This window comes from Equus asinus, chromosome 13, assembly GCF_041296235.1.
Source record: "Equus asinus isolate D_3611 breed Donkey chromosome 13, EquAss-T2T_v2, whole genome shotgun sequence".
Lineage (NCBI taxonomy): Eukaryota > Metazoa > Chordata > Mammalia > Perissodactyla > Equidae > Equus > Equus asinus.
In genome coordinates this window covers 57,540,553-57,612,641 of record NC_091802.1, presented here as the reverse complement: position 1 = coordinate 57,612,641, position 72,089 = coordinate 57,540,553, and the positions used below count along the sequence as shown (strand labels likewise).

Genomic DNA, 72,089 nt, shown 5'->3' with positions numbered 1-72,089 from the left:
TACGCACACACATGCACACGTGAGCACGTGAACACACACGCACACAATGCACCTGTGCACCTATACGCACACACATGCACACGTGAGCACGTGAACACACACGCACACAATGCACCTGTGCACCTATACGCACACGCACACACATGCACACGTGAGCACGTGAACACACACGCACACAATGCACTGGTGCACCTATACGCACACACATGCACACGTGAGCACGTGAACACACACGCACACAATGCACTGGTGCACCTATACGCACACGCACACACATGCACACGTGAGCACGTGAACACACACGCACACAATGCACTGGTGCACCTATACGCACACACATGCACACGTGAGCACGTGAGCACACACGCACACAATGCACTGGTGCACCTATACACACACGCACACACATGCACACGTGAGCACGTGAACACACACGCACACAATGCACTGGTGCACCTATACGCACACACATGCACACGTGAGCACGTGAACACACACGCACACAATGCACTGGTGCACCTATACGCACACGCACACACATGCACACGTGAGCACGTGAACACACACGCACACAATGCACTTGTGCACCTATACGCACACGTGCACACATGCACACGTGAGCACGTGAACACACACGCACACAATGCACTTGGGCACCTATACGCACACACACACACATGCACACGTGAGCACGTGAACACACACGCACACAATGCACTTGTGCACCTATACGCACACGCGCACACATGCACACGTGAGCACGTGAACACACACGCACACAATGCACTGGTGCACCTATACGCACACACATGCACACGTGAGCACGTGAACACACACGCACACAATGCACTGGTGCACCTATACGCACACGCACACACATGCACACGTGAGCACGTGAACACACACGCACACAATGCACTGGTGCACCTATACGCACACACATGCACACGTGAGCACGTGAACACACACGCACACAATGCACCTGTGCACCTATACGCACACACATGCACACGTGAGCACGTGAACACACACGCACACAATGCACTGGTGCACCTATACGCACACGCACACACATGCACACGTGAGCACGTGAACACACACGCACACAATGCACTGGTGCACCTATACGCACACGCACACACATGCACACGTGAGCACGTGAACACACACGCACACAATGCACTGGTGCACCTATACGCACACGCACACACATGCACACGTGAGCACGTGAACACACACGCACACAATGCACCTGTGCACCTATACGCACACGCGCACACATGCACACGTGAGCACGTGAACACACACGCACACAATGCACTGGTGCACCTATACGCACACACATGCACACGTGAGCACGTGAACACACACGCACACAATGCACCTGTGCACCTATACGCACACGCACACACATGCACACGTGAGCACGTGAACACACACGCACACAATGCACTGGTGCACCTATACGCACACACATGCACACGTGAGCACGTGAACACACACGCACACAATGCACTGGTGCACCTATACGCACACGCACACACATGCACACGTGAGCACGTGAACACACACGCACACAATGCACTGGTGCACCTATACGCACACACATGCACACGTGAGCACGTGAGCACACACGCACACAATGCACTGGTGCACCTATACACACACGCACACACATGCACACGTGAGCACGTGAACACACACGCACACAATGCACTGGTGCACCTATACGCACACACATGCACACGTGAGCACGTGAACACACACGCACACAATGCACTGGTGCACCTATACGCACACGCACACACATGCACACGTGAGCACGTGAACACACACGCACACAATGCACTGGTGCACCTATACGCACACGCACACACATGCACACGTGAGCACGTGAACACACACGCACACAATGCACCTGTGCACCTATACGCACACGCGCACACATGCACACGTGAGCACGTGAACACACACGCACACAATGCACTGGTGCACCTATACGCACACACATGCACACGTGAGCACGTGAACACACACGCACACAATGCACCTGTGCACCTATACGCACACGCACACACATGCACACGTGAGCACGTGAACACACACGCACACAATGCACTGGTGCACCTATACGCACACACATGCACACGTGAGCACGTGAACACACACGCACACAATGCACTGGTGCACCTATACGCACACGCACACACATGCACACGTGAGCACGTGAACACACACGCACACAATGCACTGGTGCACCTATACGCACACACATGCACACGTGAGCACGTGAGCACACACGCACACAATGCACTGGTGCACCTATACACACACGCACACACATGCACACGTGAGCACGTGAACACACACGCACACAATGCACCTGTGCACCTATACGCACACACATGCACACGTGAGCACGTGAACACACACGCACACAATGCACTGGTGCACCTATACACACACGCACACACATGCACACGTGAGCACGTGAACACACACGCACACAATGCACTGGTGCACCTATACGCACACACACACACATGCACACGTGAGCACGTGAACACACACGCACACAATGCACTGGTGCACCTATACGCACACACATGCACACGTGAGCACGTGAACACACACGCACACAATGCACTGGTGCACCTATACGCACACGCACACACATGCACACGTGAGCACGTGAACACACACGCACACAATGCACTGGTGCACCTATACGCACACGCACACACATGCACACGTGAGCACGTGAACACACACGCACACAATGCACCTGTGCACCTATACGCACACACATGCACACGTGAGCACGTGAACACACACGCACACAATGCACTGGTGCACCTATACCCACACGCACACACATGCACACGTGAGCACGTGAACACACACGCACACAATGCACCTGTGCACCTATACGCACACGCACACACATGCACACGTGAGCACGTGAACACACACGCACACAATGCACTGGTGCACCTATACGCACACGCACACACATGCACACGTGAGCACGTGAACACACACGCACACAATGCACTGGTGCACCTATACGCACACACATGCACACGTGAGCACGTGAACACACACGCACACAATGCACTGGTGCACCTATACGCACACGCACACACATGCACACGTGAGCACGTGAACACACACGCACACAATGCACTGGTGCACCTATACGCACACGCACACACATGCACACGTGAGCACGTGAACACACACGCACACAATGCACTGGTGCACCTATACGCACACGCACACACATGCACACGTGAGCACGTGAACACACACGCACACAATGCACTGGTGCACCTATACGCACACACATGCACACGTGAGCACGTGAACACACACGCACACAATGCACTGGTGCACCTATACGCACACGCGCACACATGCACACGTGAGCACGTGAACACACACGCACACAATGCACTGGTGCACCTATACACACACGCACACACATGCACACGTGAGCACGTGAACACACACGCACACAATGCACTGGTGCACCTATACGCACACACATGCACACGTGAGCACGTGAACACACACGCACACAATGCACTGGTGCACCTATACGCACACACATGCACACGTGAGCACGTGAACACACACGCACACAATGCACTGGTGCACCTATACGCACACACATGCACACGTGAGCACGTGAACACACACGCACACAATGCACTGGTGCACCTATACGCACACGCACACACATGCACACGTGAGCACGTGAACACACACGCACACAATGCACCTGTGCACCTATACGCACACGCACACACATGCACACGTGAGCACGTGAACACACACGCACACAATGCACTTGTGCACCTATACGCACACGTGCACACATGCACACGTGAGCACGTGAACACACACGCACACAATGCACTTGGGCACCTATACGCACACACACACACATGCACACGTGAGCACGTGAACACACACGCACACAATGCACTTGTGCACCTATACGCACACGCGCACACATGCACACGTGAGCACGTGAACACACACGCACACAATGCACTGGTGCACCTATACGCACACACATGCACACGTGAGCACGTGAACACACACGCACACAATGCACTGGTGCACCTATACGCACACGCGCACACATGCACACGTGAGCACGTGAACACACACGCACACAATGCACTGGTGCACCTATACGCACACACACACACATGCACACGTGAGCACGTGAACACACATGCACACAATGCACTGGTGCACCTATACGCACACACATGCACACGTGAGCACGTGAACACACACGCACACAATGCACTTGGGCACCTATACGCACACACACACACATGCACACGTGAGCACGTGAACACACACGCACACAATGCACTTGTGCACCTATACGCACACGCGCACACATGCACACGTGAGCACGTGAACACACACGCACACAATGCACTGGTGCACCTATACGCACACGCACACACATGCACACGTGAGCACGTGAACACACACGCACACAATGCACTGGTGCACCTATACGCACACGCACACACATGCACACGTGAGCACGTGAACACACACGCACACAATGCACCTGTGCACCTATACGCACACGCGCACACATGCACACGTGAGCACGTGAACACACACGCACACAATGCACTGGTGCACCTATACGCACACACATGCACACGTGAGCACGTGAACACACACGCACACAATGCACCTGTGCACCTATACGCACACGCACACACATGCACACGTGAGCACGTGAACACACACGCACACAATGCACTGGTGCACCTATACGCACACACATGCACACGTGAGCACGTGAACACACACGCACACAATGCACTGGTGCACCTATACGCACACGCACACACATGCACACGTGAGCACGTGAACACACACGCACACAATGCACTGGTGCACCTATACGCACACACATGCACACGTGAGCACGTGAGCACACACGCACACAATGCACTGGTGCACCTATACACACACGCACACACATGCACACGTGAGCACGTGAACACACACGCACACAATGCACTTGTGCACCTATACGCACACGTGCACACATGCACACGTGAGCACGTGAACACACACGCACACAATGCACTTGGGCACCTATACGCACACACACACACATGCACACGTGAGCACGTGAACACACACGCACACAATGCACTTGTGCACCTATACGCACACGCGCACACATGCACACGTGAGCACGTGAACACACACGCACACAATGCACTGGTGCACCTATACGCACACACATGCACACGTGAGCACGTGAACACACACGCACACAATGCACTGGTGCACCTATACGCACACGCACACACATGCACACGTGAGCACGTGAACACACACGCACACAATGCACTGGTGCACCTATACGCACACACATGCACACGTGAGCACGTGAACACACACGCACACAATGCACCTGTGCACCTATACGCACACACATGCACACGTGAGCACGTGAACACACACGCACACAATGCACTGGTGCACCTATACGCACACGCACACACATGCACACGTGAGCACGTGAACACACACGCACACAATGCACTGGTGCACCTATACGCACACGCACACACATGCACACGTGAGCACGTGAACACACACGCACACAATGCACTGGTGCACCTATACGCACACGCACACACATGCACACGTGAGCACGTGAACACACACGCACACAATGCACCTGTGCACCTATACGCACACGCGCACACATGCACACGTGAGCACGTGAACACACACGCACACAATGCACTGGTGCACCTATACGCACACACATGCACACGTGAGCACGTGAACACACACGCACACAATGCACCTGTGCACCTATACGCACACGCACACACATGCACACGTGAGCACGTGAACACACACGCACACAATGCACTGGTGCACCTATACGCACACACATGCACACGTGAGCACGTGAACACACACGCACACAATGCACTGGTGCACCTATACGCACACGCACACACATGCACACGTGAGCACGTGAACACACACGCACACAATGCACTGGTGCACCTATACGCACACACATGCACACGTGAGCACGTGAGCACACACGCACACAATGCACTGGTGCACCTATACACACACGCACACACATGCACACGTGAGCACGTGAACACACACGCACACAATGCACTGGTGCACCTATACGCACACACATGCACACGTGAGCACGTGAACACACACGCACACAATGCACTGGTGCACCTATACGCACACGCACACACATGCACACGTGAGCACGTGAACACACACGCACACAATGCACTGGTGCACCTATACGCACACGCACACACATGCACACGTGAGCACGTGAACACACACGCACACAATGCACCTGTGCACCTATACGCACACGCGCACACATGCACACGTGAGCACGTGAACACACACGCACACAATGCACTGGTGCACCTATACGCACACACATGCACACGTGAGCACGTGAACACACACGCACACAATGCACCTGTGCACCTATACGCACACGCACACACATGCACACGTGAGCACGTGAACACACACGCACACAATGCACTGGTGCACCTATACGCACACACATGCACACGTGAGCACGTGAACACACACGCACACAATGCACTGGTGCACCTATACGCACACGCACACACATGCACACGTGAGCACGTGAACACACACGCACACAATGCACTGGTGCACCTATACGCACACACATGCACACGTGAGCACGTGAGCACACACGCACACAATGCACTGGTGCACCTATACACACACGCACACACATGCACACGTGAGCACGTGAACACACACGCACACAATGCACCTGTGCACCTATACGCACACACATGCACACGTGAGCACGTGAACACACACGCACACAATGCACTGGTGCACCTATACACACACGCACACACATGCACACGTGAGCACGTGAACACACACGCACACAATGCACTGGTGCACCTATACGCACACACACACACATGCACACGTGAGCACGTGAACACACACGCACACAATGCACTGGTGCACCTATACGCACACACATGCACACGTGAGCACGTGAACACACACGCACACAATGCACTGGTGCACCTATACGCACACGCACACACATGCACACGTGAGCACGTGAACACACACGCACACAATGCACTGGTGCACCTATACGCACACGCACACACATGCACACGTGAGCACGTGAACACACACGCACACAATGCACCTGTGCACCTATACGCACACACATGCACACGTGAGCACGTGAACACACACGCACACAATGCACTGGTGCACCTATACCCACACGCACACACATGCACACGTGAGCACGTGAACACACACGCACACAATGCACCTGTGCACCTATACGCACACGCACACACATGCACACGTGAGCACGTGAACACACACGCACACAATGCACTGGTGCACCTATACGCACACGCACACACATGCACACGTGAGCACGTGAACACACACGCACACAATGCACTGGTGCACCTATACGCACACGCACACACATGCACACGTGAGCACGTGAACACACACGCACACAATGCACTGGTGCACCTATACGCACACGCACACACATGCACACGTGAGCACGTGAACACACACGCACACAATGCACTGGTGCACCTATACGCACACGCACACACATGCACACGTGAGCACGTGAACACACACGCACACAATGCACTGGTGCACCTATACGCACACACATGCACACGTGAGCACGTGAACACACACGCACACAATGCACCTGTGCACCTATACGCACACACATGCACACGTGAGCACGTGAACACACACGCACACAATGCACTGGTGCACCTATACGCACACACATGCACACGTGAGCACGTGAACACACACGCACACAATGCACTGGTGCACCTATACGCACACGCACACACATGCACACGTGAGCACGTGAACACACACGCACACAATGCACTGGTGCACCTATACGCACACGCACACACATGCACACGTGAGCACGTGAACACACACGCACACAATGCACCTGTGCACCTATACGCACACGCACACACATGCACACGTGAGCACGTGAACACACACGCACACAATGCACTGGTGCACCTATACGCACACACATGCACACGTGAGCACGTGAACACACACGCACACAATGCACTTGTGCACCTATACGCACACGTGCACACATGCACACGTGAGCACGTGAACACACACGCACACAATGCACTTGGGCACCTATACGCACACACACACACATGCACACGTGAGCACGTGAACACACACGCACACAATGCACTTGTGCACCTATACGCACACGCACACACATGCACACGTGAGCACGTGAACACACACGCACACAATGCACTGGTGCACCTATACGCACACACATGCACACGTGAGCACGTGAACACACACGCACACAATGCACCTGTGCACCTATACGCACACGCACACACATGCACACGTGAGCACGTGAACACACACGCACACAATGCACTGGTGCACCTATACGCACACACATGCACACGTGAGCACGTGAACACACACGCACACAATGCACTTGTGCACCTATACGCACACGCGCACACATGCACACGTGAGCACGTGAACACACACGCACACAATGCACTGGTGCACCTATACACACACGCACACACATGCACACGTGAGCACGTGAACACACACGCACACAATGCACTGGTGCACCTATACGCACACACATGCACACGTGAGCACGTGAACACACACGCACACAATGCACTTGTGCACCTATACGCACACGCACACACATGCACACGTGAGCACGTGAACACACACGCACACAATGCACTTGTGCACCTATACGCACACGTGCACACATGCACACGTGAGCACGTGAACACACACGCACACAATGCACTTGGGCACCTATACGCACACGCGCACACATGCACACGTGAGCACGTGAACACACACGCACACAATGCACTTGTGCACCTATACGCACACGCGCACACATGCACACGTGAGCACGTGAACACACACGCACACAATGCACTTGGGCACCTATACGCACACGCACACACATGCACACGTGAGCACGTGAACACACACGCACACAATGCACTTGTGCACCTATACGCACACGCACACACATGCACACGTGAGCACGTGAACACACACGCACACAATGCACTGGTGCACCTATACGCACACGCACACACATGCACACGTGAGCACGTGAACACACACGCACACAATGCACTGGTGCACCTATACGCACACGCACACACATGCACACGTGAGCACGTGAACACACACGCACACAATGCACTGGTGCACCTATACGCACACACATGCACACGTGAGCACGTGAACACACACGCACACAATGCACTGGTGCACCTATACGCACACACATGCACACGTGAGCACGTGAACACACACGCACACAATGCACTGGTGCACCTATACGCACACGCGCACACATGCACACGTGAGCACGTGAACACACACGCACACAATGCACTGGTGCACCTATACGCACACACATGCACACGTGAGCACGTGAACACACACGCACACAATGCACTGGTGCACCTATACGCACACGCACACACATGCACACGTGAGCACGTGAACACACACGCACACAATGCACTTGTGCACCTATACGCACACGCACACACATGCACACGTGAGCACGTGAACACACACGCACACAATGCACCTGTGCACCTATACGCACACGCACACACATGCACACGTGAGCACGTGAACACACACGCACACAATGCACTGGTGCACCTATACGCACACGCGCACACATGCACACGTGAGCACGTGAACACACACGCACACAATGCACTGGTGCACCTATACGCACACACATGCACACGTGAGCACGTGAACACACACGCACACAATGCACTGGTGCACCTATACGCACACGCACACACATGCACACGTGAGCACGTGAACACACACGCACACAATGCACTGGTGCACCTATACGCACACACATGCACACGTGAGCACGTGAACACACACGCACACAATGCACTGGTGCACCTATACGCACACGCACACACATGCACACGTGAGCACGTGAACACACACGCACACAATGCACTGGTGCACCTATACGCACACACATGCACACGTGAGCACGTGAACACACACGCACACAATGCACTGGTGCACCTATACGCACACACATGCACACGTGAGCACGTGAACACACACGCACACAATGCACTGGTGCACCTATACGCACACGCACACACATGCACACGTGAGCACGTGAACACACACGCACACAATGCACTGGTGCACCTATACGCACACACATGCACACGTAAGCACGTGAACACACACGCACACAATGCACTGGTGCACCTATACGCACACGCACACACATGCACACGTGAGCACGTGAACACACACGCACACAATGCACTGGTGCACCTATACGCACACGCACACACATGCACACGTGAGCACGTGAACACACACGCACACAATGCACTGGTGCACCTATACGCACACGCACACACATGCACACGTGAGCACGTGAACACACAAGCACACAATGCACTGGTGCACCTATACGCACACGCACACACATGCACACGTGAGCACGTGAACACACACGCACACAATGCACTGGTGCACCTATACGCACACACATGCACACGTGAGCACGTGAACACACACGCACACAATGCACTGGTGCACCTATACGCACACACATGCACACGTGAGCACGTGAACACACACGCACACAATGCACTGGTGCACCTATACGCACACACATGCACACGTGAGCACGTGAACACACACGCACACAATGCACTGGTGCACCTATACGCACACGCACACACATGCACACGTGAGCACGTGAACACACACGCACACAATGCACTGGTGCACCTATACGCACACACATGCACACGTGAGCACGTGAACAGACATGCACACAATGCACTTGTGCACCTATACGCACACACATGCACACGTGAGCACGTGAACACACACGCACACAATGCACTGGTGCACCTATACGCACACGCACACGTGAGCACGTGAACACACACGCACACAATGCACTGGTGCACCTATACGCACACACACACACATGCACACGTGAGCACGTGAACACACACGCACACAATGCACTGGTGCACCTATACGCACACACATGCACACGTGAGCACGTGAACACACACGCACACAATGCACTGGTGCACCTATACGCACACACATGCACACGTGAGCACGTGAACACACACGCACACAATGCACTGGTGCACCTATACGCACACGCACACACCAACACACACATGGTCACATGTACACAAAGGTACACACACATGCACGCACCTCCTATAAAAGTGAAAAAGCAAAAAGCCAGCCAACCCTTTGTGTGTGTCCCCACCCTGAGCCACCAGTGCTCACTGGCTCCGGCCAAGAGAGGAGCCTGCGGTTTGGACAGTCCCCGTCCCTGGTGATCTACGGCTTTCCTTCCGAGCTGGTCTGCAGGGAGGGACTCGCCAGGCCCACAGAGAGCGCTCGCTCGGGTGCTCATTCAGTAAATGCATGCCGGGTGCCAGCTGTTGGCCAAGCCAGGTGACGGGCCTGAAGGACACAGGGTGTGAGGCCCAGCCCTCACTGCCAGGACATGCCAGCAGAGGAGCTGGGTCCGTCCAGGCCCTCGGCATGGACCTGCCTGCGGAAGGCCACTCACTAACCTGGGCCCCGGCACCTGCAGACCTGGGGCCGGGGCCAATGTCCCAAACTTGCCTCCTTGTCAGCATCCCCAGGGGCTCTCGCCCGAGATACCAGCCCCAGGCCTGAGGCTGACTCGGCGGGTCTGGGCTGGCTGGGAGGCTCTGGAGCCCAGAAGGCAGGTGCCTACATGAGAGGATGAGGAATGAGATCGCCGGCTGACCTGCCAACCAAAGAGGTGCTGTGGGCTGGAGGAGCCACCTCCTGTCCTGGGCCCCCATGGACTGGGTCGAGGGACCTCTGTCTGTAACTGCCAACCTGCACGGAAGGTCAGTTCACACGTCCCGTCCCCAAACTGGCTCCTGCAGCCCGCAGGACAGTGAACTGTGCCCTCCGCTTTCCCCAGGTCTGAACCTCTCGGCTTCTCTCTCTCCAGCTGTTCTGTGGAAGGGCAGCCTTGATCCTGACCGAGGGAAAGCAAACCACAGAACAGAAAGCCAAACCCAGCGCAGGCCGTAGCCTCTTGCAGATGTGCAGACTCCTGTCTGCGGCCCGGGGCCTCTGGGGGAGCAGGCAGCCTCCCGCAGTCTGCCCCTCGCCCCTAGGCTGGAGGATATTGCTCAGCACACCAGCGGCCCTCCCTGCCACCCGCAGAGCCCCAGAGACCCCGTCCTGGAGCAACAGCAGGCACAAATGACATCCTGCTTCTCTCTGGTCCCTCGGCTTGATTTGCAGTCAGCCCTGGGTCGGCGTCTGTGTGCAAGATGGGAGAAGTGCGGGTACCACTGCTGTGGGGCCGAGAATGCATTCTCCCCACTCACAGGCTTCTCGTAACAATTGCAGCTCAGTGGGCATTTAGTGTGGGACCCATGGTCCCAGGGATTTACAGAGATCGTCTCATTGAAGACTCATAAGTGACTCAGTGTGTTAGGAACTCTGATTATACCCAATTTACAAATGATGACACGAGGCACAGAGAAGTTAAGTAACTTGCCCAAAGTCACACAGTGTGTGAGCATTGGGACTGGGACTCCAGTCCAAGTGGTTTATTTGCAGACTCTGTGCTTTTCACCACATGCATCCTGAATCTCTGTCTTGTGTCTTCCTCCAGGGGCCATGATTGGTTGTTAGGATTTTACCTTGAAGCTGGGTTTTCTAGCACAGTGAGCCTTTTCCCGGGAGAACACGTCAGCCTTGATCACTGCAGAAGGGAGGGGCTTGGGAATTCAGACCCAAAGGGAATTTGCAACTAAGGGCAGAGCAGGCATGGCCCGGACAGGTGTTGGGTGATGGGGGATGGGAAGGTGGGGAGCCCACCCACAGATCAGCTCACCGAGTCTGGGTTCCGCCAGTGCTGCGCGTCTTATTTTCCCTTTAAATTACTTTTTTTGTTTTTGACTGCAAGAAAGATAAACTATAAAGAAAAAATAAAGTCACAATCCAGTAATCTACTTAAGTAGAGAAAACCGTCATGAAAAGCTTTGCATATTTGTTCTGATCTTTTTTTTTAATTTTTAAATTTTCTGTTTCATTTGACAGCATAGGTACAAATGTATGGATCTCTAAAAATGCTTTTACTCTGGGGAGGTATGGAGAGGAAAACAAAGAGCCCACATTGTGGCACCCAGGTGACTCCACCGACATTTGGAAAGTCACCCTGTCCCCAACATACACACACAGTCAGAGAGCAGGGGCCACGAGAGGGGTCAACTGTGAAAGGTGCCTTCCGGTGCGCCCCCTCCCCCCCCTTCCCCTAAATTAACCAAGGTTAACAGTTTGTGTGATTTTTTTTTGTTTTTTTTTTGAGGAAGATTAGCCCTGAGCTAACATCCGCCACCAATCCTCCTCTTTTTTGCTGAGGAAGACTGGCCCGGAGCTAACATCTGTGCCCATCTTTCCCTTCTTTGTATGTGGGACGCCTGCCACAGCATGGCTTGATAAGCATGCGTAGGTCTGCACCTGGGATCCAAATCGGCAAACCCTGGGCTGCTGAAGCGGAACGTGCGCACTTAACTGCCGCGCCACTGGGCCGACCCCTGTGTGATTTTTTTTCCAGAAAACAAAAACACGCATCCACCTGCAGCCATGGATCTATTTATATACTCCTTTTTCTTTGCACAGAGGGATGGCTCCCGCGAGGCGCTTTCCATGCACACGTCTATTCCCGTAGCTGACATTGCTCGGCAAGTAGAGCCATCGATCCCGCGTTTCCCACTTGACACTGCCATGAGCTTTCTCCTGAGAGCACGTGCTCTGGAGCTGACTTCCAGGCTATGCCCCGGAGGAGCAGCACACCCTGAGCGTCCCGGAGCTTTGGTAAAACTGTCAGGAAGAGGAGGTTTGCAAATGGCAGACGCAGGAGGGTGCGTGCTGATTTTCAGATTAATCCAGCCAATGTTTCTCGAGCACCTCCTGTATACGAGGGCCTGCAAAGCCAATTTCTCTGGCTTCTTGCTGCTGATTTTTCTCAAAGGAAGCTGGTGGTAACATCATGAATGATCTTGCTGGCGCTTGCATTTCGGAGTGCAGGTTTCGCTGTAGACAGGATCAAGCCGGGCAACGGTTGCTCTGAACAACTGCGGACTCACTCCAAACACCTCCACCTCTGGCGACAGCTCTAGAGTCTGAAGCCATTTTTCTTTTTGCTTTTGTGCAGCGTGGTCACTGAGAGCAACAAATGAGATGCCTGGACAGGCTAGGGCGGTGGGAGAGGCTGGGAGTCAAGTGACCCGCAGTCCATTTGGAGCAGTTGGGGTAGGACCAGGTGGGGAAGGCTGGAGGAAAGACAGCTAGAGGGAGGCTGCCCCCTTCTCCAGTGCTGCCAGAGCCCTGGCCCAGGGCAGCGGGCACGACGTGTGACCGAGACAGCCCTTGAAGCAAGGCTGGGCTGCAGAGCGAGGCTCCTGGACCTGGAATCAGAGACCAGCGCCCCAAGCCGTGGGTCTCTACATGGCCACTCGGGTTCCAGGGTTTTCTGCAAAGCTGGGGCAAACATCTCACGGCTCACCAGAGCCCACAGATGTGGGCAGCAGAGCACAGCGGCCGCACACGCAGATGTGAGGGGACTAGACCGGGGGCTCCCATTCCTGGAGAAGGGGCTCGGCGAGGTGTTGCAGCCTCGTTGAGCCTCAGCTTCCTTGTCTGAAATGGGACAACAGTACTGCCTTCCTTGTCAGGTCAAAGCAGGTACACTCTCAACAAATGGTGACAAATACTGTAAAACTGTCATGACAGTCCTCAGGCCCTACGCTCACTGTGTTAATTTCCTAGCGCAGCCGTGCAAAGTGCCTCAGATTGGGGGCTCACAGTAACAGGAATGTGTTCTCGCAGTTCCGGAGGCCAGAGGTCTGAGATCAAGGTGTTGGCAGGGCTGTGCTCGCTCTGAAGCCTCTAGAGGGGAGCCCATTCTTGCCTCCTCCAGCTTGTGGTGGCTGCAGGCATTCTTGGCTCGTGGCCACGTCACTCCAGTCTCTGCCCCCGTCTTCACGTGGCCTTCTTCCCGGCATCTGAGAGCCTTGACTCTCCCTCTGCTTTTCTCTTATAAGGACATTTGTCATTGGATTTAGGGGTAAATCAGGAAGGAGGGAGTCAGGATGACTCCAAGGCCCTTGGCCTGGGAATGGAAGGACTGCAGTGGGGGCAGGTTGGAAGGTGAAGAAGAGGCTAAGTTTAGTTTTGACCTTGAATTTGAGATACTGTCGATGTGGGCATGGTGCGTAGGCAGGTGGATGGAAGAGTCTGGAGGTTCGGGGAGAGGTCTAGGTTGACATTAACATCTCACTCAGCTTAAGCATCCCCCCTCCCCAGGCTTGAAGAAAAGGGGGTTTCAGTGAAAATATCACTCTGTCCCGAACCTCTGGGGAAAAGCAGGCAATGATTGCCAGCCGGCCAACTGTGCTCAGAAACTTCTCAAGACCTTTTCCTGACAGGTGTGGCCAAGTGCCCTCGGGGAGGACGCTGGCCACCGGAGGCAGCGGAGAGAAGGGAGTGACCTGCAGAGCTCCCAGGCACATACACACTTGCGTGCGCTCAGGTCCGTCGCACACGGCAGCAAGCCCGCTCCGCACTCTGTGTGAACCCTCTCCCTCCCACTGCGCTGCTCTTCCTGGTGGGTGCCGCGCCAGCTCCCACTTCTCCGCAGGCCCCCAGCTTCCCAGCAGACCTTGGCTCCTGGTCCTCTGCACGCCCGCGGCGCTGTGCTGCCTGGGTTTGTTGCCACAATTGCTCCCAGGTGACCAGAGCTTGCTCTGCGCAGCAGCCCCTTCTGATCCGTGGCCTGCCCTGTGACTAGCCCAGTGCCTGCCTGGCCCCCCGACACGCAGCCACTATCTGTGGAAATGAGCACACACACATTTCTGGAGGCCACTAACCAGGAATGAACAGAGACAACAAGCAAAGAAGCCCGGAGACCCGAGAGGCCCCAGCTGACAGTGTAAGGGCTGATGTTTATCAGGAAATGTGACAGATGCTCTGCGTGAACCAGGATCTGTCAGTCCTCTCAGCTACAATTAGCTGCTGCTCCACTCTCCCAGAGAGGCCGCTGAGGACTGGCCCGCCTTTGAGGTGGATGCCCGCCCACGGCCTGCGCCTTCCCCTTGAGAAATAACAGTCTGGCGACCCTGGACTTTGGCAGGAATGACATCCTTTGGAATAAGGTTGTTTATCTGTGGAGCACCAATTATTGCCACGTCTGAAACGCAGGGAGCCCCAGCTCTGGGCACGGCAAGGTCCCTCAGATGTCCCAGAAGTCTCCTGTGACTAGGTGGGTCGAGGGGCAGTTTCTGGGGCTGGAGTGAAGATGCTGTGTCCACATTGGGGCTGCTCTGCCACAGCGTGACTCGCTTTTTCCCGGGGGGCACTAGCAGCCTCTGATGTCTGCACGTTTCCTGGGAGCCAGGTCTCTAAGCTTGGGTGTGTCTGCACTAGAGAGGCCATTCTGGGGTTCCATCCCAAACACACACCTGCACACACACACGTGTGCACACACACAAGCACACATGCATGCACATGCACACATACACAAATGCACACCTGGGCACACAGAGAGAGAAAGGCTGACCCTGGGGGGACAATGGCAGCCAGCCGCCTCCCCTTGTGATAGAATGCTCCTCCCTATTCCATAAGCTGCGACGCAGCAGATGTGGCCACTTCAATTACATGGCGGGCGGTCATGGGCTCTCCAGCTCATCAGCCCCCCGGGAGCCAGGGCCCGCGGTTTGCAGTGAGGTGTGGAGAATGGAGAGGGCTCGGCAGTGTTAATGACACGGCCCGCACTCCCCAAGCAGTGCGAGCGAACTCGATCGCTCTTTAATTACCTGGAATTAGAATGCTGTCCTCACCCGCTTTATGTTCTGGTGGAGGAAATCGGGGCATCCGTTAATTACCTGATCCATATGGAGAGTGTCACATATAATTTTTCCAGAGCCAAAGGGTTCTTGCTCTAAGACCTGCATCATCTCTTAATACTGACGTGGAGTGAAGGACAGAGGACACCCGAGCCTGGATCTTGCCGAGGCTGGGTGACAGCCGAGCTGAGGGCTTCACCCAGGATCCCCGAGTGCCAGACCCCGGCGGGTTGGGCCTCCTCTGCGGCAGAGGAGGAACGAAGGGTTCACAGACAGAATGAAGAGTTTGATAAAGGACTGTTCTCCGTCTATCAGAGTCTGTTAAGTAGAGAAACGAGTGAAAATTAAAAGCAGAACACGAAATGAGTCTAAGCTCCAGTACAAAGGATGTAGGTCAGATGAGAAGAAGGATTTTCTGATAGGAGGGGAGAATTGCAGACATGCTCAGTTCTCCCCAGTAGCAGGATGTGTCATGACTGGGCTAGAGTCCTGGGGACCAGATAGTCTCCAAGACAGCAGCTAAAGGACCAAATAATAGGAAGGTCACAGCCTCACCAATTGCTTTGGAAATATGTCCTGGGGGCATGGGGCGGGAGAGTAGAGGAGGAGAGAGACAGAAGGAGGTGGAGAGAGACAGACAGAAACAGAAAGAGACGGAGAGACAGAGATGCAGGGACCTAATTAGACTGCACCATTAGTTTCGTCAACTGAAAACATCTTAACCTTTGACCAGGTCTCTGGCCATACTCCCCAGGTGGCCTCATGAAGTGCTTGATGGCTTTGAACCTGGGCTCTAGAAAGGGTAAAGTGATGCAGGAAAGAGCAAAGCCACATCTTTCCTCTGGTTAAGCACCACAGGGGACTGAGGCCCAGGGCTGTGCCACAAGCAGGTGGCAGAACTGGTCCAGACACCACCAAGAAAATACTGGGCGTCATGCTAAGTGGTCCATGTCACCTTCACATCCTCACTTTGACTGAGTCCTGGTCTCCTGGGTCCCTCACGTGGAGGGCTTTCGGCCCACCAGTGCCCCTCGGCTGGAGTCCCACCCCATTGAAAGACACATTTCCTGGGCTGTGCACGTCCACATCTTCCCCTCCTGTCTCCTGACCCCAGGGCACGATCCCTGGTGAGTGGAGGAGAAAGAGAAACCGCCGTCTCTTCCTGTCCCTGAGATGAGCCTGAGAGCCCAGCAGCAGCCTGCAGAGGACTGGGATGGGTCCTCAGCCTGTGCTGGGCTGGGGCGTCCGTGTCTCCAGGGCACCTACTGAGACATGGACACCAGCCTCCATTCCAACATCATTTTCAGTAGGTCCAGGGTCAGGCCTGGAGCTGCCCCGATGCTCCTGGAGCACAGCCAGGTTTGGGACCCGGGAGGCGGCAACAATCTCTCTTCCTGCTGGGCCTCTCACGTGCCTCCTGTTTCTCAGACGTGGGGACGCCCCCTCCCGACACCAGAACCCTCCTTCCTGATGGCCCCCTTCCCTCCAGCGTGACTCGAAAACTCTATTTCCTTCTCCTCTAGTCCCCCAGATCTCAGGAGCGTGAGTCGGCCTGTGGCCTGGGCAGCTGGTGTGAAATGAAGAAAATCTTTCTGGTGGAAAGCTGCTTTGGATGGCCAGCCACCTTGGGGCAGGAAATTCAGGTCCCTGTCTGGCCCGCCTGGGCATCCCGGCGGCCAAGACAAGCTGCTCCCCTGCCCTCCCACCCCACTCCCACCCCTACCCCACCTGGCTCTGAGCCTCCACTGAGCCCCTAGCTGCCTGGGGACCAGGCTTCCTGCACATTCTAGGAGGGACCCCAGCCCTCTGCCTTGGACGGATCCTGAAGACCGCTCAGTTGATGCCATCTTAGTTGAACCTGAAACTTAGACAGTTTGGGAAAGGGGACACTTTAAGAAAAAGACTGTAAAGTTACGAATGGCAGAAAGGGACAAGCCCTGTGGAAGCGAAGGACCCCGGCTTCTGCCTCATTCAGGGGACCCTGCTCAGGCTCCAGGAAGCCACGGACAGCTGGCAGCACATGGATGGGACCAAGCCCGGCCTGGCCCCACTCTGGGCCATGAGGCGGCCCAACCAGCCACCTCCTCCTGGGCCCACAGTCCCCCTGTGCAGAGGGCTGGCATGCCCAGGGATCAGATGCCTGCAGAAGGGGGCACAGCCTACTTCTTAGGGACCTGACGAAAGGACCCCACTGCTCTCTGCCTCCCACCGGCCTGTTTCTTGGACCCTGGTCCTCATGGATCCCAAGGCTGCACACGCACCTCTCCCCTGTGTCAAGCTTGCTTGACAGGGACACCCAGGTTTCCTGGAAGCCCTGGACCTCCAGCCTGGGAAAGCCGATAACCCTGCCACATCCTGATTCCCACAGGCCTTCTCAGGTCAGTGTCCTCTTCCCTGGCCACTTTCCCCATGCCCCTGCCCCTCTCCACCCAGCCCCTCCTTGGCATCCACTGCTCTTTAGGGCTGAGGCTGAACCTGCAGGGAGGGAAGGAGGAAGAGAAGGGAGGGAGGAAGAGCAGGGAGGGAGGGATGTGTTTCTTGTTTATCTCCTGATGCCTCTCTCTGGCTCATTCGCTCTCTCCCCTTCCCCTCCATCTCAGAAGTCTCTCCAACCTCCCCCTCCTCCTCCCCTGCTTTTTCCCCTCCATTACGTCCTCCTTACATCTCCTGGAATAAAAAACAATTCTCTCGTGCCACCTAATTCCCCCTCCCAACAGTTTAAGACCATTCTATTAAATAATGATAATCACAGCATCTCTTTGTTCCATCTTCAACAGCCGCCTGTTCCCTTTAAAGTCTCACGCCCAAGGTCACAGGCCCCTCCGCTCGGCTTAGATAAATCTTCCCCATCGCTGAATTCTGACAAATCCCCGCATCGGCCGGCCTTTGTTGTATATTCTTTGTTTGAAATACAGCATGCCGCGATGTGCCTGGATGCCAGCCTCTCCACCTCTGCATATTAAATCGTGGCCGGGGAGGGAAGGCTGCCTCCTCCCCGCCCGGCTGTGGCGGGAGAGCCGCCCCCCTCTCAGGCTCCCCCTTCCCCCATCGCTCAGCCAACCCTGGCGGCTCCCACGGTGGCCGCGGTGCACCGGTGCATCGTCCTTTGTTCTCGCTGCCTGCTGGTCCTGATCACCTTCCCGAAGAGCATTTGTTTCTGCTCCCGAATCATTTATTCCTAATAACTTGATTAAATCAAAAGTGTCATCACCGCCCCCCTAAGCAGGGGAGAGTGGGTAAATGGGGATAGTGGAAAGCTCCAGAAGGGGGCATTCAGCCAGCTGCGCTAGGGGAGCCCAGGAAAGGGGGGGCAGGATGGGGGCTCCCCTCCTCTCTGCCCTCTAGACCACTCCGTGCTGGCCCCATTCCTGCTCCAGATGCACGTTGGTGCCCCCTCCACCCTCGGGGACCATGGCCCTGCCCTGTTACTTCATTCCCCTCTCACACTGGAGGGGATGGAACAGTCCTCCCAAAATTCACTTCCACCCAGAGCTTGAGAATCATGTGACCTTATCTGGAATAAGGCTCTTTGCAGACGTGATTAGGGTAAGGATCGAGATGAAATCATCCTGGATTCAGGGTGTGCCTGAAACCCAGTGAGAGAGCGTCACAGGAGACAGAAAAGGAGGAGAAAGAGACACAAGGAAGAAAGGCACTTGAAGATGGGAGCAGGTGATGTGGCCACAAGCCAAGGAACCCAGGGACTGCCAGCGACCGGCAGACACTAGGAGGCCTGGCGCAGATTCTCTGTCAGGGCCTCCAAAGGGAAGCGACCAACGCTGCTGGCACCTCGATTTTGGACTCCTGCCCTCCAGAGCTGCGAGGGAATGCATTGCATTGTTTTAAACGGTCGGTTGTGGTACTTTGTTTTGGCAGCCCCGGGACCCCAGCAGAGCCTCCATCTTTTCTCCAGGAAGGCTGCCGAAACCCATCTGCAGACAAGACCAGGAGGGGACACCAGCCCAGGTGTGGAAGCTGGGGTTCTGGGCATGAAGGGGCTCAGGTCCAGGCCTTGGGGCCTCCCATGCCCCAGATTCCTGGGCAGAGAAAGGACAGAAGCTTCCAGAACACTACAGCCTTCTCTCCCCTCCCTTCTCCAGTGGGCAAGGGGCTGGGGTGGGGGCTGGGGCAGCCGCCTGTCCTGGGTGCCCACCTGGTGGGCTCTCTGCCCCTCCTTGCACCTCCACTCAAGACTCAGGTCGTGCCCTGAGGTGGCAGAAAAGGACTTTTTTCTCCCCACGTATGGACCTCTGACCCAATAAAGCCAGAATAGGAGTCACTGGTCACGTCTGTCACTTAAATGTACCTTGAATGGGCACACCACTGACCAGTAGGCATGTTAGTCTCCTCAAGGCTTGGCCAGGAGCCCTGTCCCACCCCAGCACCCCAGCACCCCAGCACCATCCTGGCCCCCCGCAGGGCCTCTGAGGACCTAACGGTGCTGCACTCACTCAGGTGGCTGAGGGTCTGGCGGCCCTGGCGAGGGCAAGGCCTCTTGCAGGGGGTGGAAGGGAGTGGGGGGTCGGTAGGAACCACTTGCTTTGAGTCACAAAGAGGGTGCCAGTTTGGGTTCCCTGGCAGCAGGAGCCAGGATGGAATTAGATGGGCAAGAGCTGCACCAAGGGAAACACTTGTGAAGGCTGAACAAAAGGGAGCGGGAGGCGGTGGGAGAGGATTCCCACTGTGATGCTGACAGACCCGGAGGGGTGGAAGCAGGAGGACCACAGAGGAAGAGCCTCAGACCATGGTCCTGCAGCTCAGAGAGTCAGGCCGCAGGCCCAGGAGCAAAGATGGGAGATCTGCCGGGAAAGGGCTGGGCTTGGACGTTGGCTGGGATCCTGCCGACTGCGCTCCTCGCTGCAGTGCTCACCTGCCCAGGTCAGGCCCTCCTGCGAGCTGCCCTACTGCTTACTGCGCTGCGCAGACCTCTGAGGACATCAGATGTCACCAAGAAAACTGCCCGAGGGACGGGCACCCACGTCCGCAGCTGAGGACTGTGCGGCTGCGAGGCCCCTTCCTGGACTGGCGCCCTCATTCCGCCCGTGTCTGTGGGCTCCTGAGGCTCTGTGCCTCCACGGCGAGCTCCCACCTCCCCTTTCCTTCCTTTCTCCTTCCTTCCTCAGTCCTCACGGACTCCTCAGGTTTCTCTTCCACAAACCGTAGTCCTGGGCCTTGCCCGTCTTCCGCCCCAGCTTCTCCAGAGAGATGCACACTCAGGGTCCTCCCAGTCTTTTTTCCTAATCCTGGCAATTCTGCTTCCACCCTTGCTCACCCTAAGTATATGCTGCTTCCTACACACCTCTGAGTGCTCCCCCAACACCCCACCCCCCAAATCCAAGGGCTGGCCTTGGCCTTTAGCCCCCTTGACCTCAGTCACTTGGGCATGGACAGCCATCCCTTCTGCTTGACACTCTGACCTCCCTCCGTGTGCGCGGCTGTGCACGGCCTCTCTCCTGCTTCCCGGCCACCTTGCTTTGCAACCCTGAGCCCAGACCCAGCCCTCTAAGTGTGGACCCACTCAGAGGCTCCGCCGTTGCCCCAGGCCGAGAGGCAGCAGCTCTGGAGACGTGCTCCTTCCAACCCAAGAATGAGCATGATCGCTGTCGCTCCCCTGCAGCCCCCGCCCCTCTCCTCAGCTCCTGCTGGACACTCCCACCCAGATCCTTAACCGACACTGGTAAATGTTGGACACCTGCCAGCTGCTGGGACAGGTGCTAGGGACACCAAGGGGGACGTGGCATGCAGGCCCTGCCTCGCAGGAGCCTAGAAGCCTGGCAGAGGGGTCCATGCATCACCATCACTTGCAGCCCAGCAGAGCCAGAGGCAGCCGCGCCAACCCTAGACGCGTGCCCTCTCCCCGGCTCCTTGGCACTCACTGGCACCACTTACTCCCCATCCCCTGGGATTAAACCCTAAAGTTCTCATTGACTCTCCCCTCATTGTCCCCAAAGCCCGCATCCAGTCTGTCCCCCGGCTCCAGGTTCTGTTTCGGTTTTACTCATCTCCCTGGTGCAGCCCTCTTCTCGACGTCCTTTGTTGTCACTCTTGTCTTCCTCCCTCAGATGCAGACATCTGACTGCCCGTCTCCCCTCTCTGCTCCCTCCAGCCCACTCTGCACACCTAGGCACACAGAGAGGGATCTATGTGCAAATATAATACATGTAATTAACAGTAAGTGTTAGTAACAGCGGTCTCCAGCTGTGTCAGTTGGAAAAATGAATTACATGGTGTCCCCCTGATTATACACACATAGCAGGGTAGTGGGCGCCAAGACCTGTGGGATTCAGCCCTGAGCAAATCCAGCTGTGTGCCCTTGGACAGGTCACATCCCCTCTCTGGGTCTCAATTTCCCCCAAAACAGTAAAGGGAGGGAGACTGGGCACTTTGTCGGCTCCTTCCTGGTTGAATTCACTGCTTGTACATTCAAGTTGTCTGCATTTTCCTGTGCTCACATTTCCAGGTCTCCTGTCTGCTTCTGAGGCCTCCCTTCCGGGAACAGGAAGGAAGAGGCAGGAGGGGCTGGCGCCGTGAGAGGGAGGGGTCAGTCCAGGGGCTGTCCCCGCTCCTCACTCCTAACAGGCTACAGTCTTCAGGCAGCAGGCACAGCCCATTGCCCGGCAGGGACATGGGTCCCAGGAAGGCGGTGTGATCCGGTGCACACTTGGCATCTTTGACTCCCTCCCATTGAGGAGCAGCGCCCCGCCCCCCACCCATGGCTGCCCCCCACCCTTCGGCTAGGAGCAGAGGGGTTTCCTGGCTGCAGTCTCAGGCCTGCTGCCTTCGCGCCTGTGAGGATGAATTCCAGCCCCGCCTCTAAGCCACAGACAAGATTTTTGCCGTAACCAGGGAGGGGCCACCGCAGAGGCCGGGCGTGGGGTGGGGGGGTGGGGTAGGGGGGCTGCTCCAGGCAATAACTCCTAACTCAGAGATGCAAAGACAGGGGCAGTCCCCGTCAAGATGCGCCGAGCGTGAGCACCTGGCTGCAGGCTGGTCGTTCACGTTGCACACGCTTAATTATAACTTGGGCTGCGACAAACGGAAACGGACTAAACCCATTAAATCTATTTTTTCCCCTTGGTGGGAGGGAGCATGGATCTCTTAAACATAGAGATTTTAAATTAAGCTTTAAAACTGTGACTGAGCAAGATTTAATACTGACAATTAGCCTGGACAAACAGTTAATCGCACTGGTGGGGTAGTTTATATAAGCTCCGCGCAACCATGAGGCACACAGAGCCCTGCACTGCAAATTAGTGTAATAAGAGAGGCTGGGTCCTCCCAGATAGCAGCCCGGGCCGGGGCACCTTGGGCTTCCCATTCCAGTGGCCTGACGTGGCAGGAGCAGGGTGGGCTGTCCCGTGCCACGGGCTCTTCCTGGCGGACAGCCACCCAGCCACCTGGGCCCCTGGGCCACTGTCCGGGTCTCAGAAAGGGAAAGTCTGCCTCGTCCCTCCAAGGGGATGGGACGCAGTAAACAGAACCCAGTATTCCTGGAGGGTTCAAACGCTGCTCCGCCCCTGGAGAGCTGTGCGGGCTTGGATATTGCTCATCTACTCTGTGCCTCAGTTTCCTTGCCTGTAAAGTGGGGCATTTGCCCAGCAGGGTCCTCGGGGGGCGAGGGGTACAGGGGATGCATGTGGAAGCTTCTATCTCTGTTCCTGACCACGGGAGGGCCCAAAGGATGCTCTGCTGGTCACCCACATCCCTGCTAAACTGAGGGAGCCCCTATGTGCCCTCAGCATCCCCGAGTATCTGGCTCTCCACAGCGCCCACAAATGGGGGTTAACTGAGTGACTTTCAGTTTTTACAGCCGCCTGTATTTCTCCCAGACTGCACCCTTCCCCACCCAGAACAGACGTGTGTTTGTCTACAGCAGTGGGGCACTGATTTTTCAAAACACCACCCCAGCAGGACTTTTGAAGAAGAGCTCTCTCGCTTCCTCTCACGGCCGGAGTCCAAGCCACAACCCTTTTTGTCTCAAGCGTCTCGAAACTGTGAACCACAGTGACACTCTCCTCCTGCTGGGAACGCCCCAGGCATTTTCGTCCATATCACACAGTTTCCTGGAGCCTCCCTTTCCACAGGCACGTGGCCGCTTTCCTCAGGAGTCCAGAGCAATGATTCCTATGGGGGGACTTGATCTTTGCCCCCCCAGGGCTGGGCAGCACAAGCAGGTAAACGCCTGCCCCGTTCCTGCCTCTGGGTGCCCAGGTGGGGAGCAGAGGGGCAGGCAGGGGGACAGCCGGCACTTCCTTAGCCAGGGGCTGCCCGAGGACAGGCGAACTGACCAGAGGGGAGGGTGCTGGGCAGCTGGTGGCGTCCGCACTCAGGCGGGGCCCCTCCGTGTCCCATTCTCCGGCCTTCACTGTGAGCTCTCTGGTACAACACAAGCCGGAGGGAGACAACGGCAGTCACACCAAACCCACGCCTGCTCTCAAGAAGCCTCCAGTCCAGCAGAGAAATCAGGCAAGAAATCAAAGAATTACAAAAATGAGGACAAGCGTTCATAGTAGCCAAAAGGTAGAAACACCCCAGATGATGAACAGATGAATGAGATGTGGTCTATCCATGCAGTGGAATATTATTCAACCATGAAAAGGAGCGGAGTACTGACACGCCCTACAATGTGGATGCACCTTGAAAATGTCACGCTGAGTGAAAGAAGCCAGACACAAAAAGACAAGTCCTGCATGATTCCATTTACAGAAAGTGTCCGAACACGCAGATCCATACAGACAGACAGTAGTGAGTTGTTTCTGGGGGCTGGGCGGGGGCGGGGGACGTGGGAGTGACTGCTAATGGGGATGGGGTGTCTTTTTGGGGCGATGACAGTGTTTTGGAGCTGATAGAAGTGATGGCTGCACAACAGTGTGAAGGCACTAAACTCTGCATTCACTGTGCGCTTTAAAATGGTTAACTTTATGTTATATGAATTTTACCTCTATTTAAAAGAATGATTCCAAATTGTGACAGCTCCAGGAGAGAAACGAAGAGGAGACTGAGAGAGTGAGGCACCCCCGCGCCCCCACCAAGGGTCCTTAGATCCACCAGAGCGGGGGCAGTGAGCCCGGGGCCTCCTCCTGCCTCTGAGCCCGCAGGCCTGGGCTGGATGCCCTCGCCGGGCAGACATGCGGACCGCAGGGAACCACTGCTCGGTTCTGGCCTCACCCCCGTGGGCTGTAGGCAGAGCTCTAAAACGGGAAATAGAAAATCATGTGTCTCCCACGTAGAAAGGGTCATATTTCACGAAACGACTTTTTCAGGTTTATAGACGTTTTTGTGGAGCCTGGTTTGCTTTGCAAAATCGGCTTCTTCCTATGAGTCAAAGTGTGAAAAATGCTGCTCTGAGTTACCCGCCCCCCGCCGCAGCTCTTCATGCCCTCCCCACCTTCTAAACGTCTCGGCTTGAGTGCTCTTTTTTTCTCTTTTTAATTCAAGAAGCTCCGAGACAGCAGAGGGATTTGGGGGGAAGGTAAAGGGGTGATTTGGGTCATGCTGGAGAGGGACGGTGGACTCCCCATTTGCTCCTTCTGCCTTTCTCTCCGCCTGTCCTGTGACACACTAAAGGGTCCTGGAATTGGGTCTGAGGGCAAGAAGGGGACACAGAATGAGGTCAGGATGCGACGGCCTCCACAGAACACTGGGTGCCTCTGTGCCTCACGCACAGAGAGTCAAATCAACCTGTCCTTCAAGGCCACCCTGGCACCACGGTCCAGGAAGCCTTCCTGATTTCTCCATGGGAAGCGGCCCTCCCACCTGACGGCCCCACAGCTGGCTGCACACCACGAGATGTCACGGTCCCGTGGGGCATCTCTCCCATCTCAGAAGGGGTGGTCTTGTCTGCCTGTGAGTCATGCCCACCACCAGTGCTGTGTCCTTCACATACCAAGTGGCCAGTAAATATCTCCAGATGGGCTGAAAAGTGCCACGGGTGCCGCCCCTTGGTCCCAGGACCCAGGCAAGCTGAGGTAGGAGCATGGAGGGGATCCTGCGGAGCTGCGGGCACGTGACAGTCCTGACGAGAGACTATCTTTCAGTTGTCTCACTCCTTCACCACCCGGGAAAGAGTCAGAGCCCTCCAAGAAAAGGGTGGTTGTGGGAGGAAGAGAGGGGACCAGAAGAGCGACTGTCCTGGTGGGAAACCTCTGAGGCTCTTTGTGGACGTCCCACCAGCAGTGGACGCAGCCCTGGAGCCTGCAGAGCGCCCTCCGGGGTGCCGGGCATCTCCTGCCCCCAACACACGCGCTCTCAGCTGATCCTTCCCACCGGGGCTTCCAAAGGAGCAGCCGCTCGATGGCTGTGCCGTTAAACAAGCAAACGTCATAATGGCAAACTTACTGGCTGTGTGAGATGGCAGGCAATGTGCATTTTACGTGTGTTGTCCCACTTGCTCCTCCCAACAACCACTGTCGTCTCTATCTTGCTGACGAGGAAAATGAAGCTGAGAGTTGAGAAAGCTACTGAAGGTCGTCCGGGTGGTAAACAGCAGAGCAAAGACTGTCTAAGTCACTCCAGCCCCAGAGTCCCAGCCCAGAGCCCACTTTCTCGTCCGTGCAGTGATCCTGACTCCCAGAAGGACAGACGGATGCATGCATGGGCGGACGGTCAATGGGAGAGCCTTCATCTCCTGCCACGGCTGTGCTCATGGCCACCTGGGCTCGCTGTCATCATACCCATCAATGGGTACTAGTAAGCAGGCACTAGCTTCAAGCAGAGACAAACTTCTGTGAAGAGCAGTTCGTTGGTCCAAAATAATTGCTTCCTATCAGGATGTGTTAAAAGTGAGGAGTAACAAGGGCTCCAGTTACCTTAAGATTTATGGTACATGACACGCCATTCTTTCCACCACAACACATTTGCATAAAATGCTTATATTACTGCAGCTTCATCGGACCTGAAAATGCAATATGATTCCAATAACATTTCTCTGGAGATAGACAATGGGCTGAAACAAAACACTATGTGTTGCCTCCACTCTGTGTCTTTATTAACAAACATGCCAGGATGCATTGCTAAAATCGCACAATTGAAATGGCAGGAAAACCCCCACCTCGCACGGGGCGGCTCTCTGGCTTCCTCCGATCCATCTTACTATTTCCTGTGTGTCACGGCGCTGCTTTCAATATGTAATAGAGCCCTGGGTTGGGATGCTGGCGTCGCTGGGATCCAACTTGCTTCTCCGGCATCACTTTGCATTGTCAGTGACGAGGTTGTGGTTCGCGATATTAGGTTTTTGATTCAAATTCCTTGCTCTTTCCACTGTAAAGATGGTACAGTGTTGGCAACTGCTCTTACAAGGGCCATGAATGCTGGCTCCCTGGGCTCCAGGCTGGGGCAGGGGACTGGCCCGGAGGCCCTTCCACAGCCCTTCCCGCCCTAGAGGGGAAGGCAGAGCTGGAGCATGGGCAGAACTCAACAGGAGATGGCACTGCCATCTGGTGATATGATTGCTTACATCACCCGGTGGACGTCCCTGCCACATCGGGTGGCACGAAAATCAATGTGGGAAGATGCTCAGCCTCGTTCATAATGAAAGAAATACAAATTAAAACAATAAAATAAGATTTTGCACCCATCCAACTGGCAAAACAGAAAGGACCTTGGTAGGAGCCAGCCTTGGTAAAGAAGTGGGGAGCAGGGCTGGTTCCCTCGCACACTGCTGGTGCGGTGGGAACGGGAATGAGGTGTTTTAGACCCTCACTTCCCAGAGCGGGGTCCAAAGACCAGCAGTGGCATCACCTGGAGCTTCAGAATGCAGATTCCCAGGAGCCATCCTGGACCTGCTGAATTGGAAACTGGTGACGGGGCCCCGCAGTCTGTGTTTCAAGGCCTCCTGGTGATGCTGACGTGGCCTCAAGTTTGAGAAGCCCTGCTGTGGAGGACGTTTGGGCCCAGAAATTCCACCCTTTTTTTTCCTGTTATGTTTTCTAACTGGTTACTGCTGGAGGATAGGAAGGCAGCTGGTCTTTTTATGTTGAGCTCCTGTCTGGTCGTGTTGCTGAATTCTCCCATTAGTTCTAGTAATTTGTCAGCTGATTCTGTTGGCTAGTCTAGGTAGAAGATTCTACTGTCTGTAAATAATGACAGATCTGCCTTGTCTTTTCTAATTTGTGTACCTCTTCTTTCTATTTCCTATCTTCTGTTCCATTTGCTAGGACCTCCAGGGCATGAATGAATTCTATTCTGCTTTTAGGAATTATCCTACAAATAGGTCTATTTGGACATGCATGCAAAGATGCCTGTGCAGGAGTTTTCATTACAGCAGCATCTACAAGAGCAAAATGCTGTAAAACGCCAAAATGCCCATCAGTGTGGGGCTGGTTAGACGGACCAGGGCCTATCCAGGCAGTGGAATACTATGCAGCCAATAAAAAGGTTGGGGTAGATCCAAGTGTGCTGGTTTTAAGAGATTTCAGAGATTTGTTATTTGAAAAGGAGGGATGCAGAACAGTGCGTGTAGCATAAAGATACACAACCATACATGCTGATGTGTACACAGGAGCTCCTGGGAGATACATGAGCAACTCTCAATAGTTGCTTCTGAGAGGAGGACGGGAGGCCTGGGGCAAGAGAAAGAGGGACTCTTGGGCAAACACCTCTTTTCACTATTTCAATTTTTATATTCTGCAAGTGTTGCTGTTTCAGTAAGAAAGTTGGTGTTCCTAGAGGACTTCCTTCTTTTTAAAAATAGATAAGCCCAGTCTGGTCAGAGATGTGTGCCTCCCTGCCTAGATGAGGGTTTCTCAGCCTGCTGCACTCTGGAATCCCCCATGCCTGGTGCATAAGAGGGTGGAGGGCAGAGCAGACCCCAATGCATTATTCTGGCTGACGTCTTGTTGGCACTGAATCCTGTTTTCCAGAAGGGACAGATGTCAACTCAGAGAGAAGTCGACGTTGGGATTCATTTAGCAGATTCTCTTGCACAATTTAACCTGAGTGATGTCTCGGCAAACAAAATTTCTGCTCAGCGGGACACTCAGCACCTTGGCCACCACACTTCCCGGAGATGTCGGGCCTTGTCTTCTACAGTCAAACGGTGAAGAGCACGGCCTTGGGCCAGGGGGGTCCAGGTGCGAATCTCCCACCACTCTGGAGCTCTGGGACTCGGGGAAGATTTCCTGACCTCTCTGAGGCGGTTTCCTCATCTGTAAAATGGGCTGAAGAATGCCAACTTTGAGGACTTATCATGAGGATTAAAGAAGAAAATGGAAAGCGAGGACTCCACAAACGTGTTGCCTGGCGGAGCTTCCCACTAACCCCTGCCCGGTGCTCGGGTCTCAGTAAACTGCGTGGTCAGATGGGGTGAAGTCGCAGGCAGCCATCCCTCCTCCCTGGCCCCTTTCACGGCTGCTCTCTGCTCTCTGACGTTTATTCCAGGCTTAAGATCCAGGGAAGGCTGCTGGCTCCCTTTTGCACGTAGGGAACTGGACTCAGATTACATCACCGGGTAAAGTCGGCCAGTGGCAGAAGGGACCGAGGTGTGAAGGTTTCGATGCTGCATCCTGGACTTTGTGCGATGTCAACTTCTCTTGTCACCCAAAGGCCATCACCTCCCGGCTTTAAAACGTCACCATGAAAAAGCCAGAGACAAAACTGAAACGCTCTGCGCACGGTGTCTTTCCACTTCTATAAAGAAGAAATAAACGGAAAGAATATAAACCAATAAGTTAAATCGTAGGATTATAAGTTATTTTTATTTTCTTCCTTATCTGGATTTTCCAGAATTTGTACAATAATACACACTTCCTTTGTAAAGGTGGAAAAATCTCATATATATTTATGGTACCAATTTTCAAAAAAGACATATTATATATTGATACACAGGAGATGGGAAAACATAAACACAGCTATAAAATGACTGTAGTGTAACCTTAAATTTTAAAAAGCACGATACAAACCTGTCACTTAGACGTGAAGATAGAGACCAGGAACTGGTGTGGTGTGATGTCTGGACGATGGTTACGGAAGACACCACGTTCTTCTGTATTTTCTGAAATGCTAACAAAGATGTATATTACTTTTAAAATGACCAACTGTCACCTTTCTAGAGAGGACTTTTCTAAACACTGTACGGGAAACGTCGCCCTGCCCTGGGGAGGGAAATGCCTCCCACCTCCTTCCGCTTCCTCATTCATTCAGAGCCTTTCTCACCACCTGGCGTCGTCCTGTGGGTCTCGGTCTCCCTCCCCCACTGGACCGTCAGCCCTCCGAGGACAGGGACCGTTGCCTAGAACAGTGTCCAGCCCACAATAGGTATTCAATTTTCTGGATGAATGAACAGATGGATGGAAAGATGGACGAATGGAGGAGGGAAGCGCTAATGTTACAGAAAATAGGTGGACAGAATCAGAAATGGGAGTTTCGTTATTCTGACATGTACTGAGTCCCAGCCAGGAGCCACTCGCTCTGCTGGGTGCTGGAGTACAGACGATGTACCAGTGTCCCCAAGAACAGAGCCCCTGAGGAACGTGGTGGGGGGTGGGGGGGCAAGAGGGGAGGGAGGGGACTAATGTTTATTAAGTAATTTATTATATTTATAACATATTTATTATGTTATATTTATTACATTTTACTTCTAATTTATTATATGTCAAGCTTTATCTCAATCTTCTCGGCGACCCTACAAGACTGATGGTATCAGACACACTTCTCTATGCAGTAGGTGACTGTTTGGAACAAAGAGGCCACAACGAGAGCTAACGTGCGCGGGGCTTCCTGTGTTCTCAGCGCTCGGCAGGCATTATTTATACGACCCTCCCAACATCCTATGCAGAAGTCATCACACCCCTGAGCCAAAGACAAACCTGAGGCATGGGGCATGGGAGGTGGGGGGTTGAGTAATTAGGCTGAGATCTGTGGCCTGAAAGGATGGAGCAGGACCCTATGCAGCTGGCATCTGCAAATGTCGTGTGTTGTCTCACAGGGTTGACGCGAGGACTGAATGAGAAGATGGGTCTGAAATGGATGGCATTCGATAAAATGTAGGTACTCAGTAAAAATGGCCTGAGTGAATATTTGGGGTTCACAGATGAGGAAAGTGAGGCTCAGAGCTGGTACGTGACTTACCCAAAGGCAGGGAATGTAAGTGGGGGACTAAGTATTAACCCCGGTCTCTGGCCCGGGGGGCCCTGGGTTTCCGCTTATCAGAGCCTAAAACAGGGGGCTGGAATGCAGTGGGCCAAGGACTGGCAGACAGATGCAGTCTGCTCTGAGAACCCAAAGGACGAGGTAAGACAGGGAATGGAAGGGGAGCAATGAGGCTTCACTGAGGAGGTGAGGGAGCCTGCGAGGGCTGGAGCAAACACCCCAAGTGTTGACAGAGGTTCTTTTCTCCAGGAGCCATTGCAAGTACAAAGGCACAGAGGCATGAAATAGCACGGGCTGTGCTGGATGCAATTTCAGTGCAGGGACTAGAGGAGAAAAGTGGAGGCGGAGGGAGAGGAGCCTGGAAGGACAGACCCAGGCCAGGTCAGAGAAGTCCCAGAGAATGACCTTGAACTCCATCCTGGACGTGATCCTGGTTCTCCAGCCTGGCTGCTCATTAGAGCTACCTGGGGAGCTTGACCGTACGCCAGTGTCCAGAGCCGCCCAGACTGATGGAACCAGAGCGTCAGGCAGCCAGTGTGGCCAGGGAGGGAGAGCCCGGTCATAGACAATCCTGGAGAGCCACCGGGAGGACTTCGGCTTTTCCTCTGAGATTGTAACCCGAGTCTGCCTCGTCCCAACACCTGTGTCCAGGTGCAGGGGGAGAGGCTTGGAGGGCATAGAGCCTGGCCAAAGGGAGAGGATGCATCCGGCTGCTGGAGTGGTCCTGGCAAGGGACCAAAGTCTTAACTCAGACTCTGCAGTGAGGAACTGGGAGAGAAGCAGACTCCAGAGCTGCCTGAGAGGCAGGAGGGCAGGGCAGGCCTGGGCTCTTGGGGCAGAGAGAACAGAGTTCCCCATGCCGGTTGCTGCGCGGCTTCGTTTGCAGCGTTTTTGCGCACTGAAGACCCCACGTACAATGACCTAGCACAGCCCTGCACAGGGCACCACAGGCATCTTAGTTTGCAGCCAGCAGGACTTGGTGTCTGAGCCGTCATGGCGGGGTATGAGGTGGAGACAGTCAGGAAGGAGAGATACAGAATCAAGGACAACGGTTGAGGGAACCGGGAAAGGCGGCTTTGCAAAAGCAGAGACTTGGGAAGAAGACCCCCAGTGGGGGAGCGGGGAGCCACCAACCCATTAGGGAAGGCTGTCAGGGATGCAGGCCAGGCCTCGGAACGGGGCATGGGCCTGGGGGTCTGGAATCTTTTGGCTGTTGTGATATTTGTATAAAGTGTGGGCTCCAGTCCTGTCTCTCCAGGAAACAGAACTTGACCTTGACAGAGGACCCCCCCCCCAGGGTTGGGGCCACTCCCTTCTTGGGGTGAAAAGACAGGGATGCCAGGCAGAAACAAGCAAGACAGGGCAGCTCACACCCAGGCTGTGGGCAGTCCAGCGGCAGGAGAGGAGGACAGGAACCCGTGTTGGGAATTTCTCACTCCTTCCACTTCCATTGCATATTTCAGTTAAGAAATAATGACAAAGGTTACAGAGCAGCCTCCCGCTTCTCAGTAATTACCAAATTAACATGTTCTAACAGGCGAACCCCGGCAGCAGGCGGTGAGCAACGCACAGGACAATTAGCTGCACTGCCGTCCGCTCTGTCAACCTCCTCGCACAGCCCGGACGGCGGGTGGGTCTCTGGAGTGAGCCTCCTCCGCGCCCCTGGCCCCCCCTCCCTGCAATTTAATGGGATCTGGGGCCGGGCTTGATATGCAAGGCAGGGTCACCCCACCCTCGGGGCCGACCCACAGGTCAGGGAGGCGGCTTCCCCACCCCAGCAGGAAGCCGGGAAAACGAGCCCCAAATTAATTTATTCAGCCAGTTCATTAGGCAGGCGTTGCCTGAGTGCTGACTGCTTGCCCAGCCCAGGGTCGGGCTGAGGGGGAGGCAAGATGAAAGTGGGACGTGCACGCTGCCTTCCGGGAGCTTGCTGTCCGGTGAGCAGGAGGAGGAAAGTATTAAGTGGCCAGCGTGGGACCGACAAGCTCCTGAGGAATCCAGGGAGGAGGACGGGGCTGGGTTCTCGTGGACGGTCATGGGAATGTGGAAGGAGGGAGCCGGATGCCGAAGCCGGCGCCATGGGTGGGGGATTGAGCTGAAGCTGAAGGTGGCTCAGCTCCAGAAATGGGGAACCGGTGTTAACTAGGAAAAGATAGGAGTCTGGCCTGGGTGTGGCACTGTCTGGGTTAGGGACGACGTGGCCTTGGCCCAGGGGTACATTGGTGATGGGGAGGGTGAGAAAGAAGCTGAGGTTGAGTGGGGACCCGCTCAAGGAGGACGCAGGACCCATGCGTGTTTTCAGCAAAGGAGAGATGCACCTGGGCTGCTTATCCCAGAGGCGGGTTAGAGACCAGGAAGGACGCTGATGCTGAATCTAGGCGAGCAAGTCCCTCCTCTGGGCTCAGGGCCAGAAGGAAGGAAGGGAAGAATTCAAGAGAGAATTCCAAGGAAGAATCAGTGAGGCTGGGCACAATAGACGTGAGACCCACAGGAAGGGCAGGTGTTGGAGTCTGCGCTGACTCGCTAGGAGGGGGATCCATGAGGGAAGAAAGACTGTGGTGGCTGTCAGCGCTGAAGGCTGGGAAGCGGAAGGCGGGGCTGGGGGTCCGAGCAGAAGTCATGCGGGTGGAGCTGCGCTTTGGGCTCCAAGAGCTGCTGCTCCCGGGAAGGGCAGCCCGTTCTGGACAGTGAGGGTGAGCAAGGGTAGGCATGCACCTCAAGAAGGTCTGGAGTCTCAGGGTTCACCCAGCCTCAGGCTCGACATCCTTAGGAGGAACCTCCACCCTCTGACCCTCTTCAGAGACAGCTTGGCAGAGAAGGAGCCCAAGTTCGTTTTCCTAATTGAAGGAGCTGTAGTGCCAGACCCGAAACAGCAGTCCATCAGTTCCGCTCATGCGTGTGTTCACTCCCTGCGAGACAGTCGAAATTCCGAAAGTGCTCCTGAGCCTCTCTCAGCCTCGGCTGCGGGGCCCGGAGCCAGGACGGGAGGGGGAGGCCACAGGCTGTCTTTAAAGGTGCTGCTGAACTATACGGTTGTTCCGTTTCTAATATTCTGAGGAATCTGCATCCTGTTTTCCACAGCGGCTGCACCATGTTACATTCCCATCAACGGGGCACGAGGGTTGCAATTTCTCCACATCCTCACCAACACTTATCTTTTGTTCTTTTGATAGTAGCCATCCTAATGGGTGTGAGTGGTATCTCATCGTGGGGCGGACTTGCATTTCCCTGATAATTAGTGATGTTGAGCATCTTTTCATTTATCTGTCATCCATATGTAATTTCTTCTTTGGAGAAATGTCTAGGTGAATGTGTAAAGAAGATATAGCATAGACATACAATGGAATATTATTCAGCCTTTAAAAAAAACAAAATCCTGCCATGTAGGACAACATGGATGAATCTTAAGGACAATATGCTAAGTGAAATAAACCGGTCACAAAAGGACAAATGCTGCATGATTGCACTTAAATGAGATATCTGAAAGAGTCAAACTCATGGAAGCAGACAGTACATGGGGGGTTGTCAGAGGCTGGTGGGCGGGAGGAGGGTCAGGTACTGTTCAGTGTGTACAAAGTTTCAGTCACGCAAGATGAAAACGTTCCAGAGATGTGCTGTGCAACATTGTGCCTGTTGTTAACAACACAGATGTGTACACTTAAAAACTTGTTCAGAGGGTAGATCTCACGTTAACTGTTCTTACCACAATAAGATGATGAGATAAGGTGGCACTGATGGCACCTGGCTGCTAAGAGCTGCCGACCATTTATAAAACAATTTATCTGATATTGCCAATATTTCAGATTTACTTGAAGGGAGATTTGTAATTTCCACACAAAACTAGCCCTGTGTGTGTTTTTTTTTTTTTTTTTGAGGGAGATTAGCCCTGAGCTAACATCTGTTGCCAATCCTCCTCTTTTTTGCTAAGGAAGACTGGCCCTGAGCTAACATCCGTGCCCATCTTCCTCTACTTTATATGTGGGATGTCTGCCACAGTGTGGCTCAATAAGCAGTGTGTTGGTCCATGCCTGGGATCCGAACCGGTGAACCCGGGGCCACCAAAGTGGAACATGCAAACTTAACCTGTGCAACACTGGGCTGGCCCCAGCCCTATTTTTTTTTTTTTTTTTTTACCGCATTCAGAACACTGGCTTTGGTGACATTCAAAGGAGTAAAATAAAAAGTTAGCAAAGTGTCTTTCCACGTTTTCGTCTTCAGACAATGAGAAGGAAAATGTATGCACTTGGCGTAAAACTCTCGTTTTGTCTTACACGGAAGGAAGCAAAGAGAGCTGCTGTCTGTTAAGCAGCTACATTGATACAATCTACACAAGATACAATAAAGTAGGAACCATTATTCTCACTTTGCAGACGAGAAAACCAAAGGTTAGAGAGATGACTTGTCCAGGGGTCCGTGCAGGTGTGCTATCCTCGGAGGGCCTCTTTGCAAGGCAGAGGCTGTGGGCCACCCTACTGAGGGCAGCAGACAGGGTTTGAGGCTCCCAGAGAAGTGAGGTCCAGCTTAGCTTCAGCATCTACCATCTGCATGTCTTAATACGGATTATTTAATCTCTCCATCCTTAGTTTCCTCCAGGAAAATGAGGTTAATAATAGCACCTCTCTTAAAGGTTTGTTAAGAGGATTAATCGAGACCATTTGTAGCACATGCTGAGCCATCAATAAATCTTAGTGCTGTCATCATCATCATCATCATCACCATTGCTATCCAACCCAGGAAAGTACAGGCAGCCACAGCCCCTGGTCCTGCATGTCTTCACCCCGATGTGTGAATGTCATGTCTTCCTAAATTGGCTATTTCTTTTGAAGACATCTTAACCAAAGCCTCATGCCTCCAGAGTCCTCACCGTGACAAACGTCAATCACTGTGATGACTCCCTGAGGCTGAATTTTAAAAGAGCATTAAAGATTAAAGGATGCACAGGTCAATTACTGGTACAAGGAAATGACTTTAGGAGTAATTACGTGTAATTTTGTCTTGTTTATTTGGCATTAGTTGTAAGTGTCCATAATCCTCGGTCCCGGGGGTCCTTCACTTCGGGTTTGCTTTTGGCAGATGAAGGGGCTCAGCTCCAAAGGCCGAGGCTGGGGTGTGGGGGAAGGGCCCTGGGGCACAGGGAACCTGGTTGACTTGCTTCAGACCCACAGACAGTTCCTCATCCACCCTTCTCAAACCGTTCCCAACAGGTGCCCGTCCATCACATACTGTGGGAGGCACCAGCCTCTACTCCCTGGGGGCCAACAGCAAGACCCAGAAGCTGGAGTAGGGGGAAGACCGAGCAGATGTCTTCCGGGGTCTGCGGCGTTGCCAGAGAAGAGGTCGTGAAGGGTGTATAAAGGGCAAGAGCAGGTCTCTGGTGGGCGTGGGAGGGCTGGGGAGGGCACCAGCTGTGCATGGACTTACACGTCAGGAGAAAGAAAATTTCCAAAGACATGTGAAGGAGAAAAGAGAGTGTTATGGCTAAGTCTTTTCCTTTGGTTAAAAGAGACAGAAACCTACTCAAATCAGCTCAAAAAAAATGGTCTATAACTGAAAGATGTGTTAGTTACAAACAGGGGTGCTTAAAACAACAGAAGTTTATTCTCTCCCAGTTCCAGGGCTCAGAAGTCCGAGATCAAGGTGTCGGCAGGGTCGGCTCCTTCTGGAGGCTCTGCGGGAGCATCTGTTCCAGGCTCCTCCCTGGTGGCTGCTGGCGATTCTTGGCTTGTGGATGCATCACTCCAATCTCTGCCTCCGCCTTCACACGACTACTGTTCTGTGTCTCATGCGGTCTTGCCCCGTGCACGTCTCTGTGCTCAAACCTCCCTCTGCTTGTAGACTAGTCATTGGATTAGGGCCACCCAAATCCGGTATGCCCTCATCTTAACCTGATTGTGTCTGCAAAGACCTTTTTTCCAAATAAGATCACATTCACAGGTTCTGGGTGGGCGTGAATTTTGGGTGGACGCTACTCAGCTCAGTGCTGAAGATTACAACAGACATACAAACACTCGAGATCTGACACTAGAGCAGAGCGGGACTTTCCTGAGACTGGAGCTAGGAACTGGAAAGTTGAGAAACCACGGGTGGTAGCACCATTGGGCCATCCACACTCACTGTCCCCTTTTCCTTTGCTAACAGAACCTGACTCTGTCCAGTATTGGACACACATGTGCTTAGGGAGGTGGGACCTCCCCAGCCAAGAGGGAGCTTAGTTTAGTGGAAATTAATCATGGTGATTCCATTCACCATGTCAATGACTATTTTAGGCATTGACCTGTCATGTCACCCTGGCCACTTAGATATAAAGATAAGTATGATGGGTTGGGGGTGGGTCCCAAGAAATAACATCTCCCTGATTAGAAAGAAATTTAGCAGTTTTGCCATATCAGAACAATGGGTATCAGACTTACCCCTCCCACCATATATAACTACAAAATTGGATAAAGTAAGCAAAGCAATAGTTCTGCCTCAGAGGGCTTTGGACAACAGGCTTTGCACAGTAGACAGCGCAGGGCTGAGATCCATGAGAGAATGGAAACATACAGGGTGAGCTCCACTCTCACCTAGTGTTTCTGCCCAGCAGCATTTCCAAACTGAGGCATGTGGAGACAAAGCAAAGAGCCTTGGTATCATTGGGTGGAAAATGCAGAGACCAGCGTTCAGGTTTCTGAGGAATCTGGAATTTTCAGGGCAGGATACCAGAGTGGAGGGGGCTGTGAGGAGAAGTAGGTCCCAAAATTGGCATGGGGTTCACTTGAACTTTAGATCCACCCTAACAAATCTTAAAGTGAAGCCATGACAAGATTGGCTGATCCACTGGTAAACTAACTACCTGTCAGAACTAAACTCAATGCTCTTTACATAAAGACAAAATAATCCAGATGATCAATAATGTCTGGTCAATAATATTTGGCATATAATCAAAAATTACTAGCTATATGAAGCAGGGAAATGTGATGAAATACCCAGGAGAAAAACAAAGTCAATAGAAACAGACCCAAAGATAACAAAGATATCAGAATTAGCAAACAAGAGTTTAAAAACAGCTTTTATAAATGTGTTTTTAAAATATGGATAGATAGATAAGGACAGAGATATATAGATACACACAGACACACACACAGATGAGGAATATCAATGGAGAAATAGAAACTATACATTTTTTAAGCTTAAAGGAGGCTCTAGAACTTAGAAATAGAAAATATAGAGAGATGGGCTTAACAGCAGATGAGACACTAAAGAAGAAAAGATCAGTAAACTGGAAGGCAGGTCAACAGAAATTGTCCAAACTGAAGTACAGAGGGGGGAAAAATCAGACAACATTAGTAGAATCTCAACAATTGATGGGATGATATCAAGCAAATCTAAGATACATGTAATAGGAGTCCCAAACAGACAGGAGAAAGAGAAAGAGGCAGAAAAAATATCTGAAGAAATAGCAACTGTAAATTTCAAATTGGATGAAAAAATATCAATCCATACATCCAAGAATTTAAACAAACCCCAAACAGGATAAACACAAAGGAAACCTCCTCTAGGCATATCAGAGTCAAATTGCTGAAAGCCAAAGGTAAAGAGAAAATCTTAAAAGTATTCAGAAAAAAAGATACATTACATACAGGGGAACAAAAAGGATAAAAATCACCATTGGCTTCTTATAAGAAACACTAGAGGCAGTTAACAAAGGAATAACACTTTTAAAGGCTAAAAGAAAGAATTGTTAAATATAAAGTAAAATAATAAAAATAATAAATAAATAATAAGATAAAAGGCATGCAAAAAAACAGGAAACTATGTCCCATAATCAGGAGAAAAATCGATCAGTGGAAAAAAGACCCTGAGATGACATGACAATAGAGTTGGCAGAATAGGATGTTAAAACAGCTAGCAAATGAAGAATGAACATGATGAGAAGATAAATGGAAGACGTAAAAAAGACCAAAATCCAACTTCTAGAGATAAAAAGTACAATATCTGAAATAAAAAATATGCTGAATGGCATTAACAGCAGATTAGACACTTCAAATGAAATTGTAAATGATCTTAAAGAAATAGCAATTATTTTTAAAAAAGGATAATAAAGCTTAAAAAAATGAATAGAGAACTAGTGGTGTGTGGGACAATATTCAGTGCTGTAGTGCAAATGTAACTGGAGTTCCAGAAGAAGAGGAGGGAGAGGGGAAGAAAGAAAAATATTTGAAAAAATGATGGCTGCAAATGTTCCAAACTTGATGAAAACTATAAACCCACAGATCCAAGAGGCTTGACTAACGGCAGGCAGAAGAAACACAAAGAAAACTACACTAAACACACGATAAACAATAAAGAGAAGAATCTTGAAAGCTGAGAGAAAAGACAAAAATAGTAATGACAACTGATTTCTCACATAAAATTATACAATATAGAAGACAATGGAGTGCTCTTTAAAGTTCTGATAATGATAATAAAAGTCAACTTAAAGTTCTGTCCCCAGCAAAGATATCTTTCACCAACTAAGGCAAACAACACCTGAGATGATTCCTCAGCAGAACTGTCCAATGAGAAACGTTAATAAAAATCCTTCAGGCAAAAGGAAAATAATACCAATGGAAATGTGGATCTATACCAGTGAATGAAGAGCATGAAAAGTTGCAAATAAGTGGGTAAATATAGAATATTTAAAAAATATTTTTGTACTTTTATGTTTTGTATTGTGGGGTTTGCAATATATGTAGAAGTAAAATATACGACAACAAAAGCACAAAGGATAGGAGGAGAGAGATGGAAACTTGTAAAGTCGCTAAGTTCTTTAAATATATGTGAAGTGCTGTAGTATTATTTGAAGGTAAGTTGTGATAAGTTAAAGATGTAGTTTTTAAACACTAGAACAACCACTAAAAAAGAGAGAGGGAAGCAAATAAGCTAACAGTGGAGATCAAATTGGATCATAAAAAGATGCCCAAGAAAAAGTAGGTGAGAAAAAGAGGAAAAAGGAAAGAACAGATGGAATGAACATAAAACAAATAGCAAAACAGTAGATTCGAATCTATATCAATAACCACATTAAATATATAGGATCTAAACACTCCAATTAAAATGAAAAGTTTGTCAGAGGGGATACAAAAGAAAGACAATTATTTTGTTATTTATGAGAAATCCATTTAAATAAAGGGTGTATATAGGTTAAAAGTTTTTAAAATGGAAAAAAAGGAAATACTAAGCAAACAATAAAAAAAAACAAATGTGGTTATACCAACATTAATATCAGACTAAGTAGAGTTCACAATAAAAAATATTATCAGAGTAAAGTGAGGTATTTCATAATGAAGGGAGATAACTAAAGCAATTTTAATTGTACCTAACAGCAGGGAGTCAAAGCTCATGAAGAAAAAACTGATTGAATTGAAATGAGAAATAGACAAATTCCCAGTTATAGGTGGAGATTTCAGCACCCCTCACTCAGAATTTGCTACAACAAGGAGACAGAAAATCAGTGGAGAGATAGGACTTGAACTACACTGTCAACCAACCTGGTTCAACTGATATTTAAATAACAGTCCTCTTAACAACAAAAGAAGACACATTCCTTTTAAGTTAATACAGAACATATCCCAAGATAGACCATATTCTAAGCCAAAAAACAAGTAAAAAAGATATTGAAATCACACAAAGCATATTCTTTGAGAGCAATGGAATTAAACTAGAAATCAACAGAAGAAAGATATCTGGAACATCCCCATGGCAAATTATTGCAATTTAAATATTTAATTATTGAAATTTAAATATAGAAAATTAAATGACACGCTTTTAAATAAGACATAGGTCAAAGAAGAAATCACAAGAGAAATTAGAAAATATTTTGAACTGAATGAAAATGAAAACACAATACATCAAAATTTCTGGAATGCAGCCAAAGCTGTGCTTAGAGAGAAATTTATAGCATTAGAGACTAGTAGGCAACATGAGGAAGAAGAAAGTTCTCAAGCTAACAATTTAAGCGTTCATTGTAAGAAGTTAGAAAAAAAGAAGAGCAAATTAAACCTAAAATGATCAGAAGGAAGGAAATAATAAAGATAAGAGCAGAATCAAGTGAAATAGAGGGAAAATCAAAGAAAGCAAAAGTTGTATCTTTGAAAAACATCATTAAAATTGTTGAAACAAAACAAAACTATAGCCTGACTGATCAGGATTAAAAAAATAGAGAAAACATAGATTAACAATATTAGGAATGAAAGAGGAAACATCACTACAGATGCTACATAAACTCAAAGGATAATAAGGGAATATTATGAATGAATTTATGCCAATAAATTTGACAACTTAGATGAAATTGACAAATTCCCTGAAAAATACAAACTACCAAAGCTCACTTAGGAAGAAACAGGTAATCTGAATAACCCTATATGTATTTTAAAAATAGATTTTTCAGTCAAGACCATCCCACAAAGATAAAAGGCCCAGATGGCCTCACTGGGGAATTGTGACAAACATTTAAGGAAGAAATAATATCCAGTCTGCATAAACTCGTCCCAAAATTTTAAGACAAAAGAATACTTCTGAACTCATTTTATGAGGCCAACATTACCCTGATTAAAAAAACAGATAAAGATATTACAATAAAAGAAACATATACACCAATACCCCTCATGAACACAGATGCAAAAATTCTTTAAAAATGTTTAGCAAAATGAATCCATCAGTATATAAAATGGACTGTACATCCTGAACAAATAGGGTTTATCACAGGAATGCAGGGTTGGTTTAACATCCTAAAATCAATCAGTAAATTAGCAGACTAAAAAAAAAAAGGCACCATATAACGATCTCAGTAATTGCAGAAAAAGCATCTGACAAAATTCTACCTCAACTCATAATCAGAACTCTAAGCAAAATAGGAAGAAAAAGGATCTTCATCAACTTGATAAAGGGCTTCCACAAAAAAACTTCAGTTAACATTATACCTAACAGTGAAAGTCTGATCAGGAACAAGGCAAAGAGGTTCTTTCTCACTACTTCGAGTCGACATTGTATCAGAGTTTCCAGACAGTGCAATAAGGCAAGAAAAAGAAATAGAAGGCGTCTGATTAAAGAGGAATAGCTAAAACTGCCTTTCGTCAACAGATGACATGATTGTTTACACAGAATATCCTTTAAATCCCTACTGGATCTAATAAGTGAATTTATAAAAATGTTAGGATAAAAAGTTAATATACAAAAAACAATTGGACATGCATATATTAGCAGGAGACAGTAGGAAAATGAAATTTCTAAAACAATTTTATTTACAACAGGATCAAAACTATAAAGTACTTAGGGATAAATTTAACAAAAGATGTATAAGAACTCTACACTGAAAACTACGAAAATTGCAGAGAAAATAAAAAAGACAAATAAATGAAGAGATATAGCATAACCTTGAATTGGAAGAGTTAATATTCTATGATACCAATTCTTTCTAAAGCAAATTCAGTCCTAATTAAGATCCCAGCCAGGTTTTTTTTTTTGGTAGAAATTGGTAAACTGATTCTAAAGGTTATATGGAAAGCCAAAGGACCTAGAATAACTCAAACAATCTCGAAAAAGAACAAATTCGGAGGACTTACATTATCTGATTACAAGATTTTTCAAGATTTATGAAGAGGGAGAGCGCTTGCGTTCAGTTTGCTGCTCCACAGGAGTTCCTGTGAATTGGTCTGGGGGAGACACAGAGCCGTGTGTCTGCACGTGGCACTGGCCATAGGACCAGAACACAGTTCAGTCAGAGAAGATGGGAGGCAGGGAGAACAATGCACCCACCAGAGTGTTTGCTGAGGACACGACTTTTGTCTTGATCTTGATTTCTTTCTGCATTGTCTGTGTCTGGTATACAACAGCTCGATAAATGTCAGTTTGTAACAGTGAGTAAGGAAAATGATGGATTAGTCAATGCCTAAGAGAGACAAAGAACGAGTTGAATAAATGAATGAACCAATGAATGACTGGATCAGTGAATGATCCAATGAATGAACAAACAAATGAATCAGTGGACCCAGGAGGGATTTGGTGAGGACAGGAAGCAGCAGCTCCTGCTTTTCTTTCGATTCTCTTTATCTCCCAGATCACAGGTACCATTTACTTCCCTCTTGGGGGCTCCGTGCACCGTGGCTGCCAATAAAACAGGACACTTTGTCTCTTAATTAGAAGGCAAACATTTGAAAGCAGGGCTTCCGATGGCTGAATACATAACACAATCACCTTTGCTCCTCACAGCTGTCCCCACACTGAGTTAAAAGAGCCACTTGGGCTGCCTACGATTTCATTTCTGATCATGCATCAAGGATGTGTGTCACTGCCTGGCATTCACCTCTTGTCTTTTATTGCATTTCATCAGCTGGTCTGCCAAGAACCTGAAACAGCAGATCAGCGCCACTTACCCTTGAACAGAGAGCCGCACCCATCCCAGGCTAGGCTGGTCCCCAGTCCCCACTCTCAGGGCCCTTTCTGCTCTGGCATGCGCCTCTCCTCCACTTGTCAGAAGCTGTCATTGAGATTGTGGTTTGCAGGTCAATCTCCAAGGGAGAGAGCGTCTGATGGGGGACCACCGTTCTTCACTTATGGAGCTCTTTAGAAGGGACTGAGCCCACCTGGTAGAAGCTCAAGGATGCCAATTGAATGCTAGGGAAGGAAAAAGAATAAGAGCTTAAATTGTATGCCTTAAAGGGTCCCTAGCTGTTGTACTGAAACAGGGAGAGAAACTTTCCCGCTCAAGGCAGTCAGCTTTCCGGGTGGAATCTCTAGAATCGGTCAGCAGCAGGGAAGCACGCTCCTCACCATTCCTGACTGCTCGCCCGGAGGCCCTCCCCACCTTCGGGGAGCCAGTTGCTGGGCATCTGAGCTCACACCACATGCAGACGGGGCCGGCCCCGAACACTTGTGAGTGAGCCTGCTGACTGCATTTTCCACTGAGATGTCCTGGATCCAGAGAGAGATCTCCGTCCCACCGTGCCTGGTAGGTATTCAGAAACCACGACCGCCCACGGATGCTCATCAGCACAGCCGTGTCCTTTCCTTCCACATCTCGTCCATCTGTCAGGAGTGAGGTGGTGGGGCTGACTCTAGGTTCTTCTGCTTCCTGGCTGTATAACTCTAGGCGAGTGACTTAACTTCTCTGAGCTCCAATGTCTTCATTTGAAAATGGAGGTGACGCCAGATTTTGTGTGGCCACAGCTGCTTCCTCTACAGCTTCAAGGACGCGGCTTCTGTGCGGCCACCCTCTCCATAGCTGCAGGTCTTCATGAGTTCTCGATGTGGCGCTCCCCCCTTACCTTTCAGCCCCTGGGGTGGTGACAGCTTCCACCGTCATCAGCCCCGGGGGTGAGGAGGCTTCACCATCCTTGTTGGTTCTCTCAATCCTGCCCACACCTTTGTAAGTCATCTCTCCCTCCAACGTTCTTCAATTACCTCTTCTGAGTGAGCACCTATCATTTATGGAGCTCTGACCGTGACACAGGAAAATCAACAATAGGGGCAAAAGGAGAAGCTGAAAGTTTTATGTTTCCTTCAAGACCCCTCGCCTGGTCTTCTCCCGACCCACTGCCTGATTTCTCCAGGGCCTCGTGCCTGTTTCTGGTCAGTTGTTGAACTCTGTCTCTGGCTCCTCGCGGGATGGTACAGCTGGAGAAAACGTGGAACTAGACGTGAGGAGCTGCACTCAGAATATGAGCGCAGGATCGTCAGCGGAATTCCCGTCGCCACGCTCCACGAAACGCAAGTGGAGACTTTAAATTACTCTTAGTTACTGGACCCTTTTTGTGTGACTCCAGGGAGAGACTTGGCCACATGGAGCCCTAGGCAGTTTTAGGGTTACCTCCAATCATGTCACCTCTTTGGGGTTCATAAATCTGTGCAAAAAACCCTCTACAGTTCCAATCCTAACCCCTTGGCCTGGCATTTGAGACTCCATTGGACCCCTAGCTTCCCCTTGCCTACGCAATTCATCCCTCCTTCTCCGGTCCCACCTCTTCATATCATGTTTCATGAGTATCCCAAATGAAGCTCCTCTCCCCTCCCAGATTTTCAGAGCAAGTGTTGTCTGTGCCAATCTTAAGGCATTTGTAACAAATCTAACATAATCATTCAGTCACAGGTATTAATCGAGCATCTAATACCAATCCCATTGGGTTATTGAGAGTTAACGAGTTCAAGCATTGAAAGCATATTTAGCAAATGCCTGGAGCTCAAAAAGAGTTTGGTATTATTACTAAGTACAGCATCTATCTATCTATCTATCTATCTATCTGTCTGTCTGTCTGTCTGTCTATCTATCTATCTATCTATCCATCCCACTGCTTCTAATGCTTTTTTGTGGTGTATTTCTATCAAAGCAAAACTTTCGTGTGTGTGTGTGTGTGAGGAAGATTGTCCCTGAGCTAATGTCTGTGCCAATCTTCCTCCACTTTGCATGGGGGACGCCACCACAGTGTGGCTTGATGAACCGTGTGTAGGTCCATGCCCAGGATCCAAACCCGTGGACCCCGGGCTGCCAAAGCAGAGTGCATGAACTTAAGCACTATGCCACCAGGCCGGCCCCCAAAATAAAACTTTTGAACACCACTCGCAATATGTGTGCAATTATTTATAAGTTAACACAGGTACAACTGTAAGAGTTCGTGTTGGTTCCAAATGCCGTACACGGGTTAGCTCACGTACCTCATAAGAACCTGGAAGGTAGGCACTGGTCTGACCCTTTTTTATGAATGTGAACAGTAAGGGACAGAGAGATTCAAGTGGCTGCTAGACCACAATGTCATCCTCAGCATTGCTGACATCAGTCTCTGGTGGGGGCCGTCCTGTGTGTTGTAGGGTGTTTAGCAGCATCCCTGGCCTCCATCCACTAGACGCCAGAAGGACCCCCTCTTCCCACCCAGTTGTGATCACCAAAAATGTCTCCAGACACTGCCCAGTGTCTACTGGGAGCAAACTCGTCCCCAGCTGAGAACCACTGGCCTAGAGTAACTGGCAGGATACACATTATAAAATATATACACAAAAATGGAAATTTTTTTTTAAAGATTGGCAGCTGAGCTAACATCTGTTGCCAATCTTCTTTTTTTTTCCTTCTTCTTCTCCCCAGAGCCCCACAGTATATAGTTGCATATTCCAGTTGTAGGTCCTTCTGGTTGTGGCATGTGGGACGCGGCCTCAGCATGGCTTGCTGAGCAGTGTCATGTCCACACCCAAGATCCGAAACAGGCCACTGAAGCAGAGTGCGTGAACTTAACCACTTGGCCATGGGGCTGGCCCCCCAAAAAAGGAAAATTTTAAAACATTATACTAAAAATAAATATAACTACAAGTTCTAACATTCTCTTCCTGCACCCCAACAGCTGTCCTTGTGTGGCCCCTGGAGTATGTGCCCCCTCTGTAAGATCACTATCCTGGGGACACAGAGGGGTGTGAGGTCATCCTCTGCCCTCAAAGAGCCTGAAATCCAGGGCGACAAGACACATACACAGGGAAGACTCTCGGTTTAAAACAGTGGATTCGCAAAAACTACCTGCCAATCAGCTGACTGGACTGGCATTTCGTAAACAGTGGCAAGTGGCCTCTCTGCTGGCTGGGCCATCTAGGATTTCAAGATGAGGGTATGTCACCCAGGCCCTGGACACAAAGGATCAGGAGGGAAGAAAGGACGAGACCTGGGAATGCATTCACGAGTCCCTGACCTCTTCCTCTGTCTTTCGTCTTTGGTCGCTGGGAGTTTGTTCATTTACTTATTCACTCAACAAATATTTGCCCGGTGCCTCCTTGATGCCAGGCCTTGTTCCTGGAGTGGGGACATCAGTGAGAAAAACAGACCCTGCTGCCCTCAGGGCCCACATGCCAACACGTTCGTGTCTACCCTCCTGCCAGCTCCCGGCCACCGCGCTGGGCGGCTGAACCCCAAGACGTCTTCCTCCCGGCACCTGGTTACAATCCCCTTCACAGTGGAATCCAAGAGCCATACAGAACTGCCAGAGCTGCCGGCACTGGGTTCTGTCCCTCGGGCTAAGAGTCAGGACCGCGGGGCAGCTGCTCCTCTGGGCCACTTCTCCCGTGGGGAGTGCAAGAGAAGCAAGCGGGTCTTGACCCCTCTGTCGGTGCTCCTGCTGGGGGGGCCACGCAGGCAAGGGACAGCCAGTTCTCCCCTCGCACGCTGTTTTATGGCGCTCTTCTAATAGGGCTATGAAAACAATTCTCTTAAAGGCACAGCTGCTGGAACTTCGCACAGGCAGCAGGCTGCAGTCTGGGCCTGGTGCTAATGCTGCCATAGCTCACTCAGCAAACACCCACACGGAGCCACGGGCGAACCCGGCCATGCCCACTCCCCCACCACCCCCGCCCAGCCCCCTGGAGCAGGGGTTGCACTCCCAACTTAAAATCCCAGCCACCTATCGTCCCCTTAGAGTAAAACCTGAACTCCTCGCCAAGGCCTGGGGGTCCTCCCAGACTGGCGCTGCCGCCCACCCCTCATGCCTCGTCCCTTCAAGATGGACCTGCCCTGCCCACTTGATCTGAAGGAGGCCCAGCCGCTCTCCATCATTTATCTAGTTTTATTTTTCTCATGCACTTACCACCTTTTCAAACTGTCTTGTTTGTTTGTCTCTTGTCTGCTTTTTCCTGCTGGAATTTCAACACAACAAGAGCAGAGATTCCACGTGGCCTGTTGCCTCCTGAATCTCCATGCTTAGAAGAGCACCTGGTGTGTAGAGGGGCCTCAGCGAACACGTCTTGAATGAATGAATGAATGAGCTTCTTAGTAGGTCAGTACTCAGGTCCAGGAATCGCCCAGAAGCTGATGTGCTTCTGAATTATCAGAGCATGCTTCCTCTTTGCACTGTGCTCCTGCACTCACGGTTTGGGGTGTGTGGTACGGGGGAGAAGCAGGTGAACCCAGGTTCCTGGAGCAGAGTCTGGAATCTAAAACTCTCTCCCCATGTTCTGAAGTTTGAGTATGCTTGAGACTCACTTGGACTGACAGCATGTGGCAGAGGTGACACTGCATGGCCTCTGAGGCCGGTCAACCAAGGCCACCCGGCTTCGGCCTGAGTCACTGGAACACTCGCCTTCGCAGCCCTGAGCAGCCACGTGAACAGGCTGACAGCCCCGGGGCTGCCCTGGTGTGAGGATGCAAGGGAGACGTGAGGAGACTACAAGGGGGGCACTGAGTCCCAGTGACAGCCAGCATCAACCGCCACATGTGTGAGCGAAGAAGAGATCCCCGAGTCGACCCCAGCCCTCAGATGTTGAACTCCCCTACCAGTAAACCTTCCCAGCCGATTCCCAGACATTGTGGAGCAGAGAAAAGCCTGTGTCCCGTCTGAGTCCTGACCCAAAGAGTTTGAGAGTGTAATACGGTTGTTAGTTTATACTAAGTTTTGGGGTAGTTTCCTACACAGCAATAGTGATTAGGAATCCCCCGTCACTCTCTGTTAGGAGTTGAATTTTGGGGCAATTATGTTCCCCCAAAATTCATATGTTGGAGTCCTACCCCGAGTCCCTCAGAATGTGACCTCAATTGGAAATAGGGTCTTTATACGGGTAGTCAAGTTAAAATGAGGTCATTCAGGTGGGCCCTGATCCAGTAGGCCCAGTGTCCTTCTAAAAAGGGGACATTTGGACACAGAGACACCACACAGGGAGACGGCCACGTGAAGATGAAGGCAGAGACGGGTGACGTGTCTGCCCGCCCAGGATCGCCAGCAACCTGCCGACGCCAGGAGAGAGGCCAGAAGACTCTCCCTCCCGGCCTCCAGAAGGAACTACCCTGCCCACACCTTGAGTTTGGACTTCTGGCCTCCAGAACTGGGCGAGAATAAACACATTTCTACTGTTTAAGCCACTCAGTTTGAGGTACTTTGTTACGGCAGCCCCGGAAAATGATATAGCCTCCAACGCGCTCGTGCCCAGTGACAAGTGACCGATGCAAACAGCATTAAGCTGATGACATCCAGACGCTGGTGTGCACAAAAGGAGTCAAGAAATGCGTGTCCATCCTTTCCCGCCAGGCAGTGAGCTTCTAAAGCACAGGCATGAGCCCTCCCCGCCCCCCGGCTTTCTCCACCGCATGTGATGACACCCATTGGGATCCGAGATCCTTCTCAGCTGCACTCTTTCCCAGATTCAGCCGCTCTTTCCCATGGCTCACCCAGGGCTGCTGCCATATACTGAAGCGGGGTGTTGATTTCCCCACTCGATAGCTCCCTTATTCCTTTGTCATCGCTCATTATACATTCAAAGTGCTTCTGCCTCCTGGTGGAGTGGTCTCCAGCCATGGTCTCCTGCCTTATAATCTCCATCTTACATCTTGCCTAGATTGCCTTTTCAAAATCTTTTGAAGTTTTCATTTTTTATTGGTCTTCCTGGGCAACTTGCTTAGCTCTGTAAAAGAACAGCGTTTAATTTTAAGAGCTAAGAGCTGGGCATCCTGAAGGACTAGGAGTACAGTTTACGACCAGAGAGGAACAAGCATCGTGGTGTTGGAAAAACAAGGATAAAGCTACGATTTACTCAGCGCCTGCGGGCCAGCATGGGGCTGGGCAGGCACACAGAGGGTGCCAAACAATGCCCTTGTCTGTTGCCCCAGACCCAGCCCAGGTCTGCAGGAGGTGTATGGAAGTCCAGGAGGGCTCGAGACCTAACCCCCATCGCCTGCCCACACAGAGCAACAGCACAGGCTGTCTGGTCTCGGTGCCTCTTCCAGGACATCGCAGACCTCCTGGCACACCAGAGGCGCCCAGTACATATTCCTGCAAGGAAGTCAGTTTCCTCGGGCCGCTGTAACAAGTTTCCACAAACCAGGAGGCTTCAAACCACAGAAGTGTATTGTCCCCCAGTTCTGGAGGCCAGAAGTCCAAGGCTGAGCTATCAGCAGGGCTGGTTCTTCCTGGAGGCTCTGAGGGAGAAACCATCCCAGGCCCCTCTCCCAGCTCCTGGTGTTGCCGGCGGTCCTTGGTGTCCCTTGGCCTGTAGACACGTCTCTCAGTCTCTGCGCCACCGTCACATGGCCTTCTCTGCATCTCTCCTCTGTGTCAGTATTTCCAATCTCCCTCTCCTTTCTTTTATAAAGACATCAGTCACTGGATTTAGAGCCCCCATCCCCCAAGTCGAGGATGATCTCAACTCGAGATCCTTCACCCCATTATATCTGCAATAACTCTCTTTCCAAACAAGGTCCCTTTCTGAGTTTCCAGGGGGACATGAATTTTGGGAGGACACGACACCAACCCAGTGTAGAGGGAGACCAGTGATCATGCGAGGAGAGTCACTCCACACCCAGAAATTCCGAGATCGTGCTGAAAAACGGACGCTCCTGAGCCGAAGTTCACACCTGGCGCTGGGGCTGGCAGGTGCGCATGGTGGAGGCACGGGGCGGGGCGGGAGCAGGATGCGGGTGGCGCAATGGGGGCGGGCTCTGATCCAGGCTACCGTCTGGAAGCTCCGCCTTGCCCAGCACCGCGGGCGGCTGAGTGCGTGGAGGGGCGGGGCTCCCACGAGCCAGGCCCGGCTTCAGGCCGCAGGAGACCCTCTCTTCCTCTGCCTGGTCTCCTGGACCCCGTCTGGACTCTCCTCCCGCTCCGTCCCTACTCCTTCAGGTCCAGTAGCTTCCAATACACCCCAGTCCCAATCTCAGAAATGTCCCTCAAGCCTGAACCAAGTGGTGACCCTCTGAGGGACATTCTATTCTAAATAAACCTGAAGAACAGGTATAAACAGAAAAGGATCTACCTGTGGGTAGAGGAGCCTTTCTGGGCATCCAGCCCTCGGGGACAGTCCTTAATCATCCTCTAATTGGCATCAGAACTGAATCGGGACTATTTGTAATTTCAAATTCAGAATTCCAAACCGCAGATAAAGGAGCCAGCTTTGGCTGCAAATATGATGTCATCAAAACAATGGGTCACTCCAGTCAAAACAGTTGGCCAGAGGAGGATGGAGTGTATCCCAGGGGTGACAGTGACCGCCCGTTCCGTCCAACAGATGCAGTGGCCCCAGACGCCTTCCCGCACCCAAGGGCTTCTTTCCGTGGCGAGGTGCTCTGGCTTCTGGAGGACATCTGGGTTCCTGGAGGACCCACAACGAGCTCTCGCTCGCTTCTTCCCGTTGACAGAGACTTTTCCCACCGTATTTGTGAAGGATGATTGACGACGGGGAATCTTTGTTGTGCTATCAGCTGTAATTATTTTAATTCAAACATACTCCCTCATAGGACTGACATCATAAATGCTGTTTTCCAGAACAAATAGCTGTCAGAGCTGTCAGGCAAGCTGCTTACTGTTTTATATCATTACAATATTTAATTTCAACTTTGCGATTTTTTTTCCACGGAACACTTTCAAGACTGTTTCTTCGATTTCTATCTGGAAAAAACTGGAGCCAAGAAAGGCGAGGAGGAAGAAGCTATTCTCTCACATCTAAGTAATTATTGATCTGGAAGCTAAGCAAAAAGAAAGGCAGACAGAAAGATTGGAAGGAAGCAAGGTAAGAAGGAAGGAGAGAGAGAAAGATGGCTGATTCAGTTCATGGCTGGGATGGTATTTTGGCTGGCTAGGTAGAAGCACCTAAGAAGTGAGTTTCTTTGGTTCCCCGAGTACTTTCAGGAGAAAAGGCAAACGGGCAAAGCAGTCTCGGTGGGCTGGCTAATTGCTCATTTGGAATAACACCTTTACTGGCTGCGTTGAAAGGTCATGAACAAACAGATCAACTTTGAAAGACTGGGAAACTCAATAGATCCCCAAATCAGGTAAGTTTTGATCCAAGACCGGTAATTTAAGTTTCACAATTTGTTGAGCTGCTTTTATTTTTATTTTATGGTAAATTTTTATTTTGAAATAGTTTCTGATTAAGAAAATTTGCAAGCACAGCACCAGGAGCTCCCACGCCTTTTCCCAGATCCCTGGCTTATTTACGTCGTGTGCTTTATCACCGACGCTCTCTTCCTCGGAGCACAGTATTTTTTCCTGCCCCTTTGGAGAGTAAGTTGGAGACATGATGCCCACTAAGTTCTAGATGCTTCAGTGGGCATTTTCCTAAGAATAAGGACATTCTCTTACATAAATACACATCAATCATCAAAATCAGGAAGCTTACTATTGACAGAATATTATTATCCAATCCACAGTCCATATTTGTTATGAACTGAGTGTTTGTGTCCCCCTGAGATTTGTATCTTGGGCCCTAACCTCCATGTGAGAGTATTTGGAGACGGGGTTTGGGGGAGGTCACTGGCTTTGGATGAGGTCATGAGGGGGGAGCCCCCGTGGTGGATTACTGCCCTCATAGGAAAAGACACTGGAGAGCATGCTCCCTCGTTCTCTCCACTGTGTGAGGACACAGTGAGAAGGTGGCCACCTACAAGCCTAGGAGAGAGCCCTTACCAGAACACAGCCATGCCGGCAGCCTGATCTCAGACTTCCAGCCTCCAAAACCGGGAGAAAATAAATCTCTGTTATGTAAGCTACCCCATCTGTGATGCTACGTGTGGCAGCCTGAGAAGACTAACACTATTCAAATTTCATCCGTTATCCAAATAATGTCCTTTGTTGCCGTTGGCTGCCTGGTCCAGGACCTAACCCGGGATCATGCATTGCCTTTAACTGTCTCATCTCTTTAGCTTCCTTTAATCTGAAACAGCGTCTCAGTCTTTCTTTCACCATCACGTTTTTGAAGAATACAGGACAAAAACTTTTGTAGACTGTCCCTCAATTTGGGTTTTTCTATTATTTCTCCATGATCAGATTCAGACTGTGCATTTTTGATGGAACACCACAGAAGCGTCCTCGGTGCATCATTCCGGGTGGCACACACTAATGAATTGTCCCCACACTGGTGATGGTAACCTCAAACCCTTAGTTCAGGAAGTGTCAGCCAGGTCTTCCCATTGTGAAGTCACTCTCCCCCTTTGTATTTGATACATAGTTTGTGGGGATCCTGGGAGACTACTCTGAGCCTGGTCATCCTTTCACCCGCTAGATTTAGCATCCGTGGATGATTTTTCTGACTACATCGCTCTATCGTTCTTTCTACGTTTAGGAATTGACGTCTACTGTAAAGAAAAGCTTTCCCTTCACTCCATTTGTTTGTTTTCATGTACTTTTTTTTTTTTAAAGATTTTATTTTTTCCTTTTTCTCCCCAAAGCCCCCCGGTACATAGTTGTGTATTCTTCGTTGTGGGTTCTTCTAGTTGTGGCATGTGGGACGCTGCCTCAGCGTGGTCTGATGAGCAGTGCCATGTCCGCGCCCAGGATTCGAACTAACGAAACACTGGGCCGCCTGCAGCGGAGTGCGCGAACTTAACCACTTGGCCACGGGGCCAGCCCCTGTTTTCATGTACTTTTGACAAGTCTATCACTTCCAAACTTCTCTCCGTACCAACCCTACCCTTAGGAACGTTAGCTCAGACTCAACCACAAAGGATGTTTCAGGCTGGGTTCCCCCCTCCTCCTTGGAGTTAGAAAAACACAGAATCATGGAAGATCACTTAATGCAACAACATGCTTTTACAGATAGTGGAGCTGAGGCTGAGAAGAAGAAGGGAGATGCCCAGAGTCACACGGCCCGCTGAGAGGAGCAGCGGGGGGCAGAGCACGGGCCCTGGCCTGTGGGGGATAGAGAAGCACCGTGGGGACAGCACTCCGAGCCGCTGCAGGAAGCGCTGCCGTGTCTTACAGACGTGGTTCCAGTGCCTTAGGACCGAAACTCCCGGGCAGGGCCTTTCTCTCACTCTCCTCTGTGGTCTCAGAGGCACGTCACAGACCCTCGACTCAGGATGCCTTCCAACAGGGGTGTACGGGGACAAAGAAAGAATAAACACATGACGAAATTCAAGAGGATCCGTACCAGCGCCTGAGCTGAAGAAACCTACGACCCAGTGAGGCAGAAAGCTGAGAAACAACAGACCGTGTGCAGCTAACCAGCTCGGAACCAACCGCAGAGGGTTACCAGGGTTATTAGGAACTGGAGATGTGACACGCACAAGAGCTGGCATTCAAAATAACTCCCCCGAATGATTCTAATAGCATGCAGCCACAACCAACACAAAGTCCTCAGGCTTTGGTTTCCTCAAGTGAAATGACAACGATGGATTTTGTTATCTCAGAGCTCCCTGCCCCAGTGCTAGGATTCTGGAATCTAGAATTATAATCTACTCGGGACCTTACTGGCTTTAATTAATGCAGAATCTCTTATGTAAAACCAAGAAATAATTAGCCCTGACAGTAGAAGCAGAAACAGAATCGTGATTCATGAGTCTTCTAATTGTTCTTTCCTTCCACACATTTTAACCTCCCCTCCCCGGCCTCAGAGGAACATATGTTCTACACGCATGCGGACAAATAGAATCATGCTGGCATAAATGAGCGCGATTGCGGGGGCTGATTCGCAGCCAGCTGCTCCCTCTTCCCCTCTTTGGGTGTCTCTGTGCACTGAGCACAGAGGTACAGAATCCTGTCGCCTTGCTTGCTGGCACAAATGTGCTATAAAACACCCATAAATTCTCCTGACATTCCAGTGACCTTCGTGGGGTCTGGAAGAGCCACATTTCACACCAAAGATGGAGCTGTAAATATTCTGTCTGTGCAGTAAACACTGAGCTGACGCTGGCACCTCACTCATGTCCTCTCTGTGGCTGCCACCTCTCACAGGAGATTTATTTACTGCCACGGAAAATTCCAGCCCCAAGGCAGGCAGCTCGCCACGACCCAGCGTCTCAGAATCCCGCTGCTCGCTGCCCGCTCTCCCGCTCCCTCCCTCTCTCACACACACACACAGACGCACACACATCCATGATTGCCAAGCTGGAGAAGGAAAGCCCTGAGAAAATGACACTAAAATGTACGCCACAGTCTGACCAGTCTTTTCTGGGAGTGAGTTTTTAAATGATTTCCATTTAATTCATTTTTCTTTTTGCTCATCTGAATTTTATTTTGTCTGCAGTAGTCAAATAGTTCTCATGTAATTTTAAATTTTTTTAAATAAAATATTTACTTAAAGGCAATAGCTCCCCCCCCTCCCCAGGAGAAAGGGATTCTGGGAGAGCCAGGATGTCCCCCACTCTGGCAGGCCACTTGGATCACTGACCTAGCCAGAATCATCCTCCTTTCTTGGACGGGTAGATGGCAGACCTCAGGGACAAATGGGCCAAGGGGAGACCTGGTGTTTCTTGGCTGAGGGGGACAGATGTGGTCACCATCTCGTACAGCCAAGAGGCACTTTACGGTTTTCAAAATAATTTCACAGGGCAGCCTCCAGGGTGCCGGATCTTGCCCAGCTGGAAAAGGCATCCATGGTCCTGGCTCAGTGTGGGTAGAAAGAGCCAGGCAGATGGCTGACCAACTCCTGTCTCTCGTCACCTCCCAGAAATCAAGTCCCAGGCCCTTAAACCGAAAGTCTCCCTCCTCAGAGGGCAGGACCTCACTTGGTCTACCCCACGTGATCCCACTCAAAAAATCAGGGGTTAATATAGGCCCCCTCCCTGCCTCCCAGCTATTGCTCCCACCTCCGATTTATTTCTGCAATTGTAATTAAGGTCCTGACGGAGAGGGTTAGCTGCCCGAGTTGTTTGTTCAATTTATCGATTAGCTATTTCTCAGAAGTTCATTGCCGTCTCAAGGCAGGGGCTGGGGAACTGGGTCTCTGTGGTTTCTCGGGGCTTGAGCTGCTGCCGATGATTAAATGCAGCCACAACACATCCATCCTGCAGCGAGCGGCTCTCCCCAAGGTCAAACGCTCACGCAAAACAGGAGCCAGATCTGCTCTAAATACCGGCGGGAGGCCAGAGAGGGAAGGAGAGAGGGAGGCAAGAAAGAAGGAAAAGAAAGGCCTGGTGGAGGGGATGGAGGCTCGGAGGAAAAACAAACGTCGGGGCTATGGTGATTCTTTGGGGGCACCAAGTGGAAAAACCTGTGGTGCCCCTTGCCCCCCAGACAAAGGCAGTAAAGAGGGCCGTGCACACAGAAGCCTGAGCACCTGAGTGGGTACAAAGCCAGGAATGAGAATGAAAGATTGGCATCTTAGCTTGGCTGACTCAGAAACAGAGCCTGAAACAGGTCCACATGGGAAGACCTGATGGAGACGTACGACCCCAGGGAGCAGGCATGAGGGACAAGGGTGACGCAGGCAGCGAGGTGGCTGCTGTCAAGAGTGATCTGGGCTCAGTGCATGGGCCTGAGATGACTATCAGGGGTGAAAGTGGGGTCTGGCCATTGGCTTCCACCCCCCTGAGGGCAGACACCCTCACATTTCTGGGTGGTGCAAGGCCCCAGGTGAGGCACTGGCAGGATGTCCCACCAGGTGGACAAAAGCCCCAGGGCAATGAGAAGAAGAGGTGTTAGCTACCCAGGGTTTGCAGGTTCGGATCCTGGGCACAGACCTACACACCACTCATCAAGCCATGCTGTGGTGGGGTCCCACATACAAAATGGAAGAAGACAGGCACAGATGTTAGCTCAGCAGCAATCTTTCTCAAGCAAAAAGAGGAAGATTGGCAACAGATGTTAGCTCAGCGAAAATCCTCCTCACCAAAGAAAAAAAGGGCAGCTGTGACAGGGGCCAGGAAGGAGGGCCAGGGGGGTTGAGGCCCACGAGGAACAAGAGGGAAGGCTTCTCCAGCGACGGAGGGTCAGGAAGTCTTCTCTGAGGAGGTGACGGGGTGGGGCAAGGTCTCAGGGAAGGCGGGAGTCTCCCAGGGAAAAGGGAGGGAGGTGTCCCAGCCTGTGCCCAGGGCTGCGGTGGGAGGGAGCAGCGTTGGTGGGTGGGCTGGGCTTCAACTTCAGAGCTATGGGAAAGCCACCGAGGTTTTAAGTAGGGAGAAATGACGTGATCAGATTTGCATTATGAAAAACGTACTCTGGTTGCTCCATGGAGAATGGGTTAGAAGGAGGCAGGAGATGAGACAGGAGGCAGCGACCACTGTCTGGGCTAGGGGTGGTGGAGGCTCAGAAGGTGGTGGTGAAGGTGAAACGAAGGGGACGATGGAGAGATTAGGGAGGTAAAATCCGTCTTGGTGATGAGCTGGGCAAGAGGGTGGAGGGAGAGAGAGACACGAGGATGGCAGTAGGTTAAAGAAGGGGAGTTGCAGCTGTCACAGAGAAGAAGGTAGACTTCTGGGTGCTGACGTGGGAAGATGCGCAGACTGCCTGAACACACAGACCCACGTCTAAAACGCTGGGCAGCTTTTAGGATGAGTTAACAGTGGGGGGATGAGGGGACTGGAGAGAGGGAAGACACTTCCACTGTTTATTCCATAAACTTCTAAAACGTTTGGTTCGGGGACTGGCCTGGTGGCACAGCGGTTAAGTTCGCACTTTCCACTCCGGCGGCCCTGGGTTCGCCAGTTCGGATCCTGGGTGCAGACAAGGCACCACTTGGCAAGCCATGTTGTGGCAGGCGACCCACATATAAAGTAGAGGAAGGTGGGCACGGATGCTAGCTCAGGGCCAGTCTTCCTCAGCAAAAAGAGGGGAATTGGCAGCAGATGTTAGCTCAGGGCTAATCTTCCTCAAAAAAATAAATAAATAAAATGTTTGGTTCAGAAGTTGCTCATATATAATAATTTAACTTTTTTAATACCAAAGAAAGGCCAATAAACACATGAAAAGATGCTCAATATCATTAATAGTCAGAGAGAGGAAACAAAAACCACAATGAGATACAACTACACAGACACTAGAATGACTAAAATTGAAAGACTGATAATTCCAAGTGTTGACAAGGATGTGGAGCAACTGCAACTCTCATGCATCGCTGGCAGGAATGTAAAATGATACAGCTGTGTTGGAAAACTACCTGGCGGCTTCTTATAAAGCTAAACTTGTATTTATCACCTGACCCAGAAATCTCAGTCCGACATATTTGCCCAAGAGAAATGAAAACATGTGTCCACACCAAGATCTTAACAAGAATGCTCATGGAGCTTTATTTATATAGCCAGCTAGAAACATGCAGATGTCTATTATGCAGTGAAGAGATCAACAAAGTGAGGCACATCCATACACTGAAGATTGCTCCACAGTGAAAAAGGAAAGAACTCCTGGTACATGAAACAGCATGGATGAATCTCATAAGCATCATGCTAAATGAAAGAAGCCAGAGGTAGCTTCATACACAAAAGATAGCGTGTCCTATGATTCAATTCATATGAAAATTCTAGAGGAGACAAAACTACTGGGACAGCAAGCAGATCAGTACTGTCCGTGGGGAAGGGAGGGAATGTCCCCGAAGGGGCTCAAGGGAAGTCTTGGGGTAATGTAAATCTTCTACATCTTGATTGTGGCAGTGGTTACATAGGTATATACATATTTTTATACGTATTATTTATATACATATTATTTTTGTTTTTTTAAGACTATTTTTAGGGAAGTTTTAGGTTCACAGCAAGATTGAGAGGAAGGTGCAGAGATTTCCCATGCACCCCCTGCCTCCACACCGGCACAGCCTGCCTTACCACCAACATCCCGCACCAGAGTGGCACATTTGTTACAAATAATGAACCTTTGACACGTCATTATCACCCCAAGTCCATAGTTAACGTTAGGGTTCACTCTTGGTGCTGCACATTCTATGAGTTTGCACAACTGTGTAATGATGCACGTCCACCACGATGGTGTCACACAGAACAGCTTCAGCGCCCTGAAGGTGCTCTGTGCTCCCCTTACTCCTCCCTCCCCCCAACCCCTGATCTTCCTATCTCCATAGTTCTGCCTTTTCCAGAATGTCATATGATTGGAGTTACACAGTCTGTAGCCTTTTCAGATTGGCTTCTTTCACTTAGTGATATGACTTTAATGTTCCTCCATGTCCTTTCATGGCTTGATAGCTCATTTCTTTTGAAGGCTGAATAATACTCTGTTGTCTGATGGACCGCACTTTGTTTATTCATTTACCTAGTGAAGGATATCTTTATTGCCTCCAAGTTTTGAAAATTAAGAATAAAATTGCAATAAACATGTGTGTGCAGGTTTTTGTGCAAATGTGAGTTTTCAACTCCTTTGGGTAAATATCAAGGAGCATAACTGCTGCATCGTACGGTAAGAGTATGTTTAGTTTTATAAGAAACCACCAAACTGTCTTCCATGGTGGCTATAATAGCTTGCATTCCCACGAGCAATGAGTGAGCGTTCCTGTTGCCCCACGTCCTTGCCAGCATTTGGTGTTGGTGGTGTTCTAGATTTTGGCCATTCTAACAGGTGTGTAGTGGTATCTCATTGTTCCTTTAATTTGCATTTCCCTGATGACATATGAGGTGAAGCATTTTTTCATACGTTTATTTTCAATCTGTTTATGTTCTCTTCCCGTGGAGTCAGGACATGTCCTTCTCTCAGCACATCAATGTGTAACAATGCATGGAGCGCTGTTAACCAAGAAGGCTCACCCACGCTTCAGTGTGCAGCGTGTTTATTGAAGTTTCATTACACAGACGTGATCGAATGATCTTGGTCTCCAGCACCGCTCTCCAGTGAAGAACCAAGGCTCCTTCTAGGACTGGGCCCAGAAAAGTGCAAAATGAGCCTGGAGAATCTTTTCAGAAAATAAGGCAGTGCTCAAAAAAATGTCAGAAAAGGAGGAAGTGTTCAAAGACCCCACAATGATGCGGTATGTCAAGGGGACCCAGGAGCTAACTGAAAGAGCTCCCAGCGGCCAAAGCAGGGACAATCTGAGCACTGAAATCAATAATGTATTGGATGATAGCCCAAAGTATAAAATAAATATCCATGAGTCTATACCGACATAAATAAAAGATTGACTAAATAAACAAACGGTGGAGAATGGACAAATCCCTCTGCGGAAGAGCTCCAGAGAACGCATGTCGATCCTGCGCCCTCCAGGAGGCGGACCGTAACTCCCTTCGCTTACGTGTGGGCTGTGCACAGTGACTTCCTCCTACAGAGGACACCATGAAAGGGATGAGAAAGGTGACTTTACACGGAGAAACCTGAGAAACCGTCCCAGCCAGGGGACCAAGGCCGTCAGCACCAGCGATGAGTCTTGTTGGCAGCACGGCCCCGTGGTGTGACGTGCTGAGAAGGGCACTTCACCTCCGTGGTCCCCCTCCCTCAAACCCATCACCTCAGTCGAATCGTGAGAAGAATCTCAGACAAATCCAAACTGAGGGGTGCTCCCTAAAGCACCTGACCCGTACTCCTCAGAACGGGCAATGTCATCAAAAACAGGGGAAGACTGAGAAACCGCCACAGCTGGGAGGAGCCTAAGGAGACACGAGGACTAAAGGCGGTGAGGCTTCCTGGATGGGATCCTGGAGCAGAAAAGGACGTTAGGGAGAAACCATGGCAATCTGAATAAAGTACAGACTTTAGTTACCCATGTGTCAACTTTGCTTCATCAATTTTGACAAATGTGCCATACTAACGTTAGGTGTTAATAATAGGGGAAACTGGTTGTTGGGTATATGGGAATTCTGCTATCGGCACATTTTGGGGGTAAATCTAAACCCACTCTAAAATAACAGGTTTATATAAAAAAATAGATGGCACGAGAACAACTCAGGCATCGAGGCATTTGCCTGCGCTGCAGCCCCTCGCCCAGCACGTGCATCTCTCTCTGTCCCCAGCAGAAAGAACTGGAAGGCCACCACCCAGTCCTGCTTTGCCACTTGTCGGCCAAGTCACTTCTCCTCTCCAAGCCCACAATTCCTCATTTTAAAATCCTGGCTAAGAATAGCCAAGTCACTAGATGTTTGTGAGGGCTTGACGAGCTTCAGAGTCCTGCGTGGGAGGCACAGAGGACCACCTGCAATTACCTGGCGTGCTTCTCCGTCATGGCATGTAGTTCCATCCACGGGGAGTTGGCCTCAGAAGTTGCAGGCAGGGCCCAGAAATCTGCCTGTTTAACCAGCATCCCTGAGGTCCCGTGTGGGCCAAGGCTGTCCTTTGGAGGGATGCCCTGCCTACAGGGGAGCCCGTTAGGATTTTGTTATTCTTTTGCCCCTAGTGGTTTTAGGCCTGACCGTGGTCCTTAGGCATTGCTTCTGTCTGTGGGTCTTGCATTAAAGTGGATCTAACCCATCTCCAGGCCTTGTGAAGGGAGCGGCTGGCCAGGGCCAGGTCACAAGACAGCTGTGTGCTTTTGAGCACACAGCCCTGGAAGGGCTGTCACCATGGTGGGAGGCGGGGATGGGGGGAGCTCTGCCCTGTAAAGGCTCCACTGTGGAGTCAAAGACCAAGAGGCGACACTGAACAGAAAGCAGCAGGATACACAGACACACCAAAATGTTACCCGGTCGTCTCCAGGCTGGTGAATTACAGTGCTTTTCTAGAAATACATTCGCATTTATTCTTTTCTGCATTTTCCAAAATTTTCGCAATGAGGATATGTTTCTTTTAAAATAAGACCCCATAACGTGTTTTTTGCTTTCCTTTTTTATATATTAAACTGGAGTAAAGAAAAAGCCTTTTTTACTGCTCGCACCTCTGGGAAAGAATTTCACCTGGGAAACTGAGGACTGAACGGGCAGCTCAAATCTCTGCAACGTTTTAGTTGCATGTCTCTGTCTGTCTGTCTGTCTCACTCCCACACACACCCTACACCTCTCCCAGCAACAGTGCTGGTTAAACACAGGAGCTTCAGGTGGCCGCCCTGCTAAAACCTTTCTCGAAGGAGACGGGGGCCTGTTTTCAATACTTTTCGTGAAATGTGAAGGCCTTTCTTTCACCAGCCTGTGAACATAAACAAATTCAGCTGCATCTTCCCACAGAACATAAACCCGTCACGCAGAGCGGCACCATCGCCCCCCTGCCCACCCTGAGACCGCGTCCCTGTGTCTCCCGGCCAACAGGACAGTTCCCTCAGCAGGTGCACTGTGGACTCCGAGGGCACCCACGGGGAGTGCCACCGGCTCTGAGGACCCCGTCAGAAGGAAAGTCCCCTAGTCAACCAGAATATGTGCATCCCACGGAGCTTCCCGCCTCTTCCCGCCTGGTACCAAGCCTCAGCTGCCTGGGCCCGTTCTCTGCATCTCTAACACCAATGGTTCCCACACTCTGATCACCATCTCCCCAACGGCACTCTGAGACTGTGCCCCCCAAGACACCACCAAGGCAGGAAAACAGCTCTTGGAGCCCCCTTCCCACGTCTGGTTCCCGGACAATATTTCCAATGGCTTTGATGATCATCCTCTCCCGTTCCTGGGGTTCAAAGGCCTAATGAACTTGAACCTCTGAGAAGGTGACACATTTGAGGCCAGGATTACTTCCCAGAGCTACAGAAACCCCAGAGGAAACGGTAAGCCAGCCATGAAGTTATCGTGTCCTCAGAGAGCACCGCTGGGCAGGGGCGGGGGCGGGGAGGGGAGGCCTTGGGGCCCAGACAGAAGGAAGAGCCGATGGTTCGGGTGGGGGAAGACAGCAGAGAAACGGGAGACAACGTTGTTCCTGGGCCATTTCACTCCCTTTTTTTTCTTCTTTTCCCCAAAGCCCCCTGGTACATAGTTGTATATTCTAGTTGTAGCTCCTTCTAGTTGTGGCATGTGGGACGCCACCTCAGCATGGCCTGATGAGCGGTGCCATGTGTGGACCCAGGATCCGAAGCAGTGAAACCCTGGGCCGCTGAATTGCAGCACGCAAATTTAATCACTCGGCCACGGGGCCGGCCCCTTGGCTCCTTTTTAAAAAGTGTGCAAACTTAGGCTGAAAGAGCACTCCGCGGGGCTGAGCTGCAGCCCGGGGAACGGGCGCCCATCCCCGCCGGGCCGGCCTGCCCCTGCTCCTGCGCGTGGACCCGAACGTGGGAGCGCCAAGCGAGGCCTTCCCCATCGCCACCCGAAAAGACCGTGTGCAAGGAGCGATTGTCTGTCGCCGAGATGGAGTATACGATGTGATCCATGGCAAACACCGGAATGGCTAATTCCAAACATTTATTACAATTCTGGAGAGACTTGAAAGCTGCCCCCGCTCTTGATTTTAATAAATGCAGTCCTGAAGCAGCCGCTTATCAAAGTGACACAAATTGTGTGGTAAATAGATTATGGCACAGCTGAAATACTGGAAAATGAGATCAGAAATGCTCCTTCTCTCCCATTTAAAACTCCTCGCAATCCTTCAGCCCGGGTCGCAGCAGCGAGGTGCCCACGGGAAGCGTGGAGGCCCGGGAAGCAGCACCCGCGAGGTCGCTTTTAATCAGCGTCCCCCCTCAGACCCCCCGGCAGCAGCGCAGGGGCAGCCCAGGCACCTCCGCCCGCCTCCTGCTCTGCTCCAGGAATCAGCCCAGCCCGCCTGGCCACCGGGGTGGGGGTGCCCGGGAGGGAGAACGAAGAAACTGCGGCCCCGAGGGTGGAAGGAGACGCTGGCTAGGTGGTTGCGGGCATTGGCCCCCCATCTTTTTTTTTTTTTTGAGGAAGATTAGCCCTGAGCCAACATCTGCTGCCAATTCTCCTCTTTTTGCTGAGGAAGACTGGCCCTGAGCTAACATCTGTGCCCATCTTCCTCTACTTCATATGTGGGACGTCTGCCACAGCATGACGTGCCAAGCGATGCCATGTCCACACCTGGGATCCGAACCGGTGAACCCTGGGCCGCCAAAGCGGAATGTGCGGACTCAACCCGTGCACCACCAGGCCAGCCCCCGCCCCCACCCCCACCCCACATCTTTTGTGTCCATCTACTAGTGAATTCTTACTTCCTCGAGAGGCTGGAGCTCTTGGCTTTTGCCTCTCAATGCTGAGTCTCTTCTCCACCACTCTCCCTCGCTTCTCTCCCACAGACTGAGCACCTACTGTGCGCAGGCGTTGTTCTAAGAGCACACACAGAGGGACACCTACTGCACGCAGGCATTGTGCTAAGGGCACACACAGAGGGACAAGGCAGATGCCCTCAACGGCCGCCAGTCCAGAGTGGGAGGCCAACATGCACATGCGAAACCAGATGGTAGTGCAACCCACGCCAAGCTGGGCCTACCGGACCACAGGAGACCCTGACAGCTGTCCCCTGCTCGGCTGCAGTTGACCCAGCCTCTCAGGACTGACATTCCCTGGCCAGGTGGCCTGCGTGATTGGGCCAGGACCCTGGCCTGCCCAGGATTCCAGGCACCCATGTCCAGGAGGCTCACTCTCCCTCCAAGGACAGAATGACCAGAGGAAGCCCCGTGCACCTGAAAGGGCAAAGAAATGGGGGGACACCTTAAACCCCTGACCCAACTCATGGTTAGAGAGCCCCCAGGGGGCCCCAGGACTCCCTCGGTCCAAATGATCCCCTCCTAAGAGTGTCGAGATTAGAACCAGTCCTGTGGCTGTCACTTAGCACATTGTCAAATGTAAATGTATTACCTTTGGGGAGACATGGAGGCCCCCCTTTGCCCAAGGACGGTGTTGGACGGCTGCCCTGGAGAGACCTCTTGCGCACTTCGCAGGGCCGGTTGAACCAGAACCACAGGAGCAGCGTGGCATTCCAGAACCTCATTGGTAACTAATTGCCGGTGTGACTAGATACACGCTGTATATCAATGCCAATTAATATTCAAATAAAAGCAGGGTGCTGCTATGTACGTGCAGCTCAATCTCCCTATAAGAAGCCTCAATTTTGAGGCAGCCTCCTGCCTGCCCCAGCCTTGGGGGAGGTCGCCCACTTTGCAGCAGCTGCCACCGAGGCAGAGCAGGGGTAAGCGATGGGGCCACTTGGAATGTATTAGCTAGTGACGCTGTGCAACCAGACAGTAACTCGGCCTCCTCTGGGCCGTGCGGCAGCTCCTCCTGGTCTGGGGTAGGCAAGGGGTGACCACTCAGCCTCCTGTTGACATCCTCATCCACCCGCAGCCAGCCTGGGGACACAAGGAGGCCCACACGCTGGTTCACTGGTGGAGAACAGAGCGTGCAGCTTCCACAAGAACGTGCCCAGAGTCTGAGGCCTCTGACGAGTAATTCCTGTTCTGTTTTTTTTAATAGGCATTCAGTTAAGAAGTTAACTAGTTTATATATTTAAACCCAAGTTAATAGATATTAAATTTTATTATTTATTAAATCTTAATAATTCATTAGGATTTTTAAATTAAACATCAAATCGCTAACAAATTAAATTTAAATAATTAAGTCTATTATTAGCAGAGAGGGATTGTCAGGATGGGGGTGGGAGGCAACGGGTTCCAGCAACTATTTTTTTAGGCCAAAGGGCACCGGGTCTGACTGCCTCCGTTTTACAGATGAGAGAGGAAGACTGGGAATCAAAGGAATTGACCTTGGACGCACAGCTGGTACATCTCTGAGCTGGGATTCACACCTGAATCTGTTTGTTTCCTAGATTCCACTCACTTTTGGAATGCACACAACATGTTTACCCCCCAGACATGAGAACAGAATGATTTGTCAGGCTGGAGGAGAGAGAGGATGCAAGCATGTTCATTTTATTGCAGGAAAGGAGGTGTGGAAATGGGAAGGTGCTTTGAGAGGGCAAACCCAGGTTGGGGTTTCTTCCCTGGGGAGGAATGGGAGGGCGCTGAACAGCCGAGGAGGGCGTGAAGTGGAGGCGGGGGGAGCGGACCTGCCGCAACCTCTCTAGCAGCCTGGGACGCGCCAGGGAGCCCACTCCTCTCCAAGCCTGTAGTGGGTGCAACGGTGCCCCCAAGAGATATGTCCACACGCTAACCCCTGGAACTGTGGGTGTGACCTTATTTGGAAAAATGGTCTTTGTAGACATAATTAAGTTAAGGATCTCAGATGAGATCATCTTGGATTATCTGGGTGGGTCCCAAATCCAATGACAAGTGTCCTGACAAGAAACAGAAGAGAAATAGAGAAAAGGCATGAAGCCACGTAAAGACAGAGGCCAAGACTGGAGGGACGCAGCCACGAGCCCGGGGACACCCATGGCCCCCAGATGCTGGGAGAGGCAAGGACCAGTCTCTCCCCTGGAGCCTCTGGAGAGGGTGCGGCCCTGCTGACCCCTGATTTCAGACTTCCGGCCTCCAGAGCCGTGAGAGAAGACATTCCTTGTTGTAAGCCATGCAGTTTACGGTCACTTGTTACAGTCACCACAGGAAACGACTACAATGCCAGAGGAACTCGCCTGTCCCCTCTTTGTGACAATGTCGTGGACGGATACTCGGGCAGGGCCTGCCCTGACCCCTAGTTACGCCAGGCCCTGCCTGTCCCCGCCTCTGCGCTAGGAGTCCACACCTGTGCCGTGAAGGAGGGCAGCAGGGGTACAGTGGACGGGGCTCCTCTTTCCATCACTTGAAGGCCCAGTGACGGCGGGGATGGACGCAGATAAGCTCTGACGTTTCAAAGAGTCTAAATATGAAATCCGATCCTGCAAGGACTTAGGTGGTCATGGTTAATCTAATTATAAGACGATTCTCGGCTTTACAACCAGTTTCTTCTAAATAGAAAGCCCCTTTGTCTATTTCAAGTGCTAATTGATTTGTACCTAGTGCTCCCACGCAGCTTTCACATCTCTGGGAGTGACCCCCCCCGCCCCCCCCCCACCCCGCTGTACTTCTCCCCTGGGGTCCCCTGGGTCTGCCCTCCCAAAGCAGCTTCCCACTTGCTCACATCTTTCCTTCCAATAAAATTAACATATTTGCATCCTCTCTCTCCTCTAGCCTGACGAATCATTCCGTTCTCATATTAGGGGGAGTAAACGTGTTGTGTGTATTCCGAATGATGGATTGGATCTAGGAAATAAACAGATGCGAGTTTGAATCCCAGCTCGACCCACCCCAGTTCAAGCCACATCTGCCCTCTGCCCGGCTCCTCCTCCCAATGTCCTGGTCCCAGCCACAGCCCCAGTCTGTCTCTGCTCCACCCTACCCCGGGGATGCCACTCGCCTGCTCAGAACCTTCGATTTCCCCACTGCCTACCAGACAAAGCACAAACTCAGCCACCCGAAATGTAAGGCCGTCCAAATGTGGCCCAAGCAATACTTCTGGTCTTTTCTCCAGGTACCCCGATGTGGACACTGAGCTCCAGGCACAGCGAAAGCAGTGACATCCTCCAACAGTCGTCCAGCTGCCCCCTTGGAGAGCGCCCTCCCGCCCTGTCCGCTAACGGATGCAGCCCCGCCGTCCTGCAAGTTTCATCTCCAGCGTGACTTCTTCCTCGAAGCCCCTCCAGTCTCTCCCAGAAGGACGTGGGCTCCGTCTCCTCAGACGCTCCCCCAACCCCAGTGGAGTTTGCTTCTGTGGATCCCACTGCACTCAGCGTGTACCGCCTCCACTAGGCCCGTTGGGGCAGAGGCGGCCCAGTGTGGCAGAAAGACCACAGACTTTAGGTCAGAAGACCCAATGCCAACCCGGTCCGGCATTTACCCGCTGCTGCGAGGGCTCCCGTCAGTTACATGCCTCCCTCGGCCTTGGCCGCAGCCTAGCCTGAGTGCCAGCCTGAACCGGAGGCGATCCACTCCTATGCGGCCGCAGAATCCAACCTCCAAATAAAACCTGAAGTGACGGGGACAGACGTGTTCTCCCAGCGTGCCCCACCCAGCTGCACCCACCCCCCACAGAGAGAAGGAGCTCAGCCTGCACCTGTCAGCCTCCCCGCCTCCGCCCCATCTCCCGGGAACTCGGAACTGGAAAGAGGAGGAGAGAGATTCTGGACCAGAGAGATGGGAGGAAAAGAATGGAGTCTTGTTCATGCGCCGGTTCCCCAGCTTCTGTTTGTTGTGGAGGATCCAGGTTACTGGTGAGGTGAAAGGAAAGTACAAAAGAAGCTGGGGTGGAAAAGAGACAGAGAGACAGAGAGACAAGGAGAGAGAGAGATGGAGACACAGAGAGGGAGAGAGAGACAGAGAGAGAATGAGAGAGAGAGAGAGAAGGAGAGAGAAAAGGAAAAACAGAGAGAGAGGGGGGAAAGAGATGGAAAGAATGAGAGAGAGACGGGGAGAGACAGGGAGAGAGAGAGAACTGACTGCTGCTTGGACAGGTGTTGGAGAGACTGGCGTATTGGCCAAGCTTCTCCAGAGAAAGATTGATTTGTAGGAACTGGCCTAGGAGATTGTGGGGCTGATAAGTCTCAGATCTGTGGGGCAGCCTGCCAGGCCTCAGGCAGGAGATGCTGCTGCAGTCTTGAGAATTTCTTCTTGTTAAGGCCTTCAACTGATTGGACAAGGCCCACCCACGTTGTCATGGGAGGTCTCTTTTAAAGTCATCTGATTGCACACGTTAGCCACATCTACAAAATACCTTCACAGCAGCACGAGATTAACATTTGATTTAATCACTGGGTACCACAGCCTGGCCAAGTTGACACAGAAGACTAACTATTGCATTGGTGACTAGAGAACCGGGGAAGAGAGGAGGAGGTTCTGAGAAGCATTTGTTAGGGATTGGGAAGTGGATCCCCTGAAATCCCCCGGGGCTGTCAGATCCAGCCTCTTTGAGTGCCTGGATCCTGGGCCCTGTGGGACCCTGGCTCCTATTCAGGGACCTGCCCTACTTGGAAGAGGGCTGGAGTCAGTGGTCCAGCTCCGTCACCCCCTCTTGGCACCTCAGCCCTCCTGACTCACTGCACCCCCTCACCTCAAGGCTGGTCTTGCAGGTGGCCCAGCTCACGCCTGGACAAAGCCGGAGAGCCAGAGGGAAAAGCCTCCTCTCCTGCACCCGCCTCTGCCACTTCACAAACCTCAGTCTGCAGAGGCTGTTTCGTTCAGGAGGACTGAGTGGGGCATGCAGGCTGCAGCTCAGTGCCCCACAGACCACAGGTCAGGGTGCCAAGGACAGCTCCACCCTCCTCATGCCCTGTACTGCCCCGGGGCTGCAGATCAAGCTGTGAGTAGAGGCAAGGGGTTCCCTTCTTCCCTTGGCTCAGTGGGGACCCGCTGTGCCGTCACTACTGCCTCAAGGAGACATTCACAAGCTCAGAGACGACCCACAGCCTCTACCCCACACCCCTCACCCCCAAATGAAAGTCCAGAGAGCACCATAGTCTGGATTTCCCAACACCCTCTTGCCACTTCCCCCCAAGGAAAGAACCTTCAGGCAGCGTCAGGACTTGACTTGCTCAGACGCAGCATCTCTGACCCCTCCCCTTCCCTCGCCCACTCCGCTCCTCTCCTTGCTATCTCATCGCCTCTGCATGGGCACCCCAGGGTTCCTTTCCCAGTCCAGGGCTGTGTTTGAGACCAGGCTGGGCAGAGCTGGGGAGGACTCTGGCATTATGACAGAGATGCTTAGGAGGCTCATCACCATGGCAACCTGCTGACTGAGCAGGGCGGCAGAGCGGGCCAGGGCTGGGGATCTGCATCCGCCGATCTGTGGGAGTGCGCTGCTGACGACGATTACTTGGGAACTCCTCCTTGGAGGCCCCGGAGGAGGGGCTGCCTTGCCAGTCTGGCTCAGCTTGGGTCTGGTCCTACCCCAGGCAGGATGTGAATTGCATGGCCTCTCAAGATTGGGATCAAGCCGCAGGAGCAAACTCAGATTCTAAGACGACTTGAGTCCCCCAAGAGGGAAAGGGGTTCCCTGCCAGGCTCTGGAACTGCCCCAGCCCCCAAGGAGGCCAGAGGGAAGAGAGAGGCCAGGACAGGCTGCCCTGTCCCACGTCCCGGAAGACAGTCTCCACCCTGACATTTCCTCGCCTGCCTTCCTGCTTAGAGGGAAGGACAAACAGGCTAACAGTTTCCCCCTCCTGCCCACAACACCTCCTTACCTGGGCACTGCCGTTCGCCTGTCAGACGTGGCCAGCCTGATGGCCGCCCGCGTGGCAGGGGCCTGCTCTGCGAGGCCGGGCAGGTGTCAACAGCGCCCCTGTACTTCCACACCCCCAGCCCTCTCGCCTTTGCTCTCTTGGCCCCGATTCCCGTTGGCCCCCCGTCAGGAGCATGGGTTCCTGTTGTGTTAAGGCCTCCGGCTTGTGCTAATTTCCCAGGCAGCCCTGGGACACTCACGCAGTGTCCTCCCACACAGACCTCTGGGCACACGTCTGTCACAGAGGCCGCGGGGAGGAGCGCCACTCACACAGCCCTTCTAAGGCAATCTTGGCTCTGAAGCTCCCTGTTGGTGGCCACAGGCTTTGTCAGAGGGCACCCCAGTGGGGGGCCCTCCCTGCCGCATTCTGCTCCCCACCTTTAACTTTGCACAGGCGTCACCTCCAGCAAACCTCCCACACTCATGAGCTGCATGTGGCTCCAGGAAGGGCAAGGCTTTGGGGTCAGACGGCTCATGTTTGGAATCCCAGTCCTGTCCCTCCATGGCTTTGCCTCTCGGGTCTCAGTTTCCTCATCTGCGAAGAGCGAGAGTGCCAGCGGGTAGCGGCCCCGGCCGCCCCCAGCAGCTTCCACACACGGCTGCGTTTCCGCACACGCCAAGCTGCCTCTGAATGACGCTTCATCCCCTTCTCTCCCCCCGCGCAGGGGCTTTTTGTAGATCGGACTGTATTTTATTGTGTCTACTCCAAAATAGAGATTTGATAACTAGGTGGGAATGGTGGATGACAACCCAGCCTCCAGCCAGCTAACGGGAACGAGATAAACGTGACCCCATGGAGATGAGGGGACTTATAAGGTCAGAAGCAGTTACAGGTGGCGAGGGGACAGAGTCCTGCTCGGTGGCCACTCAGGACTTAAGTCTTGGTTAAAAATATCTTGATTCCAGAGAAATGCCCTCCGCCCAAAGGCAGCCTGCTCCAGGCCCAGCTCATAGCCCTCCAGGGGAGCTGGCATGTCCTCAGTCTCCCCTGGGGCTGCCCAAGCCCGGCTGAGCATCCCCTGGACCCGAGGAGGGAGGCTCCTGTTTCTCCATCCCGGTTCCTCAGAGGGAGCTGCCCCCCAGCACCGGGAGCGTCAGCTGGCCCATCCCACTCGCCTGCAGAAATCTCCACCTCACATGGCCAGGCCTCACCTCCTGACTCTCGTGCTGGTGGGTCGTGGTGGGATGTGGAGACGCCGACCTCACAGGCTTGCCCAGCTCCCAGGCCACCGCAGTCAGCCCCTGACTGGACACTGGCCAGCAAGGTGTGGGTGAGTCACCAC

The 72,089-nt window shown here is 51.9% G+C and overlaps 1 long non-coding RNA gene across 1 annotated transcript; it reads right to left on the bottom strand.

The window, feature by feature from the left end:
- Nucleotides 1-30,589: 30,589 nt before the first annotated feature.
- On the bottom strand, nt 30,590-70,979 carry LOC139040085 (uncharacterized). Its single transcript, XR_011493955.1, has 3 exons — nt 70,769-70,979; nt 30,998-31,097; nt 30,590-30,725 (listed from the first exon to the last, which is right to left on the bottom strand). It is a non-coding gene; the product is annotated as an uncharacterized lncRNA (long non-coding RNA).
- Between the last annotated feature and the right edge of the window lie 1,110 nt (nt 70,980-72,089).